Source organism: Oncorhynchus kisutch, linkage group LG27 (assembly GCF_002021735.2).
Source record: "Oncorhynchus kisutch isolate 150728-3 linkage group LG27, Okis_V2, whole genome shotgun sequence".
NCBI classification, from domain to species: domain Eukaryota; kingdom Metazoa; phylum Chordata; class Actinopteri; order Salmoniformes; family Salmonidae; genus Oncorhynchus; species Oncorhynchus kisutch.
In genome coordinates, this window is record NC_034200.2 from 20,666,191 (window position 1) to 20,738,279 (window position 72,089).

The 72,089-nt window shown below is 40.6% G+C and overlaps 4 protein-coding genes across 6 annotated transcripts in view; 1 reads left to right on the top strand and 3 right to left on the bottom strand.

Annotated features, from left to right (window-relative positions):
• Positions 1-9,982: 9,982 nt before the first annotated feature.
• On the bottom strand, positions 9,983-14,231 carry LOC109872241 (retinol dehydrogenase 10-B). 2 transcript variants are annotated; one of them, XM_031807216.1, is made up of 6 exons: positions 14,105-14,231; positions 12,181-12,419; positions 11,876-11,974; positions 11,610-11,755; positions 11,348-11,479; positions 9,983-11,157 (listed from the first exon to the last, which is right to left on the bottom strand). In XM_031807216.1, exons 1-6 carry the CDS (start codon positions 14,214-14,216, stop codon positions 10,998-11,000), a joined length of 888 nt encoding a protein of 295 aa, XP_031663076.1. In that variant the 5' UTR covers positions 14,217-14,231; the 3' UTR covers positions 9,983-10,997. The 2 variants fall into 2 exon arrangements, with proteins under 2 accessions (XP_031663076.1, XP_020319000.1); XM_020463411.2 differs by lacking the exon at positions 14,105-14,231 and adding an exon at positions 13,082-14,042.
• A 1,515-nt stretch (positions 14,232-15,746) lies between these two features.
• On the bottom strand, positions 15,747-43,142 carry LOC109871540 (potassium voltage-gated channel subfamily B member 2-like). Its single transcript, XM_020462428.2, has 3 exons — positions 42,799-43,142; positions 40,801-41,499; positions 15,747-20,077 (listed from the first exon to the last, which is right to left on the bottom strand). The coding sequence occupies exons 2-3, from the start codon at positions 41,377-41,379 to the stop codon at positions 18,221-18,223; spliced, it is 2,436 nt and encodes an 811-aa protein (XP_020318017.1). The 5' UTR covers positions 41,380-41,499; positions 42,799-43,142; the 3' UTR covers positions 15,747-18,220.
• Positions 43,143-50,091: 6,949 nt separating this feature from the next.
• On the top strand, positions 50,092-61,693 carry LOC109871541 (transient receptor potential cation channel subfamily A member 1-like). The gene is made up of 27 exons (XM_031806910.1): positions 50,092-50,270; positions 50,512-50,662; positions 50,897-51,072; positions 51,477-51,584; positions 51,752-51,860; positions 51,983-52,128; positions 52,679-52,815; positions 52,920-52,968; positions 53,064-53,163; positions 53,261-53,361; positions 53,747-53,916; positions 54,388-54,552; positions 54,736-54,850; positions 55,086-55,252; positions 55,419-55,509; positions 55,620-55,679; positions 55,812-55,910; positions 56,146-56,216; positions 58,024-58,198; positions 58,300-58,389; positions 58,659-58,828; positions 58,975-59,104; positions 59,270-59,461; positions 59,551-59,619; positions 60,193-60,297; positions 60,627-60,736; positions 60,957-61,693. Exons 1-27 carry the CDS (start codon positions 50,199-50,201, stop codon positions 61,144-61,146), a joined length of 3,318 nt encoding a protein of 1,105 aa, XP_031662770.1. The 5' UTR covers positions 50,092-50,198; the 3' UTR covers positions 61,147-61,693.
• Positions 60,811-72,089, bottom strand: part of LOC109871790 (dnaJ homolog subfamily B member 6) — a 17,210-nt gene continuing 5,931 nt past the window's right edge. The window contains exons 4-10 of one of the 2 annotated variants that reach the window (XM_020462791.2): positions 70,564-70,629; positions 70,305-70,415; positions 65,866-66,009; positions 64,763-65,009; positions 64,476-64,546; positions 62,123-62,305; positions 60,811-61,813 (exon numbers count right to left, since the gene is read on the bottom strand). In XM_020462791.2, coding sequence (XP_020318380.1) covers positions 61,743-61,813; positions 62,123-62,305; positions 64,476-64,546; positions 64,763-65,009; positions 65,866-66,009; positions 70,305-70,415; positions 70,564-70,629 — 893 coding nt within the window. In that variant the 3' untranslated portion in view covers positions 60,811-61,742. Of the gene's footprint in view, positions 61,814-62,122; positions 62,306-63,716; positions 64,547-64,762; positions 65,010-65,865; positions 66,010-70,304; positions 70,416-70,563; positions 70,630-72,089 lie in introns of those variants that run through there. The other variant, XM_020462792.2, reaches the window with a different exon arrangement.

Consider the following 72,089-nt stretch of genomic DNA (forward strand, 5'->3'; position numbering starts at 1 on the left):
GCAGTGTGAGCAGACAACACAGAGTTACACATGGAGTAAACAATTTACAAGTCAATAACACAGTAGAAAACAAAGGTGGAGTCGTTTGTTTCCATCCCGCACGGTAGGTGGCGGGATGCACATTAAATTGTGCGATCACTAATACAGTGCATTCGGAAAGTATTCAGACCCCTTGAGTTTAGCCTTATTCTAAAATTGATTTAATTATTTTTTTTCTATGACATGTAGGCTGGGAGTCGGGAAGCAAGTACAGGTAGTGAAAATGTTATAATAAATAAAACATGGAGTAAACAAGAAACACGAATAGCGTTATACATGAAACAGAAACAATAATGCCTGAGGGAAGAACCAAGGGGAGTGACAGATATAGGGGAGGTAATCAGTAAGGTGATGGAATCCAGGTGAATCTCATGAGGCGCAGGTGCACGTAACGATGGTGGCAGGTGTGCCTAATAATCTGGCGATGTTGAGTGCCGGACAGGGGGAGCAGGAGAACATGTCATTTTCCCTCATCAATCTACACTCAATACCCCATAATGACAAAGCGAAAACAGTAATGACATTTTTGCTAATTTATTACAAATAAAAAACAGATACCTTATTTACGTAAGTATTCATACCTTTTGCCATGAGACACGAAATTGAGCTCAGGTGCATCCTGTTTCCATTGAACATCCTTGAGATGTTTCTACAACTTGATTTGACAATATTCAATTGATTTGACAATATTTGGAAAGGCACACACTTGTCTATATAAGGTCCCACAGTTGACAGTGCATGTCATAGCAGAAACCAAGATATGAGGTCAAAGGAATTGTCCGTAGAGTTCCGAGACAGGATTGTGTTGAGGCAGAGATATGGAGAAGGGTACCAAAACATTTCTGAAGCATTGAAGGTCCCCAAAAATACAGTGGCCTCCATCATTCTTAAGATGAAGAAGTTTGGAACCACCAAGACACTTCCTAGAGCTGGCCGCCCGGCCAAACTAAGCAATCGGGGCAGGGCCTTGGTCAGGGAGGTGACCAAGAACCCGATGGTCACTCTGATAGGACTCCAGAGTTCCTCTGTGGAGATGGCAGAACCTTCCAGAAGTACAACCATCTCTGCAGCAATCTTCCAATCAGGCCTTTATCCTAGAGTGCCAGACTGAAGCCACACCTCAGTAAAAGGCACATGACAGCCGGCTTGGAGTTTGCCCAAAGGCACCCAAATGACTCCCAGACCATGAGAAACAAGATTCTCTGGTCTGATGAAACCAAGATTGAACTCTTTGGCCTGAATGCCAAGTGTCACATCTGGAGGAAACTTGGCACCATCCCTACGGTGAAGCATGGTGGTGGCAGCATCATGCTGTGGGGATGTTTTTCAGCGGCAGGGACTGGGAGACTAGTCAGGATCGAGGGAAAGATGAAAGGAGCAAAGTACAGACTGATCCTTGATGAAAACCTTCTCCAGAGTGCTCAGACTGGAGCAAAGGTTCACCTTCCAACAGGACAAAAACCCTAAGTACACAGCCAAGACACAGGAGTGGCTTCGGGAGAAGACTCTGAATGTCCTTGAGTGGCCCAGCCAGAGCCCGGACTTGAAATCGATCGAACATCTCTGGAGAGCTGAAAATAGCTGAGCGACGACACTCCCCATCCAACCTGAGCTTGAGAGGATCTGCAGAGAAGAATAGGATAAACTAGCCAAATACAAGTGTTCCAAGCATTTAGTGTCATACCCAAGAAGACTCGAGACTGTAATTGTTGCCAAAGGTGCTTCAACAAAGTACTGAGTAAAGGGTCTGAATACTTATGTAAATATTATATTTATTTTTTATACATTTGAAAACATTTCTAAAACACAGTTTTTGCTTGGTATTTATGGGATATTGTGTGGATTGAGGGGAAAAAATAGAATTTAGTCAATTTCAGAATAAGGTTGTAACATAACAAAATGTAGAAAAGTCAAGGGGTCTGAATACTTTCCGAATGCACTGTATATGGTTCAATCATCAGCATACATTGACACACATACTTTGTTTAATGCCAGTGGCAGGTCATTGATAAAAATAGAAAATAGTAGAAGGCCTAGAGAGCTGCCCTGTGTTACGCCACACTTGACATGTTTGACATTAGAGAAGCTTCCATTAAAGAAAACCCTCTGAGACCTATTAGATAGATATCTCTGAATCCATGATATGGCAGAGGTTGAAACTCAACAACAGGTTATGGTCAACAATATCAAAGGCTGCACTGAATCTAACAGTACAGCTCCCACAATCTATTTATTATCAAATTATAAATTTCTTTCAACCAATCATCAGTCATTTGTGTCATTACAGTATATGTTGAGTGCCCTTCTCTATAAGCATGCTGAAAGCCTGTTGTTAATTTGTTTACTGAGAAGTAGCATTGTATTTGGTCAAACACTGTTTTTTCCAACAGTTTGCAAAGAGCTGGCAGCAAGCTGATAGGTCTGCGTTTAGAACCAGTAAAGCCTGCTTTATCACTCTTGGGTAGCGGAATGACTTTGGCTTCCCTCCAGGCCTGAGGACAAAGACTTTCCTCTAGGCTCAGATTAAAGATTTGACAGATGGCTATAGTCCGCTACCATCCTCAGTAGCTTTCAATCTAAGTTGTCAATGTCAGGAGGTTCGTTATTATTGATCGATAACAATCATTTTCCCACCTCTCCCACACTAACTTTACAAAATTCAATCTTGTAATGTTTTCTTTCATTATTCGTTTTTTTTTATGCATGAGTACGATGGCTCACTCTTCGTTGTTGGCATTTCCTGCCTAAGTTTGCCCACTTTGCCAATGAAGTAATGATTAAAATATCTGGCAACATCAAAAGGTTTTGTGATGAATAAGCCATCTGATTCAATGAAAGATGGAATTGAATTTGTCTTTCTGCCCGTAATTCAATTTAAAGTACACCAAATATTTTTTCCATCATTCTTTATGTCATTGATCTTGGCTTCATAATACAGTTTTTTCTTCTGTTTGTTGAGTTTGGTCACATCATTTCTCAATTTGCATTAAGTCAGCCAGTCAGTTGAGCAGCCAGACCTATTAGCCACTCCTTTTGCCCCATCTCTTTCAGCCATACAGTTTTTCAACTTCCTCATCAATCGCTGGGGCCTTAACAGTTCTACCAGTCAGTTTATTACCTGGTACATGTTTAACAATAATTGGAAGAAGCAATGTAATACAAAATCTTTTGTATGATCTGTTATACACTATTTTAGACCCAGCTTTTGGAACTTTGGCTGTCTTGGATATAGCCACTATATTGCGATCAATGCATCCAATGGGTACGGATACAGCTTTAAAAAAAAGTTCTACAATATTAGTAAAGAAGTGGATGATCTTGTTCCTGTAGTGTTTCTAAACACCCTGGTGGGTTGATTAATAACCTGAACCAGATTACAGGCACTGGTTACAGTGAGACGCTTCCTCTTGAGCGGACAGCTTGATGAAAACCAGTCAATATTCACTTCCCCAAGAAAGTAGAAAAGGCTTTAGATGTGCCAGGTTAACCGACAACCACAACACTTCAACAACAATTGACATAAGTTCTTCTCTAAGCATTACAGGGATATGGCTCTGAATTAAATGAAATCAAATCAAATGTATTTATATAGCCCTTTTTACATCAGCCAATGTCACAAGTGCATACAGAAACCCAGCCTAAAAATGTAGAAGCACAGCAAATGTAGAAGCACAGTGTCCAGGAAAAACTCCCTAGAAAGGCAGGAACCTAGGAAGAAACCTAGAGAGGAACCAGGCTCTGAGGGGCGGCCAGTCCTCTTCTGGCTGTACAGCAACACCTCCCCCATAAGCATTCCTTTCTCTTCTATAGATGTTATATCCTTGTATTGCTACTAATGTATCATCAAATGAATAATCTAAGTGAGTCTCAGAAATAGCTAATACAGTGGCTTGCGAAACTATTCACCCCCTTGGCATTTTTCAAATTTTTGCCTTATTACCTGGAATTAAAATACATTTTGTGGGGGTTTGTATCATTTGATTTGCACAACATGCCTACCACTTTGAAGATACAAAATATAAAAAACAAGAAATAACATCCCCACAGCATGATGCTGCCACCACCATGCTTCACTGTGGGGAAGTTGTTCTCGGGGTGATGAGAGGTGTTGAGTTTCTGCCAGGCAGTGTGTGAGATTGAGGGCATCAATCTTGGATTGTAGGATGTCCGGGGTGTTAAACATGTCCCAGTTTAGGTCACCTAGTAGCACGAGCTCAGAAGATTAGATGGGGGGCAATCAATTCACATATGGTATCGAGGGCACAGCTGGGGGAAGAGGGAGGTCTATAGCAAGCGGCAACAGTGAGAGACTTGTTTCTGGAAAGGTGAATTTTTTTAAGTAGAAGCTCGAATTGTTTGGGTACAGACTTGGATAGTAATAGAGAACTCTGCAGGCTATCTTTGCAGTAGATTGCAAGACCTCTCCCTTTGGCAGTTCTATCTTGGCGGAATATGTTATAGTTAGCAATGGAGATTTCAAGGTTTTTGGTGGTTTTCGTAAGCCAGGATTCAGACACGGCTAAGAAATCCAGGTTAGCAGAGTGTGCTAAAGCAGTGAGTAAAACAAACTTAGGGAGTAGGCTTCTAATGTTAACATGTAATTAGTTGTACCAGATCTTATTTAGGGGCTTCATAACAAAGGGGGTGAATACATACGCACGCACCACTTTTCCATTTTCAAATTTTTTTTTTTTTTAAAAGCAAGTTCATTTTTAATTTCACTTCACTAATATGAACTATTTTGTGTATGTCCATTACATGAAATCCATTTACATTAGAGGTTGTAATGCAACAAAATAGGAAAAATGCCAAGGGGCATGAATACTTTTGCAAGCCACTGTATATGAATGTTATTTGATGTTAGCAAGTTCTTGATTTCATGAACCTTATTTCTAAGGCTATTTCTATGAATAAGGGCTATTTTCATCCCTTTCCTGCATAGCTTATCAGAGATAGACATAATATGGAAAAGAGCAAACAAAGCAAGAGAAAGAAATTTGCACTCAACAGTCCGTTAATCAGCTGGTGTGTGTAAATGTGTGCTGCAGGGTTGAAGCTACTAACCCCTAGGCTTGGCTCTCTCATCCCTTCCAGGCTTATGGGAAGGAGGGTGGACAATGAGCCTGTCATTGCGGATGTAAGCAATGTCCCCGCGCATTCTGGCAGCTTTCATGGCTGGGATAAGTTCTTTCCTCTTCTGGCGCACAGCTTCAGAATAGTCCTCGTTGAGGAAGATATACGTTCCTCTCAAGTTTCTGTCTCTTTCCAGCTACCTTGTTTTTGAACCTCAGGAACTTGACAACTATCGGCATGGGCCTATCACCTGGGCCGGAGGTGGGTTTTCCAGTCCTGTTGGCATGCTCCACCTCAATCTTCCTGTGGTCCATCTTCAGTTTCTCCGAGATAACTTCCTTCACTTTGTCCTCAGACTCTGTCCAGGTCTCATGTGGAGATTCTGCAATTCCGTCCACAACCATGTTGTTCCGCCTTGATTGTCTCAATATAATCTAATTTCTCCATCATTGTTATCATGGATTCACATACAGAACTGATGTCCTCTCTCAATGACTTACTGATTTCTGTCATCTTGTCGTTCTCCTGTTTAAACGCATCGAGCTTACTCTGGGAGAACTGCAAACTGTTCTTCAGGTCCTGGACCACTGGTTAGGTTGTCCATTTTTTTGTTGACTCCATCAGTATTTGGACTAAACACTTGAAGCTATTTTATTGTTGTTGTAACAACTATAGGTTACACAGTTACTCCTCGCAGTTCCAGACAGGGCAGGTCACAGGGAAGATTAAAAACAACAACAAAGAGCAGGGGTCTAGACAGCCACAAGCCCGGGACAATCCGCGGTCCCAGCCACAATGGCTAACCGCGTTACGGGCTGTGTTCAAGCCCTCAAGAAAACCCTGCTAGCTGCTAGGCTAGCTGCTACGCCAAACAGCTCCTCAGACCCGGGATTGGTCGGCAGGATCACTGGACAGATAGTAGCGGTCACAGCAATTGATGCCAAACGTGTTGCAGGATCCAAACTCAAAAAGGTAGCTAGCTAGTAACTTTTTTTTAAAGACTTTACAAAACAACAATCCGAGCTCTCCCTTGTTCTGCATTCAACAGGAAGGGACAAAACAGCTAATCTCCGAACCTTAAGTAGTTAGACAAACTCTGTAACTTGGTTCTTGGAAATGTAGTTTTTTAATACACACAGGTTTCCAACCATAGCTGGCAGACCGGACTAGTTGGCGCAATGTAAGACAGTCTCGTGTTCCAATTGTTTGTTTTCATAATGTGAATTGTTCCTGTTCACACTGAGGTGAAGAGCGGAATAATTGAAGCAATGCATCCGAGCCTCACGCTTATCGCCTGTGGAATGCGGGTCTTCCAGCGAGGCACAGATTTCATTGGCCTTGTCAGTCATGCATTTAGATCTTTCAGCCAAAGTCCAGATAGTATGTTGTACAGAAGTTGACGGACTGAAAGGGATCTAGACTTTACACATCACATCATTTCACTTTTGTGAAAACTGTTCCAGCCACTTGTTAGCTAGCTATCATTAGTTCAAATACAGAAAAATGATGTACTAATATGAAAGTGCAATTGTAAACTATAAATTGTAAACCCACAAACTCGCCTGGTGCCCAAATTGATGTTGTATGTTGTGCAGCTGAGAGTCGAGTGTGGAGACGAATGAATTCGGTTCAAGCACTCATCCTGAGCAGCCGTTCCTAGCTAGCTAATTTATATTGTAAAGACCCTGGGTTTATAAGTGCGGAAATCGACTCTGCCGTTCGAGTATGCTTTTGCGGCAGTCGATAGCGCGCCGGACCTCGGGCTCGAAGGTCGAGGATTCGAGACCTGCTCCCTGCTGTTTCATTCAAATATGCTGGGCTGGCTAGCTGGAAACAACAGCATTGCAGCATGAAAATCATGTTTATTTTGATGGGCGATTGAGATCAATTGTAGTATTGGAGCATTGCAGCATGAAAATCATGTTTATTTTGATGGGCGATTGAGATAAATTGTAGTATTGGTCACCATCTGGATGTCACCGTGACAGGCCAATTAGCAAACGTAACAAGCCGGCATGAATGACCATAACAACAGTCTTGTATCGAGCATCTTTGGTTCGGTTTGCTCCTAGCAGAACTCGGCTAGGCGAAGTGAACGTCTGTGCTCGCATACTCGCATACATACCTAAAGACCTTCGATTAAAAAATGAAGGGAAAAAAAGAGGCAATATTACTGTTGTTTGTCCCTCTTGAGCTACCTTAGCAACAACATAGCCAGAAACGCTTTTAAGATAAATCAATAAATCTGTCTTTCATTTTGACTTTGTTTCGCAAAGGTCTTAGTCGCACAATTTTACACCTAACTAAGATGTTGGTGCAGTATTTCTCAAGTAAAAAAAGTGCATGAAAACTAGTCGTCACTCTTTGAATGACAACAAACACTTCATGTTCCCACTCCTAATAGGAGTAGTACTGTAGACGAATCAAAGATGAAGGGGCATAGACTTTGGCTATCAAACTTCGACTTACCTCAAAAAGAAACGTTGTGTGCACAAACAGCCCCAAAAAAACCTGCCGATGACCAAATCATCACAAAATGTTGTCATAATATATGTGGGAAAAGTAGCAACCCGCACACTGCTCTTGGTAGTATCACTGCTCTTTATTAAGGTTTACGTATCGGCCTCAAGGCCTTCGTCAGAGCTTTTTTTTTTTGCACCTGCAACAAAGATAGCCCAGATGTGGGAGTGCCTTTCGAATTTTGAATCATAATATATGCCCAAAATGTTTTGACTGGGAAGTATAAGGTAAGCTGTAGACTATCACATGTCGCAGGCGGTAGCTAATGTGGCCAAGTTTCGAGGTAAGTTTTATTAATCACACACATGGTATACACCGTCCAACAAAATGCTTACTTAGAGGTTCCTTCTTGACAATGCAACAACAAAAGGAAATAACAAAAAATTGTCCGAGGCTATACGAAGACCATGCTCAGATAAGCACAGGGCAAAGTTATATTTAGAAGAAAAAAATGTACTTCCTTCCCGAGAATGTTGCGCTGCTGAGATGGTGTAAAACTAGGCTATACTGTATTACACACTGCAATGGATAGGCCATCCCAATCATGGGCCCTGGCCTGCCCTGCTCTTGCTGATGTAGGCCTAAAGCCTTTTGTGATTCCTAACCAATGGCTGTGCTGTGTACAGTGGCACTTCAGAAGGCGAGTCAAAGGTTTCTTCTGAAAATAATTGTTTATTTGTAAAAAGAAAATCAAATAAATAAAAAAGGCAATATCTATGTATGCGAACTAGGCCTACTGATGTCTTGTTCAGTTTTAGAGGGAGGGTGCGAACTGAATGCTGAACTATAGTCAATGAACAGAATTCTCACATTGGTGTTCCACTTGGCCAAATGTGTTACGACAGTGTGAATAGCGATGTAAATGTCATCTTCCTTGGATCTTTTGGAGCAGTAGGCAAATTGAAGTGGGTCCAGTGTTCCTGGCATGCTGGTCTTGATGGCCAACCTTTCATAATGACCAGGGATAGTCATTTGGGAAGACACCTTGTTTTTCTTGGACACTAGGACAATGGTGGTCTCCTTGAAGCAGGTAGGGACTATAGCCTGGGACAGGTTGAAGATGTCAAAGAAGACACCAGCCAGCTGGTCAGGGCACACTGAGGAAATGGCCAGGGATGCCATCTGGGTCATCATCTTTGTGAGTATTCACTCTTTTAAGAGTTTTCCTCACACCATCCTCGGAGAGCGTAAGTACCTGGTCATTCGGATCAGCGAACGTCTTCCTGGATGGCTCTGTATTGTCTGCCTCAAAGCGAGCATAGAATGTGTTAAGCTCGTCTGGGAGGAAGGCTTCAGTGGGCACCACACAGCTGGATTTGCATTTGTAGTCCGTGATAGTTTGTAGTCTGTGCCACATGCATTGCGTGTCTGAGTTGTTGATTCAAGTTTGAGTTTGTATTGTTTTTACATCCCTAATGGAGCTCATACCTGTTTGCCTTGAACATGTAGTGTGCCACCAAGTCATTGGGGTTCATTCTGCTACCATTGAATGCTGCAGTACGGGCTCTCAGCATAGTACGGATATCGGTGTTCATCCAGGGTTTTTGGTTGGGGTATGTCCAGATTAACATTGTGGGTACAACATAATCAACACATTTCCTAATGAAGCCTGTGACTGATGATGCATATTCCTCAATGTTGATGAATGAGTACTGGGTGGATGAATCTTTTAACATATTCCAATCAGTATTCTCAAAAGAGTCCTGCAGCATCGAGTCTGCCTCTTCTGCACATGTATTGTTGGCTAGTGATTTTCACCGAAAATGTACAACTACGGCATTAACGTCTGCATTTAAAAAAATTCCCAACTTTGGCAGACGAGTTTCTAGCCACAATCAGAAACTAGCTACAGTAGCTGGGAAGGGCTCATTGGGACAACAAATAGGGTTTTGGAATAAATGCAGAAAATAAGGTCTGAGATGAACACAGGTTTAGGAGATCTTATACATTTTGTTCTATGAGATAATTGCAGTCAGTAAGCATGACCTTTTATGAATTGTGAAGCCCTGTGATTAGTTTTTTTATTAATACATAAATTCTTCAAAATTCACAAAAAGTCAAGTTAGCTGATGAAGATTATCTCATCGAACAAAACATATGAGATCTCTTAAGCCTGTGTTAACCACAGACCTTATTTTCAGCATTTATCCAAAAACACCATTCATTTTCTTCATAGGCTTTATCCAACAAACCATGGCGGAGTTAGTGCCTACAAAAAGATGACATTACAATTTCTCTCTACAGCCTCTCCCTTCTGTGCCAAGGTACACACAGGATTTCTAATATCACAATACAATTCCTTGTTAGATATATGTACAAGATCACAAATGTCAAAAATAAAACAAGATAATTGATCCTCAATCTTCAGCATCAAATATGCAGGCTATTTATAAGCTGCAATATTTGATTAACTATATTGTTTAATATTGACAGGTTATCTGATTCAATAGCACAGCTCACTTATAAAATTGGTTCCCAGTTAGTTCAATCTTCCTACTGATAATCAGAGCTGCAAAATGTCCTTAGGCTGTCTCTGATGAATACAACCTCAGTCAAGTTGTTTTTGTTGACTTGTTAGGACAATCAAATGAGAAAACTGCAGTGGTTCATCTCACTGGAGTTCCAAGTACAGAAGCAGTTGCACATTATATTTGCATGTACAGTTAGGACATAGTACATATAACAAATACAGGGTCTCATCTCCAAGACTTGAAAAATAAGTAAATGACTGCCACGGTAGATCCAGTCCTCTGTCTATAGTTTTATGAAGTCTTGAAATGGTGATTATAGAAATAGTTATTCTGTTCAGGTTAGTGACAGTGCTGTCACATACTGCACATGTCTGCAGATGAGTATCTCATTGTTAATTGCTTAGCTTTTGTTTCTCTTTTTTATCCCAAACAGATAAATTGCTTTCAGCTATGTCGTAGCCTGGAAGGATCCCCAGAAATAAAACACACAAGTTATGCACACAGGGGCAGCATTCTAGGGAGTGTCCACATTCAAAAACATGTGGCACTTCGAGTGAAAGGACTCTTTCCCAAAAATCTGTTTTCTAAATGAAGACATTATACACAAAACTCATGTATACAATGCAAAATACAAAAAACAATTTAATGACTCAAAGGCAACCAGAATAAGGCACTGCATGAGGAATGATCAAGCCGGCCACCATGGAACAAAGCGTGGGATAGGGCTACACAAAACAATTACATTTACTGTCAATTATTATGTTTAAAACAAATACAAAAACTGGTTTCAAGAAACCAAAAGAACCAATGTGAATCCTTAATAAAGTACACAGCATATGTAGTTTGTTCCAGAGGGACAATGTGGTAAACCTCTCCATCTGATAAATCTGAGTTTCAAAGGTGGTATTTTTTCTCCAGTGGCAGCTGCATGATGGCAGGCAGCTTGGATTCATTGTTGTTCATAGACTCCTTCCGGTGAGCCAGGAACGGGTACATGCATTTGTCTGCTCCAAGAAACTGGTACATGCAAACGATGGCATCAAAGGGCAAGACACTGAAATAGCCAGGGATACAGAAATGAATAAATGATCAGTAAGCGCATAAAGCTATGGCTCCCATGATATACATTTGATGGTGGCAAGAGGGGGAAAATCAGATAATATAGAAGGATGTCATTAAGTTCACCTAAAAGAGCTGTTTGACAAAAGCTGGGTATCTCAATATTCATGTTGTGTACTACTTACGTCTTCATGAAACTAACCATGTACATAATCCGAGGCGTACAGATCATGGGCTGGTCTGTTAGGATAGCCCTCATTGCCTGTTGCACACACTGCTCTGGCTTCAACGGAGGGAAGAGTGGGGCAATCTCTTTCCTGATGGGACAGAAGTAGTCATCAATTCGTTTGTAGTGTCTTTGCATGAGATCACATTTGATGATGCCAAGAAGAAATGAGCATTGTGTTCAGATTTGAATACACTTGTTAAATGTAACACTTTACCAACCTGATTTTACACCCTTTGAACATGTCAGTATCAACTAAGAAAGGACAGACCAGCGTCATTTTTATCCCGTCTTTCTCAGCTGCTTTCAGCTCGTGGCTGAGGGACTCATGAAAACCTATAGCACCAAACTTGCTGGCACAGTAGTCCTGGTAAAAGACAGAATTTGCGATAGACAATGGTTTGACCGGAGTTTTCAGATAAAAAAGTCTCGGGTACACTGTAGGAAGGTATACGGTAACTTTATCAGTGGAGAATATGCTGCTAACCTCAACACCAGCAGTGGTGAACAGACCCAGGGAGCTGGCTACCGTCACGATGTGCCCATGGTTCAGCTCGAGCATCTTGGGAACAAAAGCCTTGGTAGTCTGAATTTGAAAAACATGCCAAAAGAATTCTGACGGTAAGAATATAAACGTTGCATGGCAAGTGACAATTGATATTATGGTGTAAGAATTTGTCCTAAGCAGATTTTCATATAGGTTTATTCCATCTACCTTTGGAAATACACTTCATTGTCATTGGACTAGTCCATGTGAAACTAAGTGATCAGATTGAGTGCAATGCAACTGACCCAAAAGTGAGCATGGCAGTTGACCATCATGGTGCGCTCTAGGAGTTCATCTGGACACTCCAGCAGGTGACGTCCTGAGACCACCCCGGCATTGTTGATCAGGATATCAATGTTGCCCACTTCACGTTGCACCTTATCTGCGGTCAAGTACACCTCCTCTCTCTTGCTTACGTCACACAGATAAGTGTAGACCTTGGGCTGAATCTGAGATACATCTCCCTCCTCACCATCCACTGAACCTGTAGAGCAGGGGAGATGGTCCTCGTCTGGTTTAGTGGAACAATATTTCAAGGTGCATTCCGTAACATTTGCAAACACAAACAGCACTTTATTTTGTGATATCCCTCAATCTTTAGGGTTAAAGTAATTAGAATAGAGATACATATTTGACCATCATATAATTTGAAACTAAATAGTGCAGGCCTACCTAAGTGTCCTATGACAACACGAATGGATTATGTCCTAGTTTTGGGGTTGTAATGTAAATCATAGTATGAACCACAGGCTTCTCTTCTTTTTATCAAGAGTTCTACATTGAAAAGACCAACGCTATAAATACTGGATTGCACCTTTAAAAGAGCAATTTATCAGTTTCAGTAAAAAGCTGAAGGATGGGGCTGGATACATGTAATCACTCAAATTCATTGAGCTAGGAATGCAAGGACCATCCATGATATCAAAAGTATAGTTTTAACCATGTTTTGATTCTATACAGTGTTACTTTACATTTACCTTTGGGATGATGACAACAGTTAAACTAAGCCCATGAAGCATGTCATTTATAAGTTAGATTATTCAATGGGTACATATTCATTTATAAGTCCAAACATTGATGTAGCAACTCATGATTTCCCCTTTAAAAGTAAAGTAGTATAATTGAATAAAGCAGCAGTTTGACAACCTTCAGGGATCCTATTGGTAATGTCGCTGTAGATTTGTCGCACCATCTCAGCAGTCTCTTCGTTACTTTCCCAATTGATGTCCCAAAGAATAACCGTAGCACCTCTTCGGGCAAACTCCTTGGCAAAGTGTCTTCCAAGACCGCTTCCTGCCCCAGTGATCACACAAACCTGACCCATTACATTCTTCTCTTTTGGACGCACGAGCCATCTCGTTCCAGCCAACACAAAAGTCCAGAGAACTTTGCACGACACCAAGCAGAATTCAACAAAGATATTCATGGTAAGCAACAAAAGATTCAGATTTCCTGACCATGACAATTTCGAGGAAAGATGAGACAACAAAATTTACTTTGATAGCCTATTGTGCAGCTGTTGTGCTAATTATTGCTAGTTGCTACTTTGTTGCGAGTACTCAGGCTTGTTCACGAGGGTTAACTTGCACAAGGCACTGCGCATGATTCTTATTTTCTTCTTCTTGGAGTTTAACGGCTTTTGGCATCCAAACACACACACATACATATGTATATATATATATATATACACATACATATAATATAAATATATAATAATAAATATATATAAAAATAACAATTTAAATAAAAATAAACCTCTAACAACCCCTACACTGATTAAAAACCCTCTATCCCATTCCACTACTTTGCCCCATCTACTCCTGCACCATGCCAACGGCCTGGGAGGACGGGATACCACCACTCAACACACACTATAACTCTTCTGAAGTAAAATCTCGTATACCCAAATATTTCTCTGCAGCTGCCACCACAACATATATTTTCTGTGATTTACGTTCCATTTCTGTGGTAACCACACAATTTTCACAAGTCCACTACAGGTTACCTTCACTGACTCATCTGCACCCAACTCCTTTCTCACCCACCCTGAAACCACATATGAATCTGCCAAAAGCCAAGGATCCACTTTCTCCAAAAATGTTACTCCTACTAGACCGGATTTTTAACATGTCCACTGATGCCAGAGCTTTACCACACCTCCCAACTTACTTAACTCATTCACTTCCATTTCACCTCTAGAGCTCGGTCCGGAACACAGCTCACTCTGTTTGCACTTGACACCAATCTTCTTCAACACCCCATCTCCCTTTTTAATTGCCATATTCCTCAAATCCAACCTCTGCTTTCCTCATTCTCTTTGACCTCATTTCCCCCCTTGATTAATCCTCAAAAATCAACATTTTAGTGACCCTGTCCCAATATTCCTCTTCTCCCAACTTTGCTAGGAAACATGTCTTCTCCGGGCACAAAGCATGAGCAGTGGCCACACAAAGAAAAACGACCTGAGATGGTTTTATGAATCCTCTCCCACTGCGCACTCTTGCTGACAGTTGTCTCTACCTTCTTGCCCTTTGTGCTGTTGTCTGTGCCCAATAATGTTTGTACCTTGTTTTGTGCTGCTGCCATGTTGTGTTGCTACCATGTTGTTCTCATGTTGTGTTGCTACCATGCTGTATTGTCATGTGTTACTGCCATGCTATGTTGTTGTCTTATGTCTCTCTTTATGTTGTGTTGTGTTGTCTCTCTTGTCGTGATGTGTATTTTGGCCTATATTTTTATTTTGGCCTTTTGCCTTTTGGTAGGCCGTCATTGTAAATAAGAATTTGTTCTTAACTGACCTGCCTAGTTAAATAAAGGTTGAATGAATAAATAAATACATCTACAAATCACCTCCTTCTTCTTATTCTTCTTCTTATTCTTCTTCTTCTTCTTCAAGATTTTATTGGCAGATTGCAACCAACTGACATGTGCATACACTGCCACCTACTGTACTGAAGTGTGAGAGCAGTCATGGCATACCTACTTAAAATTCTGGTAATACAAAATTGGGGAAAGGGCAATTACCCTGCCAACTAGTAGACCTCACAAAAAAATATTATAATATATATTTTTTAAACACCAGCCCATTTCACATAACCCTATCTAAGCTTACTCCAGGCCAACGGTCTGAGGGGACAGAACACTACCAGTCAACACCCTCTGCAAATCTTCAACAGTGAAACCTCGTAATCCCATGTACTTCTCTGCAGTTGCCACCACAACCTCTATTTTACTGTCTGCAGTACAGTTGACAACCATGGCTATGAATGCTAAGAAATCCACCTCACTCAAAACATATTCCACTTTTCTTCAACCTCACTCCTCTGACTTCCATGTGTAATGATTAAACCTATCCTTATTGTTAGAAGACTAGCGTGTGTAAATAAGCCCCGGCTTCTTCCTAAAATCCTGCATGCAGGAAGTAAACAGAGAATTCTGAACCTTAGGTCCAAGTGTAAGGTACATCTATTGCTGTTGCATTATCATTCAATGATCATTCAATGATCACTAAAGCACTTCCCCTAAACATATCCCTGGGTTAATGCTTTTTATTATTTTGTGTTCATTTGACAACAGCCAGGGATTGACTGATTATCACTGAATAGAGAGCTACCCGATGGACTTGGTTGGATGGTTCATAGATAGGGCTACTACAGGGCCATTCCATAGAAGGCCCCAGAAAACGTGTTTTTGTTCTCTGCTCTCATACTGTGTACGTTTGGTCTATTCGCCTTATTATTGAAAATGTCCATCACATGTAAAATAAGAATCTTGATAACCCCTCTGTAAACACACAATTACAAAGGCAAGGTCACATGAGCACATTTTATTTGTCTTGCATATGGTAATCAACTTATTGGAAACAATAAGTTACTACTCATTCACTATCAAGTTATGTTGACTTACAATTAAGATGACTATGGTCACATACCTTTAAAATAACTAAAGAAAATTGGGTATATGGAGGGAACATCACACAAAGCAGGCAGATGAGGAATTGACCCTAGAGTTACCTACATTACGCTGTGGTTGACTTGATTGATTTGAGGATATGAGTAGGATAGAGCTAACTGTACAAAAGAATGTAAGATAATTACAACAAAATTACAAATGGACATTGAGGTTTTACAGATGTCTTGGTGAATGAGCTGGTGTTATATCAAGGAGTGTCAGTGCAGTAACTTTTCCAGTTGCCCTGACATCTCAATCATGAACTAACATAAGCCTACTGTACTGTACATTACTGACAACAAATGTTACTTTGAAAGGAGGATGTAAGCCATGATATGACAAAGCTTTCAAGTTATACAAAACTTGTTAACTCAGAACAATAGCTATTTGCATATCATCACCTCATATATCTCCCTACTAGAAATACATTCTTTATAGATCTCTATGAACCAGCCAAATTATATAGGTTTTCGCCTTCTCATAAATGTCTATTTATGAAAAGGCACACAATTCATAAATTTACCAGGAAATATTACAGTCCTGATCCATTTTATCTTAGAAAAATGGAATCAATCATACAAGCAAACAAACAAAACATAATATGGTAACATGATCTACTTTAAATAGAATATAAGCACAGTAATTGATATAGTGAATATACTGTTGTATTCAGATTGTCTGCAGATGGCCCTCCTGATTCAGTTCAGATTTATAAGTAAGATGCAAGGGTTGAGATGTGCCATGCAAAACTTGAAAATGCTCAATGAATTGAATAAAGAGGTTATTTTCTTCAATATCAACAGGAATTCCAATTAGAGATATGCATGAATTCTTGGATGAATTAAAATGCCTTAAAATCCTCTGTCTTTAGAGGGCAGTGTTACACTTTCTCCCTGAGTGCTGTACTGTATTGCAGGGTTTCCCAACATCAGTCCTAGGCCCCCCCCTGGTTTTTGCCCTAGCACTACACAGCTTATTCAAATAATCAACTTGTCATTGAGCTTTGATTACTTGAATCAGCTGTGTAATGCTAGGGCGAAAACTAAAATGTGCACCCAGGGGTGGCCCTTGGACTGATTTTGGGAAACCATGCAGTATTAGACCTACTGTGACCACAATCATCCCCATACAATATAAATTAAACTTGACACATCAAACATACACATTATTTGTTCCAACTAGCATACGCACATGTACATATCCAATACATTTTTTCTGCACTTCTCTAAGTAAAAGGCAGCATTACAACAACATAAATACAGTGAGGAGTGTAACAACACAGATTTCCTTGGATCATGATGGATCTGGAAGTTAGCAATAATACATGTCCATTTTAGTGAAGAACCTGAATAACCATTCAGTTGATATGATCCGTATCTAAGTGAATGAAGTGCTGCTGTATGATAATATTTGTTTTAAAGTATAATGCCATTATCTAATCAATTTTGTCATAGTGTAAATACCAGTCCTTATATGGCTTGTCCATTTCCCATTCCATCAATGCAGGGTTGCACCACAGCAATGCTAAACATAGAAATGAGGGACATAAGCTCATTCACATGAACAGAATATAACATAGTAGAATATAAAGTATTTAAAAGCAATCATAGATAGTCATGTATAGGCTATTATTAAAACTGTTTTTTCTTATTGGTCTATTTCCATATAGGCAGATGTTTACGAATTGCTATATAATATGCTTCACTTTCGTTTTCTTTTTGCTTAGATTCATTTCTCATTTCCCTGAACTAGGAGGCCCTTGCTTGTTCCATATACAGTATGTCTCTCGGTTGACTTGATTGAGAACGGTGCAAAATCTAAACAGATACAATAACATGAGATGGAATTGAAACTTTGCTAATTAATGCAAGCCATATCAAGTACAGAATATGACATGACATTGATACTGCTCGACCAATGATGAGGCCTTATATAAAAATCCCAGTCTTTCCACATTCCCCTCTTCAGTCGATGTCCTTGTCCCACCACACTTCAGAAATATTCAGCAAGCTAAAAAAAGAAACAATGTACAGCTAGCTGCGTAAAAAGTCCAGGACCATAAAGTACAATTTGTTCATAAATGTCCTCATTCATACTAGGTTGTTTTTTTTGCTCACATTGGAGCCTTATAGTAAAAGTCACTGTTAAAAGTTCAATGTCTGCAGCAAGCAGCAGTTCTCATAGGTCTTCAGAAACAGTGATGTTATCAGAAAAAATTATTGTCAAGCCATGCAGACAACTTATTTTTTAATACATTAGTGTGCTTCATCTTTTTGTTCTTCATAGACAACAGAGAGTCTGTTCAATCTTTCCTTGACCTTCCACCTATACTAGTCACATGCTTGTTTCACAAGATGGAGATAGACTTCCATCCAGAACTATGTGGTTTTCCTTTTGGCTGTTGCCTGCCTCTCCTTCACCGTTGCCAGCAACAACCACTTCCTGAGTTGTGCAGTTGGTTGATTTAGGTGACAAAGGGCTGAAGACAGCGGCCCTGTCCATGTGATTTCCCCTGTGGCTTAAGCTGGAAGGCTGACCTTCGCCCTCCAAGCCCTTGGCTGCATCCTCGCCTTGGCCTGACTCTCCTGGAGCCCGTGGGCTGGTCACCGGGACCTGGCCTGGGGGTGGGGAGGGCTGGTATCCTTGTGGAGACAGAGTAGCACAGGGAGGCGTTGATGGCATCTCTGCCTGAGATTCAATGAAATTCACTTTTAGAGCTTTCGTCTTCTGTGGGTTGCCTCTGAGAGAACTGCGGATGTTTTCGACGCTCATGTCAAAGCTTTGATTATCCTCCCCCTGTGACGCCCTCTCTGGATTGCTTGAGACAAACTCATAAAGGCCCTCCTTGATGATGGTAGCCGGCGGAACGTTCTCTTTGGTTTTTGGTTCCATAGAGCTGATCTGGCTAAGGTCGAGGGGAGGAGGTGCCTTCCGTCCTGCTATGTTAGGGAGGAGGGCACTGCTTTCTGCCACACTGAACTCTGTAGTGCAGCTGGCGAAGCTGTCCACGCTGGATGGGCTCCTGATGTCACCACTGGCTTGTTCCCTAATTAGGGGGGGCTTTAGTCCAGAAGACACCACCCTCATTTCCATTTCCTCCTTAAGCTTCTGTCCTTGTTCATGTGGAGCTCCCGAGCCAACGTTGGCAGTGGTCGTCATCTTGTTGTACATCTCCTCCAATATCTTGGCATTCAGGTGCTGTGGGCTGGTTCTTAGAGGATTGACCCTATCTGGAGATCCCAGTTGAGCAACCTCTTTATACCTCGCCTGGGACTTTGGACTAACCTCAGAGATGCCTTGCCTACTGCTCCACCTACTAGGTGAGAGATGGTTATCCATTGGCCGTTTCTCGTCACCTTTCTCCACCATAACATCCGTCAGCTCCATGCTGCGAGCGAACGCATCCTTCAGATTCATAGACACAATACTGCCATTCCTTTTGGCCCGCTCCAAGGCCTCTCTCCTCTTGATGGCTTTCTCCTGTCTCTTCTGCTCCCTGTAGAACTCTGAGAAGTTGTTCACAATGATGGGGATGGGCAATGCAATGACCAACACACCTGCAATACAGCAGAGCCCACCGACTATTTTACCAAGAAGAGTTTGTGGATAAATGTCCCCATAACCTACAGTTGTCATGGTAATGGTAGCCCACCAGAATGAAGCAGGAATACTAGTGAATTTGGTGGCATCTTCATCTTTTTCAGCAAAGAATACCAGGCTGGAGAAGATCATGATGCCCATAGCCAAGAACAATATCAACAGACCCAGTTCATTGTAACTGCGCCGAAGGGTGAACCCAAGGGACTGCAGTCCAGTGGAATGTCTGGCCAGTTTTAAAATTCTTAGGATTCTCATGATACGGAATATCTGGACCACTCGTCTGACATTCTGGAACTGCAGAACACTCTTGTTGGATTCGGTCAGGAAGAGAGTTACATAGTAGGGCAGGATAGCGAGTAAATCAATGACGTTCAATGGGCCTTTGCTGAACTGCCACTTGTCAGGAGAAGAGAGGAAGCGGAGGAGGTACTCCATCGTGAACCAGGCGATGCACACAGCTTCAACATGCGCTAGGCTGGGATTGTCATTGACCTGTCCAAACTCATCAACGACTTGTAGCTCTGGCAAGGTATTGAGTGATAATGAGATTGTTGATAGAACGATGAAGAAGACGGAGACAAAGGCCAGGAACTGAAAGACAAAGAAACAAAAAAAATAGAGCATGAGTCGTGATCAGATAGCTGAGACAACTCTTATTACACACAAACATCAGTGTATGTGTGTGTGTGTGCATACTGGTTACTTATTCTAGTTCACCTGGTTTCTCAGGACTAAGCCTTCCTTACTAAGATGGATGGAAAACATGAATTATGCCTTCAAGTGAACAGATAGTAAGTGAGATTGATATTTGCTCACATTTAACGTTGCCAGGAGGATCATTAAGAGCAGGTGCTGTATTTGCAGCTAAAAATCATCAAGCAGTAAGTCCACTGCGTACTGTGCTTAAGGTCTAGTGATGTTGTTTAAGTAAATCAACTGTACTGCACCTCAACTGTCATTTTTGTCTTCATTAGCTATATTGCCTAGGCCAAGGGTTGTTCTCCCCATGCAACCACTTAACTCTGGACTAAGTGTCCTGGTGGGGTGGTCTGACAGAGGCATCAGACTTGTAAGGTGCCCTGACCTCACAAGAGAGATTTCTTAGCGCATCCAATCATAAAGTAATTTTGATATTGCTGGTAAGTTACTTAGTTACTTACAATACTTAGTTACTTAGAATACTTAGTTACAGTATCCACTCAACACCACTTACACCAAATTTGTCTTATTTACGACACAACATCCACAACATGGTTCTACAACATTACATGTCTATATACTGTACTGTATAAGCCAATGGATAAGATGATGTGAGCAATACCAGAAATGGTTGTGTAAGGCACAGATGACAGAGCAGAGGGCAATATTTCCTTACATCCATCTAAATGTGGGCGGCAGCAGAGGCTCTATTATGGATTGATAATCAATGTTTAAAGCAGATATCCTCTCAACTCTGCAGCACATTGGCCACTCCTTCCTTAACTGAAGAAACACTCAAATCAGAGATATCTGATACAGGAAACAAACAAATCACCACTTATCACATCAGTTAATTAACAGCATATAGATTTCTGTTTGCTATTTCCTCTATGTCAGGGTTCTAAGAAGTCTTTGTCAACGGCCATTATGCTCAGGTTAAATTAGCACTAACATGTGTAAATACCAAAGGTTGTTGTAGGTCAAATCTGTGAGGTGTGTGTGTGTGATTGCGTGTGTATGTTCACTTCTTCATCAAGACAAGGGCACAGGTTTAGTTCCCTGTGGAAATAATCAAATTCTTATTATATCTCTCTTAGCTATCCCTGGTCGGTCCAGCCGCCTTCCTTCCCTTCCTGGGTCCCCAAGGCTGTGACGCTGTCATCGCATGGGCCTGACCTCCCTGCAATACTCTCTTAATCACGGCTATAGAGGAGAATTAACCCCAGGTTACAAAAGAGTCAGACACCATAATAGATCTGCATCTCCAACTCCTTTGTAGAAACACAATCAGTTGTGATTAGCAGACAGAGCCCAAAAACTATGACATGAGAATACAGTATCTGTGGGAGATTCAATCACACAGACAGTGAAAGACAAAGAAAATGTTGCCGGTTTCATTTGAACTCGTCTTAAAGGATTCACAGGTGTTTGAATGAGATAACTAATTCAATAAAATGACAGTTCCCTCATTGCAGGTAATAGAGTTAGGAGTTAGAGGTAACTTTTCAAGATGTGATCATTACTTTGCAAATAAAATGCAAGGACACATTTGCCGACACAAGGTATATCCAAACAGGTCGGACCATACTGTAGTATTTAGCACAGTTGATGTTCACATGACAACCTTGCTGCAGTGCTGCAGGACGTAACACGACTAATTGACATAACTGTGACCGCTCTCCACATCTCCAAGTGCTTTATGCAAACAAGCCCAATTTGCATATTGTGAAATGAGCAATACTGTATGCGTGCAACAAAGATGTGAGAGTATGAGCTTAAGTCTCAATATTGGCATAGTGGCTGTATTGGCAAGCACCTGTAGTGTTTCAGTGTCATTAGTCCTTTAAAATATGAGTGCAATGAAAGTGAAATGCAGTCTTGCCAGGGACAAGTGGGGGAGCTCAAATGACTGGCTTAGAGAGCTATTGATGAGACTCTTGGCCTTGTGAGAGATGGCTACACAGAACAATCCCTTTCTGGAGGGGTTTCCCCTCATCCCATGAAGCAAATGCAAATATAGAGTTTATAACCTGTCATGGATTCTCTCATCATTTCAAACATAAATATAATAGTTGTAGGCTAATACATGCTAACTTTTAAGTTCCTGCACATAGCCTATAGCCATACATACACATTGTATGGATCACAATGCGTTGCATTAAATCAATGATAATGCACAATCAGCTTTCTATGCACAATATCCTGTCTGCGGCTTGCATTTTTAGTGGGTGTGTTCGGAATGACAATGTTGACTGAATAAGAAGTATCAGATTATTGGTTGATTCTTCCTGTTGAGGAAAGAATGAGTAACCACTTCTAACCTCTCTCTATCCTTACTATAGATAGCCACCAAATCCTATTACAATTATCCTGAAATGTCCTCCTCACAGAGACAAGCACATGCTGAAGCTCCCATACTTATGGCCCTCTGGAGAAGGGGAGGGTTTATACAGACTTATTATACCCGCATCTATATATTAAGTGAATAAATCACAGATATGTTAAAGAATGAAAAATGTCCAGAAGAGCACCTAAGGTGACATACGGTGGAGAGTGGCCATAGCTGTGACAGCCTGTCGATGCCACGTGAGTCACTGACAACCGCCTGCATCCGTTGCCAGCTACTTCTGAGAAAGCCTCCTGCCAAGACCGAGCCAAGGACTAGCTAAGAATCTACTCTATCACACCTGAGCACTGATCCATCAGGCAAATGGACACTCTATAATCATGATATACTGTAGGGTAGTTTGGCTTGTAAATATAAAATCAAAAATTGTGCTTAAAATGAGCCACAACTGGTGGGGAAACATATCTGTTGGTTCCAGTAACAAAGTACCGTGATCCATACAAGTATTGGTAATGCTGATTTTTCTGAGCAATTATGTGGTTAGTAGCAATGGGTAGGCCTACTTCCTGGTATTTTGATAGTTATATAGGTGTCATGGCGCCTAGGCGCCTAGCAAAGGCAGAGGGCTAATATACATTCTGTACATATATAATCATATTTAATGCATGCAGAGTTGGCAGTGGGACAGTTTGTCATTGCACAGGAGGATACTTCTGAACAGGGCTTTAACCAGGGTTTGAGTTTTAGTGAGGTCCAGAAAGGGGTGGTGTTTTTAACATTGAAGCTAATTTACTGCATTCTATAAAATTAAAACACATGCTATTTGGAGAACAGCAAAAACAAGGAAAAATTACCCCAGCCATTATCACCTTGGCTGCTGTGGGTTCTATCATCTCAGTCAATCTACAAAAGCCTATTATTTATACAATTGTAATGTTAAACTCCTGAAAGGGGGGAAGTATGATAAATGATTCACACTGACACGTAGCATCAGCGACTGCTCAGTCAGTTGTAATGATGAATTGCTCTTTACCTAGATATCTTTTTTCAAATTGCATAGTGTTCACATTTGTATTTCTAGGCATTACTAATGAAGCTCTGGACACACAGACATCAATGGAGCACATAGATTATTTTCATTTATTAAGCTTTATTTAACTACTAACTACTTATTCGGTTACTAGTCCAACGCTTTAACCACTAGGCTACCCTGCCACCCGATTACCGCTTTCACAATAATTATTACAATATTACTTAAGATTCTGTATGAATATCAGTGATGTAATGGTAAAAAATGGTAAGTAATGGATAAGACAAACAACCATCGATATAAACAAACACGCATTACATTATTATTATACTGTATTGTTTGCATTTTGATTATATTGTAATGTAGGCCTATAGGGAAGATAGGCCATGTGGAAACGTTCATATTGAAACATATCTTATTTTTTGAGTTCCTAACAGGGGACCCCACACGGGGCCCTGTCCCCAAGTTTGGGAACCATTGTACTAACCTCTCTCTCTGCTTGCTTCCTCCTTTTCTGTCTCCTATGCTTCCCCCTGCATGCATTGTAGCCTGCCTCAGCCTCACCACTGAGCACCACATCACTGTCTGTGTTTTGATACACTATCCAAAGTGTAATTAATAACTTCACCATGCGCAAATGGATATTCAATAGGTGCTTTTCTTTGCGAGGCATTGGAAAACCTCCCTGGTCTTTGTGGTTTGTGTTTGAAATTCAATGCTCGACTGAGGGATCTTACGGATAAATTGTATGTGTGGGGTAGTCATAAAACAATCATGTTAAACACTATTATTGCTCACAGAGTGAGTCAATTTAACTTATTATGCGACTTGTTAAGCAAATTTTTACTCCTGAACTTATTAAGGCTTGCTGTAACAAAGAGCTTTTAATTTTTAATTAATTAGATTATTTTTTTGAAAAACATCTGTCGTGTGTAGACCAGTAACAAAACAAATGTAAATTTAAGGCATTTTAAATTCAGGCTGTAACACAACTAAATGTGGAAAAAGTAAAGGGGTGTGAATACTTTCTGAAGGTACTATATCTATAAGCGACTACCAGTTGTGCACTCATTCTCCGAGAGTCGGTTTTTGTTTGTTTGGGTGATGTCTGTAGACACGGCAGGAGATGCGGGATAATTTAAAGATGGCCTTTTGTCCGGCATCTCACAAACACACTGTCAGCAGCACCTCTAGTGTTGCCTACTTCTCCAGTGAGCCGTCTCCGAGCTGCGGTAGTTTGTTTCACGTATCAGGCCCTCGGGCTGTGCAGCGAGAGGGCGGAGTGAGCCGTTTGAGAGAGTGGTGAATGTGCTGCTAAAAAGGCAAATCCGGGAGACAAATCCAGGGGACGCAGGCGAATATAACGAACATTCCACTGTTCACGATTCCACTATTTCGCAAAGAGGCGTGATTAGCATTCTGAGTTTTGATCAAAGCTTAGATATTGACCCATAGGTAATTTTCTTTATTGTGTACAAAATATGTATGCTTTTCTTATTCTAAAAATGACAGAAGTCCGGACCTCGGTGTCCTCATAGTTACGGCCATGCTTCTGAAGTAAGGAGTGGGCTGTAGTCTGTGGGGAGCTCAAACTTCACCGGATCCCAATACAGAGAAGCTGCAGACGGCGGAGATGCACTGATAACATTGAGCTGCCTGCCTGTCTGCCTGCCCTTGGACATGCTGACCTGACCACCATCTCCGCTGACCATCTAGCTATGAGCGTCTAGATCCTCTCATGACCGCAGCTGGCCATCCGCTGGAGGCTTCGAGAAGCACTCAAACAGATTTGATCGATCTGATCTAGCTACTGTTGTAGCCTATATTTCTGTCTAAATACTTGCTATTGTTTATTTTGCTGAACAAGCACTTTGAGATTTTGTGAGTAATGAAAAGTGCTATAAAAGTTTAATAAATAATAATAATAATAATACACAGTCAGTAGCTACCTTCAGGTTGTATCCATCATACTTGTGCTTGGTTTGATGAATCCTAATGGGGGGGGGGGGGGGGGGGGTAAATATCTATGTAACAACTATTTTACTACAGTTCTAAGTAAATACCAAAGAACCCAAATAATTTGAAAGATACCAGATGTAAGAACATTTGAAACACTTTTAACTGAAACCGCTTCAAAGAAAGGTGGCTTACATGACACTACAGAGACCTAGAGAGGGAGTCTGTCATTGTGTGATGCAGAGGGATGGATAAGACAAAGCCTCTGAAAAGCCTTGGCTGTAGCCATCGCGTGATGCAGGGATTGTCTCGGGCATGTCAGGATGAACACCCAGTCTGGCCACAGTCATGGCTGCTGAGGTCAAGTCAATGGTCATGCAGCATTATGCCTATTGGCTGTGATGGCAGAGCTGCTGGAGGTCTCATTGGTCAACTGTGACCTGAACTATCACCCACACAGGTGAGTCAAAGGGCAATTGGGATCGAGTTATATGAAAGTCCATTTTGTCAACACTAACTAATGTGGCATAATAGCTGCCAAATGGTAGGGCCTTTGCACCATGGCCTAATCTAAATCCATGCTGCTTCACATAGAAATTACTAATAACCTTGAGTGACTTGTTGCTTTGTACAAGAAGAAACAACACAAAGGAAAAGACTATGCTGAACAGTTTGACAATTTCACAGGCAGGACACTGAGTTCAACATTCATCATTATACGCTTACATGACTTTTCGGTGAAAACCACACTAGTGGGCCACTACCATGTGTCTTTGTCTTCTCTATGAAAAAACATGGCATTTATGTCATTGAGAACACTCTGCCTTCTTCAGCAAACACTCTATAAACTATACTCTCACAAATGAAAGAAATAATAATAATAAAAAAATTGCTAACTGACATTTACTCCTGAGGTGCAGACCTGTTGCAACCTCTATAACCACTGTGATTATTATTATTTGATCCTGCTGGTCATCTATGAAGGTTTGAACATCTTGGCCATGTACTGTAACACCCCTCAGAGCCTGGTTCCTCTCTAGGTTTCTTACTGGGTTCCTGCCTTTCTAGGGAGTTTTTCCTAGCCACTGTGCTTCAAATCAAATCAAACGTTATTTGTCACATGCGCCAAATACAACAAGTGTAGACCTTACTTACAAGCCCTTAACCAACAGTGCAGTTTAAGAATAGTTAAGAAAATATTTACCAAATAAACAAAAGTAAAAAATAATAAAAAGTAAAACAATAACATATCTATAACGAGGCTTTATACAGGGGGTACCGGTACCGAGTCAGTGTGGAGGCTATATACAGGGGGTACCGGTACCGAGTCAGTGTGGAGGCTATATACAGGGGGTACCGGTACCGAGTCAGTGTGGAGGCTATATACAGGGGGTACCGGTACCGAGTCAGTGTGCGGGGGTACAGGTTAGAGGTCATTTGTATATGTAGGTAGGGATGAAGTGACTATGCATAGATAATAAACAGAGAGTAGCAGCAGAGTACAAAACAAATTAAGGGGGGGGGGGGGGGGGGGTCTGACAATTTTATGGGCTTTCCTCTGACATCGCCTGGATTGCAGGATGCTTGGCACCAGTGATGTACTGGGCCGTACGCACTACCCTCTGTAACGCCTTACGGTCAGATGCCGAGCAGTTGCCATACCAGGCGGTGATGCAACTGGTCAAGATGCTCTCAATGGTGCAGCTGTAGAACTTTTTAAGGATCTGGGGATCCATGCCAAATCTTTTCAGTCTCCTGAGGGGGAAAATGTTTTGTCGTGCCCTCTTCACGACTGTCTTGGGGTGTTTGGACCATGATAGAAAAAAAAGGGCTTTAAAAAAAAAAGGGCTTTATAAATACATTTGATTGAATGATTGCTATGTGATATACTACCAAAGCACTTAATACAGAGTAATTCACTCATGGGCCTTGCGTGCGTGTGGTGCATTTAGATATAGTCTAGGTCGACAGACATCATTGGTGAGGTTGTGGGGGTGGAAGGAGCAGGATTAGCTTCCTCCTGACCTGATCTGTAGATCTGCAGAAACGTAATTACGTGAACAGTGATCTGGATACAGAGAAATCGCTAGCCCAAGTCTTGAGAAGATTCCAGGGCAGGGCATGCGTGTGCAAACAGGGAGCGAACGCCAAAGGATCAGCAAATACTCTGCCACAAAACACCTTTGTGACTCAAGTGTAAGGGTGTTCGTTGATACGCTGTGAAACAGTCATAAAACACCTGTATTGTTCTTCTCCTGCATTACATCCTGGATGGTTTTATCCTCCAACAGTCCTGACAGACAATCTTTACCCACTAAAAGAGCACTGTCTGTTGCTGCCAAATCTCTCATTAAGCACTGCAAATGACAGTCTCCTCTTTGGCCCTGGAGCTCTCAGTGGAGTTGAACAATTACCATTGAGACACATTGGCTGTGTTTTTATTGAATTTCTAAAAAGGAACTAATAAGGTGAATTATAGACAACATACACTAAGTACATGTCCAGAATATGTTACAGTACTTCATTACTTTCTCAAATCAGATATGGCTATGGGTATCTACAACAGTTATTGTACAGTATTACCATATCCGTCCATAGTCTTGTACATGAAATACCTTTTTCACAGCAATAACAATTTACAATGTTCCATATAGATAACATATATTTTCATATAACACTACAGATTACTTTTTTTTTTGGTTCCCTCAGGGGACAATAAAGTAATTTGCATTTGAGGTCAAATAGATGTAGCCATGTTCTGTATTTAGAAACGACCCTTTGGATATTTTAAGATCCAACAAAGGAATCCATTTCGGGGACCCAGTCTAAGACCTTTGAGTATTATACTCTGCTAATCCACATTTTCATTCAAATATGCTGCAACACTAAATCCTTTTATTCATACACAGAAATCCCTCAAAACAAAACCAAGAGTATGATGATTGATCATGACTCAATCTGAGCATGATGCTCTATGTTTATGAGTGGTGGAGGTGTCCAATACATTAGGTGAGAGGTGGGACTGCGGGACAATGGGGCTAGTACACAGGCTGAGCTGCCTCTACTGTGTGTCTCTCTGTCCCAACCAGGCTCCATGCATGTGTGACCTGGACCGGCATGGTGCAGTCCTTGGGAACATCTGGCTACTGAGAGGTAAGCAGATTAATTGAAAGATCTGGATTTCCCTCATTAAGCCCTGGCCAGGTCCGTCCTCCCACTCAGTTACGTTTAGCTCTTGGTTTGCTGCTAAACTTCAAACAAAGGCTCCCAGGAAACGGACAGAAAAAAATCCAGGGAAGATTGTTTGTAGAGGTTCAATCAGGCAAAACACAGGGATTTGTCCAGCTATAATCTGTGACAGGAGTTTGGATTTGCAGCAACATCTGAGAGGAAATGAACACGTGTGGAAGGCAGAGAACTGAGGCTTAACATCACAAATGTTATGGTGATGACATAAAAGAGAAACACCACAGTCAAACAGTGTTACGGTTCCACACTCGCCTCAAACCGACCTCACCTCAAGTCCAGTAGCATTATCGTGATCTGACTGCCAAAGGCTAAATGTAATCAACTAAACAAATTCATTGAGATGAAAGTATGCCTGTAAAATGTATGCCAGTACACAGCCAATAAAATGAATCCTATATAAAATATTTATTCTGAGCCAATAGCAAAATGGCTGACATAGAGAACCTACTTCCTCTGAGGCATACAGGCCATACAGCAAAGAGCCCACAGCTTATAGATCTGATAGACAACGAGACAAAAAAGCAACAAGACAAACAACACACTGTAAAATTCCCGAGGAAAAAAAAGGAAATACCACCTCAACGCAAAGGATGTAAGGCTTGAAGGTTAGATTATTTCTGGCAAACATTATCACTGCTGCAGGCCGTCCTCGGAGGGGAAACTAACTCGGCAAGGAAACCCAAGAACGTCTTGATCAATATCAGGAGGTATTTATGGAAAAGTGACATGGGATATATTGGATTGGCTGGGTTTTTATATGGGAGATGTAGCTGGAACCAACCCACCACATTTTTCAAGGAGCTTCTGCTGAGTAAGGGACACAGTGGAGGAGTGCCATTTCATTTTACAGGCCATTGTACAGCAATACCAACTAAAAGATGGTTATATAGCCTTCTAAAGACCATTACTAAACCAATATCAAGCCTTATGTGTTTGCGTGTATGTATGTGTATATTTTCACTATTGATTAGGGATCTACCACTGGATTGTAATTAAACCTAAAATATGACACTTCCTTAGAAACATAATGACACAATTTTCAATTATCAATAGACAGTGAAGCTGCATATAAACACACGTTTTTTAAAATCAATATAACATTGCAGTATCAAGACAATTTGCATAGATTTCACTGTTCATTACTATGGTGACACACACCATGCTATTACCTCCCAAAAGAGGCTTTATTTAGACCATGTTGGCTCAGGCTACTGTTTCTGACTGTGATCCATGTAGACCAGAGCCCACTGGATTGTGCTCAGTGAGTTGCTGATGGTGGGATGGTTTCTCTTTGTGTGAGGGGAAAAGGGAGAAGGCCATGATTATAGTAATTAGTCAAATAGATGCGCCTGATTGGTCATCACGACGTACAGGCCAACCGCAAGCTTGGTAATTAAGGTGACATGACCATGTGACAGATTCAGACGACGTGATGATTGGGCAACCAGTAATTAAACACAGTGTGTAAACTGAACTGATATTTAACCAAATAAACTAAATCAAATGTCCAAGGTATTCTGTTTTAGGGACAAACATTGGATCCTGCAATGGCTACATGCACACCACACACTATCGCATGGAGAAGAACAGACTGCCACAGCATACTTACACATGTTTTTTTTAATGTGATGTTTGTGTCATCTGCTAATGCAGAGCTAATTTGCATACGACATACAACTATAATAATTTGGTATTTTATTAGGATCCCCATTAGCTGTTGCGAAATCAGCAGCTACTCTTCCTGGGGTCCAGACAAAACATGACATCATATATAACACTAATAGACAAGAACAGGACTACATACATTTAAAAATGGCACACATAGGCTACATATCAAGACATACACACAATATCTAGGTCAAATAGGAGAGAGGCGTTGTGCCGTGAGGTGTTGCTTTATCTGTTTTCTTAAACCAGGTTTGCTGTTCATTTGAGCAATATGGGATGGAAGGGAGTTCCATGCAATAATGGCCCTATATAATATAGTGAGCTTTCTTGAATTTGTTCTGGATTTGGGGACTGTGAAAAGACCCCTGGTGGCATGTCTGGAACAGATTACCCTGTTCGTCTCATGTGTTGTAGGCCTACAGCCTGCCGACTGCCATCAAATAAATCATATTACACTCACCACCCTCAAGCCATGCAATCAATTGTACACTCTTAGAAAAATGGGTTGTTCAGCTCTCCCCATAGGAGAACCCTTTTTGATTCCAGGTAGAACCCTTTTGGGTTGGAGCCGAAAAGGGTTCTACCTGGAACCAAAAGGGTTCTACCGGCAAACAAAAGGTTCTACCTGGAGCCAAAAATGGTTATTTAAAGGGTTCTCCTATGAGGACAGCCGAAGAACCCTTTAAGGTTCTAGATAGCACCTTTATTTCCCTAAGAAAGAGTGTATGATTTTTTAAATGAACACCATTTCTTTTTTTTAAGTACAGATATAGGATGTTAGTTTGATCAAATTCTCACAGCAGGAAAATAATCCTGCAGCAATGGATTATAATTGTATGGATTATAATTGTATGTATTATAATTAATGAAAATTTTTGTAGAGGTTGAAACATTTTTGTTAGGACAAATCAAGGTTAAAAATGTTAAGTGGATATTACAAACTAGAAGCCTTTTTAAACCTTGAATACAACCCGCAGGGCACAACAAGTCATTTCAACATGGAAATTTGGGTAAGATATGGTTGAGACGTTGATCAATGAGCTTTCAACCTTTATTTATCCACTCAAAAAGACAGACAGAAATTTGTTGAATTCTCAGTGTGTTATCACTATGCTTACAACCATACAGTCATGGCCAAAAGTTTTGAGAATGACACAAATATGAATTTCCACAAGGTTTGCTGCTTCAGTGTCTTTAGATATTTTTTGTCAGATGTTAATATGGAATACTGAAGTATAATTACAAGCATTTCATAAGTGTCAAAGGATTTTATTGACAATTACATGAAGTTGATGCAAAGAGTCAATATTTGCAGTGTTGACCTTTCTTTTTCAAGACTTCTGCAATCTGCCCTGGCATGCTGTCAATTTTACTTCTGCGCCACATCCCAACTGATGGCAGTCCATTCTTGCATAATCAATGCTTGGAGTTTGTCAGAATTTGTGGGTTTTTGTTTGTCCACCTGCCTCTTGAGGATTGACCACAAGTTCTCAATGGGATTAAGGCCTGGGGAGTTTCCTGGCCATGGACCCAAAATATCGATGCTTTGTTCCCCGAGCAACTTAGTTATCACTTTTGCCTGATGGCAAGGTGCTCCATTATGCTGGAAAAGGCATTGTTTGTCACCAAACCGTTCCTGGATGGTTGGGAGAAGTTGCTCTCGGAGGATGTGTTGGTACCATTCTTTATTCATGGCTGTGTTCTTAGGCAAAATTGGCTGAGAAGCAACCCCACACATGAACGGTCTCAGGATGCTTTACTGTTGGCATGACACAGGACTGATGGTAGCGCAGGGGATCCATCAGAGAAAATGACTTTACCCCAGTCCTCAGCAGTCCAATCCCTGTACCTTTTGCAGAATATCAGTCTGTCCCTGATGTTTTTCCTGGAGAGAAGTGGCTTCTTTGCTGCCCTTCTTGACACCAGGTCATCCTCCAAAAGTCTTCGTCTCACTGTGCGTGCAGATGCACTCACACCTGCCTGCTGCCATTCCTGAGCAAGCTCTGTACTGGTGGTGCCCCGAGCCAATTTCAAGTCTTGCCATAGATTTTCAACCCATTTACAACAAGCCCAAACTGTAACTAGGCCACTCAGGAACATTCAATGTCGTCTTGGTAAGCAACTCCAGTGTACAGTTGAAGTCAAAGTTTATAGACACTTAGGTTGGAGTCATTAAAACTCATTTTTCAACCACTCCACAAATTTATTGTTAACAAACTATAGTTTTGGCAAGTTGGTTAGGACATCTACTTTGTGCATGACACCTGTAATATTTCCAACAAGTGTTTACAGACAGATTATTTCACTTATAATTCACTGTATCACAATTCCAGTGGGTCAGAAGTTTACATACACTAAGTAGACTGTGCCTTTAAACAGCTTGGAAAATTCCAGAAAATGATGTCATGGCTTTAGAAGCTTCTGATAGGCTAATTTACATCATTTGAGTCAATTGGAGGTGTACCTGTGGATGTATTTCACGTCCTACCTTCAAATTCTGTGCCTCTTTGCTTGACATCATGGGAAAATCAAAAGAAATCAGCCAAGGCCTCAGAAAGAAAATTGTAGACCTCCACAGGTCTGGTTCATCCTTGGGAGCAATTTCCAAACGCCTGAAGGTACCCCGTTCATCTGTACAAACAATAGTACGCAAGTATAAACACCATGGGACCACGCAGCCGTCATACCGCTCAATATGAAGGTGCGTTCTGTCTCCTAGAGATGAACATACTTTGGTGCGAAAAGTGCAAATCAATCCCAAAACAACAGCAAAGGACCTTGTGAAGATGCTGGAGGAAACAGGTAAAAAAACGTATATATATCCACAGTAAAACGAGTCCTATATCGACATAACCTGAAAGGCCGCTCAGCAAGAAAGAAGCCACTGCTCCAAAACCGCCACAAAAAAGCCAGACTATGGTTTTCAACTGCACATGGGGACAAAGATCGTACTTTTTGGAGAAATGTCCTCTGGTCTGATGAAACAAAAATAGAACTGCTTGGCCATAATGACCATCGTTGTGTTTGGAGGTAACAGGGGGAGGCTTGCAAGCTGAAGAACACCATCCCAACTGTGAAGCACGGGGGTAGCAGCATCATGTTGCTTTGCTGCAGATTGGTGCACTTCACAAAATAGATGGCATCATGAGGCTGGAAAATTATGTGGGTATATTGAAGCAACATCTCAAGACATCTCAAGACATCAGTTAAAGCTTGGTCACAAATGGGTCTTCCAAATTGACAATGACCCCAAGCATACTTCCAAAGTTGTGGCAAAATAGCTTAAGGACAACAAAGTCAAGGTATTGGAGTGGCCATCACAAAGCTCTGACCTCAATCCTATAGAAAATGTGTGGGCAGAACTGAAAAAGTGTGTGCGAGGAAGGAGGCCTACAAACCCGACTCAGTTACACCAACTCCGTCAGGTGTAACTGATTGTGGGAAGCTTGTGGAAGGCAACCTGAAACGTTTGAAACAAGTTAAACAATTTAAAGGCAATGCTACCAAATACTAATTGAGTGTATGTAAACTTCTGACCCACTGGGAATGTGATGAAAGAAATTAAAGCTGAAATAAATCACTCTCTCTACTATTATTCTGACATTTCCCATTCTTAAAATAAAGTGGAGATCCTAACTGACCAAAAACTGAGAATTTTTACTCTGATTAAATGTCAGGAATTGTGAAAAACTGAGTTTAAATGTAGTTGGCTAAGGTGTATGTAAACTTCCGACTTCAATTGTATTTTATTTGTGACATGTTGACATAATCCTGTAGTTTAAATTTCACCCTTAAAACAACAGTTAACTTTTTTTCAAATCCAATGTCTTTTCCGTGTAGATTTCATGTCACAATACGTTGATAAATAACGTTGACTCAACCAATTTGTGCCCAGTGGGAAGTTTGCATTTTCAAATTTAGATCCTACATTTGTACATTTAAAGCGCATTTATGGATCGCATTATCTTGACTTTCCAGTGTTCATTAAAGAGGATCATCTCTGACTCATTCAATCTGCACCCCTCCAAAAAGTAGGAAAATCACATTACAGTAGATCAAACTACTGTACAACAAATCAAGTCGCCTTTGTTTGGCAACTGAGTAATATTGAACAACCTCACCGAAGAGTGTAACTGATGATTCACATCTGAAAAGGTCCAGATGGACCTCTGCCATAATGGAATGAATTTCTCTCAAAGTTGGTATAAATCTGGGATAAAAAGGTGAGTCGTCATTTGAAAGATTTAACCAGCAGTTTCTAAAAAGAAAGGGGATGGCTCATGCTTAGAATTTTAACAACTGGCTACTGTAGTGGAATGTGAAGGGCATTTAAATTACTTAACACCACAATGTATACTGTATATGAAGTGACACATAGTATGAGAAGTGATGGGATTATTGCTTCCCTGGAGATAGAAAATCATCTAATTGTGGCTTTTAATATCAAGGTAGTTGCAGATTGAGGAGAGGGGAAGAGGGATGAGAAATAGTTATATAAATGGCAGCAAATTACCACACAGATGCCTGTGGCATTTTCCTGTGCCTCACACTGCCATGCTTGGGTACACGATCTGAAGGCAAAATGGATTATGCTGAGAGGTGCAGTTTCCTTGCCAAGACTCAAAATCCCTCATCCAATATATCAATAACAGGATAACATCCTTGATGTGAATATACTCATATATATACAGTAAATGCCCAAAATATCAAGAGCACTTAAGTTGGGTAATGTGACAGGAAATCAATCCATTTCCATTTGAAAATGGATAATAAAGTATTGCTCTGAGTTGACCAGGTACCCATGTACATTTTGTTGACCTTTTCTATCCAGTGTGTTAATTGAGGTGGATTGAAAGATGCCTCTCATTTTAGATTGAGAGGTAGACAGCACTCAGTGGGAGATAGATTTCTGTTCAAAACAATCATGTGCACGCAAAATCTTTGGAGAACAGTTTCACCATGTACAACATTCCAATTCCAACCCACCTGAGTGGGTTGATTCACTGTTGTGGTCATCCTGTCTGGGTTGGCGCCCCCCCCCTTGGGTTGTGCCGTGGCGGAGATCTTTGTGGGCTATACTCAGCCTTGTCTCAGGATGGTAAGTTGGTGGTTGAAGATATCCCTCTAGTGGTGTGGGAGCTGTGCTTTGGCAAAGTGGGTGGGGTTATATCCTTCCTGTTTGGCCCTGTCCGGGGGTGTCCTCGGATGGGGCCACAGTGTCTCCTGACCCCTCCTGTCTCAGCCTCCAGTATTTATGCTGCAGTAGTTTATGTGTCGGGGGGCTGGGGTCAGTTTGTTATATCTGGAGTACTTCTCCTGTCCTATTCGGTGTCCTGTGTGAATCTAAGTGTGCGTTCTCTAATTCTCTCCTTCTCTCTTTCTTTCTCTCTCTCGGAGGACCTGAGCCCTAGGACCATGCCCCAGGACTACCTGACATGATGACTCCTTGCTGTCCCCAGTCCACCTGGCCATGCTGCTGTTCCAGTTTCAACTGACCTGAGCCCTAGGACCATGCCCCAGGACTACCTGACATGATGACTCCTTGCTGTCCCCAGTCCACCTGGCCATGCTGCTGCTCCAGTTTCAACTTCCACCTGACTGTGCTGCTGCTCCAGTTTCAACTGTTCTGCCTTATTATTATTCGACCATGCTGGTCATTTATGAACATTTGAACATCTTGGCCATGTTCTGTTATAATCTCCACCCGGCACAGCCAGAAGAGGACTGGCCACCCCACATAGCCTGGTTCCTCTCTAGGTTTCTTCCTAGGTATTGGCCTTTCTAGGGAGTTTTTCCTAGCCACCGTGCTTCTACACCTGCATTGCTTGCTGTTTGGGGTTTTAGGCTGGGTTTCTGTACAGCACTTTGAGATATCAGCTGATGTACGAAGGGCTATATAAATAAATTTGATTTGATTTGATTTAGTCAAGGCTAAAATAACCCTGTACTGCTATAGTGCATGTCCAGATTGCAACAACTGAGCCACATGAGTTACAGGTGAAAAACCTGTACCTCTATTTGAGAATAATGCCCTATGACATATTCAGCTCCAACTGAAGGTCAATTGACATAAATGGGTGAAAGAATCCAATTTAAAAGACAACACATTTGGGAAAAACGATTATGCTATCCAAGCATTCTGTCTAACCTGCCAAAGGGACAAATTAATCTCACTCAAGCTTTTTAATCATTCTTCAAGATTAAATTGAGCGTGATAAGGAGACATGCTCCTGCCGTCTGCACTATCTCACAGTCATTAACTCAAATTAACCAGTGGGCACTCAACCTGTATCTATTCAACAAGTACTGAACAGGAACTAATCATGAAGAGAGGAGACTGCTTTTACGTCATTTGTTAATCTTATAGCAGCAGCCAACCCAACTGCAGTAATTGCTTAACAGCTCTACCGCACACGTGACCCCCGCCCGGGCCGGCCGGCATATTGCAAACCCAGCTCGCTGTGAGCCAGACGGTGTGCAGCCTTCACAACAGTCTATTTGCAGAAGCAGCCTGGGTCAAACCCCCAAAGAAGATTAAGTCTCACTTCCATCACTCCCTACAGTACTGAGCCGCACAACCAGGCCTCAGCAAAACTAGGGACACACCCCATTATGTAGTAGGCCTACCTGTATGAGAACCTGATTGCTGTCATGGCATATAAAAGTATGTTAAAACTGACTGATGTGTAGAATTGAGGAGGTGGTGAACAGTGGTAGGACAGGTAGGACTGGTAAGACAGGGCAGGACACAGTAGGCTGTAAGCAGCTGACACTCACATGGAAGTCACGCACGCTCTGTGTCAAGGAGTTATTCACATTTGCTAAAGTTTCCAATGTTTGTTTGTATCATTGGAAAATCACACAGAATTATCTTGAGACCCATTGGAAAGTTGTTTCCAATATTTAATAAATGAAACCTTTTGATTCTATACGCATACCAAATCAAATACTGTACTATAGGTAATAAACTGGAAATAATATTTGACAGTATTGAACAGTAGCCTCACAAAATTGTGAATGACACTTCTTCTGGAGTAGTAATTTGATTTGGTCAAGCAAGGCCCCTTTCCGTTCCTGTCAGCAGTTGTGTGTGATGTAATGACAAGAGCCCTGAGTGGATGCTGTGTCATTGTGCTGACTCACAAAATATAACGGACTGGGAGCCAACCATAACATACTGCTCTGTTGTGACAGGCTGGGTATACCCCATGGCCACTCCTCCGGTATCTCGAGTTAGCGACACACACAGCCAGTGTCCTTCCCTGTGCCTTATGCTTTTGCCAGTGTCCTTTCTCAGGCCAAAGGAGGCAACACACCCTGGCATTACCCCTGTGCTTTAAGCACTCCCTAAGCTCCATGTGCTAGTTAGTGCTACCCCCATGCTTCCTTCCACAAGCCAACAGGAGCTTAGTGTCTGTCATTGGGGGGTAAGGGATGCCCTATCTTACTTCACTGTTCACTTAATCGTTACAAATGACCAAGCTCATTTCACAAAGACCTTTGGTCTGATGGCACTGCACCCATCTCTGGGTAGTCAGGTTTCAATGTTACAGTTAATAAATACAGTACATGTATGTGAAGTGGAACATGTTTCAGGTTTTGGAGCCCGTCAGCTTGAATTACATGATGTCCATAGTGACTCAAATATTGCACAAGGACAAAATTCAATTAAAAGGATTGCCCAGTCGGCAGTTGCCCATCTGATTGACAAAATCAACTCAGCATTTGTCTCCATTCATCCATGTTTCTCCATGCAGGCCTATATTAAAGTCACATGATGTGACGACTGGTACAATTACTACCTTGCCTAGTCAAGGAGCGACCTGTGATGTCACTCTGATGAATGCGATCAGGAACTGACGCCAACCCTCTGAGCAGAACCTAGACAACCCCTACATAACACGTGTAACCAATGTTCATAAAACACACTGCAGTCTGTTGAGTGTCCTGCCAGTTTACTGAAGCAGGATAATGGGGACTGACCCGTGTGTGAGCCAACAGTGGGTTCCCCTGACCATCTGTCACCTCCAGCACCTCCTCCTAAAACATTTTCCTATCAGACCTACTGCTAAAACTCCTAACAGACACTAAGCACCTCCTCTTGAATTAGGTGACTAAATGTTATTAAAATAAAATTAAAATGTGTACACTGCGCTTACTTATATCACTTGTGTTTATTAGCATAACTAAATCTAGTCTCCCTAAAACTCCAGCATGGTTCTTCAGAAAACCTCCTGTTTATACCATTTGAGGTTGTTAGTGGACTGAACCATTAGATGTTTTAGATTTTGCCCATAGAGAGGACAAATGTGCAATTGTGGGAATACAATGCATTACACTTCCCCACTCTAGTAAAAAAAAGAAGATAAAAGCATGCACATTAAACCGTTACTAATGGGTCAATTGACTGCTTTTCTTGGACTGAATTCTGGGAAGCACAGTACACATGGTGTACCATTGGGAGTGTGTATGCAAGACAATAAATACAGCTGCTGTCTGTAAAATATTATTTAACACTTTATCACATTAGACAGATTCATATAAGACCTTAGTCCTGGAGACATAGATCCAAGAACTAACTTGAACATGAATACCAAACCATAATACCTAACCTTACACTACAGGCATTTGGTGCAGGAGTTCATATGATCATATACTAAAATTAACTACACTAAAGAAAAATATAAACACAACATGTAAAGTGTTGGTCCCATGTTTCATGAGATGAAATAAAACATCTCAGAATTTTTCCATATGCACAAAAAGCTCATTTCTCTCAAATTTTGTGCACACATTTCTTTACAACCCTGTTAATTAGCATTTCTTCTTTGCCAAGATAATCCATCCACCTGATAGCTGTGGCATATCAAGAAGCTGATTAAACATCATGATCATTACACAGCTACACCTTGTGCTGGGACAATAAAAGGCCACTCTATCATGTGCAGTTTTGACACACAACACAATGCCACAGAGGGAGCGGGCAATTGGCATGCTGACTGCAGAAATAACAACCGGAGCTGTTGCCAGAGAATTTAATATGAATTTCTCTACCATAAGCCTCCTCCAACATTGTTTTAGAGAACTTGGCAGTACATCCAACCGGACTCACAACTGGAGACCACGTGTATGGCATTGTGTGGCCAAGCGGTTTGCTTATGACAACGTTGTGAATAGAGTGCCCCCATGGTGGCGGTGGGGTCATGGCATGGGCAGGCATAAGCTTCAGACAACAATCACAATTGCATTTTATCAATGTCCATTTGAATGCACAGCGATACCATGACGAGATCCTGAGATCCATTCTCATATGATAATTCACTGCCCCACGTCAGAAGGATCTGTACAAGGTTCCTGGAAGCTGAAACTGGCCTAGTTCCCAGCATACTCACCAGACATGTCACCCATGGAGCATGTTTGGGATGGTCTGGGTCGACGTGTACGACAGCGTCAACCAGTTCCCGCCAATATCCAGAAACTTCTCACAGCCATTGAAGTGGAGTGTGACAACATTCCACAGGCCACAATCAACAGCCTGATCAACTCTATGCGAAGGAGAGGTGTCATGCTGCATGAAGCAAATGGTGGCCACACCAGAAACGGACTTTTTTTTTTATCCATGCCCCTACTTTTTTCTTTTTTTTTTTTACAGATGTATATCTGTATTCCCAGTCATATGAAATCCATAGATTAGAGCCTAATGAATTTATTTCAATTGTCTGAGTTCCTTATATGAACTGTAACTCAGTAAAATCTTTGGAATTGTTGCATGATGCGTTTATATTTTTATTTAGTGTACATGTATTGGTTAAGAGTGAAAAATACTGTGCATCAATATACAGCATGTGTGATATTATTCATATACTGTATTTGTTTAATGTATCATCTCAACTGTACAACACACAGAGCAGTATGCACTAAGCACACATTAACCATAATCTTCCGGGTTCTTTCTTATCTGATTACTTCATAGGTTAAAAGAGGATTAAGCTGCTGGTGGCACAATATTCTCCTCTACTGTTTTGATTGAGTTGGAAGTAAAGAGATATCTAAAGACAAATTCAAATTGGGACACAAGATCTGTTATAAATAAACAAATTGATCAAATTCCATATATGTGATATATTGAGATTCACTTCATACCGAGTTTGCCAGCAGCTGAGCTGAAGTTGAAAACGGGTTAAGGAGGTCTAGCCCCTACAGTATTCCCCTACTTTACTGCAACCAAGATCATAAATGATGAGACTACATTATGAAATTAGAGAGATTCCTGCAAGCAGCTATGATACCATGGGATGGGATGGATTTGGACTGACCCATAGTCAGTAGGCCTAAACTCAACCCAGGTCAACGCTTTGGTCTTACCTTAGCAGCAAGAGAAGAGCTAGGCTTCTCGAGGAGGTCCCACAGCTTCTGTCTCTTGTCTGGACAGCAGCCTTCTTCCGGCTCCTCCCCGTCCTTTTCTCTGAGCGACTCGGCCTCCCTCCTCAACTCCTCGTTCATCTGCTCCTTCTTCTGGTGGTACCTGGCCTGGCAACAGGATTCCAGGTAGATCTCATCTATACCCCAGTAGTCGAGCTCCTGGCCGAAGGACAGGGCGCACATCTCCTCCATCATGTGCAGCTTCCCTGTTCTGTAAAAGTTCAGAATGGAGGAGAATGCCCCTGGGTGCCTATCGAAGAAGTATTCATTATCAGTCAAGCTGTAATCGTCACAGATCTCCATTAAGGTTTCATGGGTATTGCAGTCTCTGAGTTTACCCAGCCTGGTCCTGGGGAGACGGTCCAGGGTCCTCCATAGGACCTCGTGGACCAGCCCCCCAACATTGATGCGGACTCTTCTGGATCGAGCCTTAGTACGGATGATGTCGATCGGCTCTGGTGGGAGTGAGCCTACAGGACGTGAGTTGCTTTTGGGGATCCCAAAGCTAGCTCTCTCTGCCATGATGGTCACAGTTCAGGTGTTATGCTAGGTCAGGTCAAATCCACTGACCCCTCAATTAGGATTGGGCCCAACAACTTTGAATGTGAGATGAACTTCAAACCGGTTTCCCCATGGCTTCAACTGAAAGAAAAAAAATGAAAAAACAGGGACACTAATTTCACCATTAGTTGAGGACAAAAGTGCATCTGAATGCATCATCATTTTTGAATCCCTGATTTTAAAATATCCCCATCAGTTTATAATGACTACATGTAAGCAGTGACATAATTTACTAACTAGTGCTCATCAAGCCTGGTCATGGGGACCCACAGGGTGTGCATGCTCGTTGTGCCCAGTAGGCCTCAACTAATCAGCTAATCAACACGCCCTTGACTAGTTAAATCAGGTCTGTTAGTATAGCATGAAAATCCAGACTGAATTATTATCCTTAGTGTGACTCAGTCTAGATTTCCAGGCTAGTATTATTTCATGGCTGGAACAAAATCCTGCACACCCTGTGGTTCCCCAAGACCAGGGTTGAAGAACAATATAGCCAATCCATTAAATAAATGTTATGTGAGCTCATGGTATTGCAGAACCACCCTGAAAAGTTATTCTTTATCAAATCAAATAAAGAGTGCTCTATGCATTGAAGGCAATAGACCTCAGATTTAATTGTGTTGGCTTAAGTTAACCATACATCTCACCGCAAGTAGCCTATTACACTTAGCTACACTCTTAGAAAAATGTGCTATCTAGATTTTAAAAGGGTTCTTCGTCAGTCCACATAGGAGAACCCTTTGAAGAACCCTTGTTGGTTCAAGGTAGAAACCTTTTGGTTCCAAGTATAACAATTTTGGGTTCCATGTAGAACCGTTTCCACAGAGTGTAGGCTACTGTTCATGACTTCATAATAGCCTCCAAGCTATTTATACAGGAAACTCTAGGGCACTCGTTTTAACCAATTTACACTAGATTTGGAGGGTGTCACTTGGACTCTGTCTTGATAGGTCTTGATAATAAGGCACTTTATTATAGCCTAGGATAAATTCTAAGAGGTAACATAGTTGTACTTTATCACCCCAAGGTTACTTATGTAATACACAGAAAACCTCATTCAAGATCAAATGGAACCAATATATGATTTGGTATCCTACCCAATATACCATATCAATTCAGTAACCTGAACTTTTCGAACATCTTATCTGGTAATCAGATCCTTACTGATCCTGTATTTCACTGTAATCAAACATAATTTATTTCACATTTAGTCTATTATGAACGTCTTTGCATTTTACACAACCTAAATAATAGAGCAGTAGATAGGCTAAAAAGATAAGATATTATTATTTTTAAACAACATTTCAGAAAAGATATGAAAAGTGAACATTTCAGAAAAAAACGGAGTCTAATATAGCCTAATAACAATCGGTGGCCTACCTTTTTGTATCACTCTTATCTTTCAAACCAAACTCCTCTCCCTCGAAGAGAATTGAAGAGGCAGGTTATCCGTGATTAGGCTACCCTCCCATCCGACTAGAACCGCAAGCCGTCTGTAACTGGAGTAGAGGATATCTTCCACATTTTATCTTTGTCACATTTAGAAATAAACAGAGAAATATCGTCCTTGTAGTGAGAAAATACTACTACCAGTAGTAAAACTGATAACGACACACTCCATGGGGATATGATAAAAGAGGTTGTCCTCGGATATCGAACATGTAAAAATAAACGGATGAGCGCACCATGGGGCTATCTGTATAGCAAGACGCACAGGATCGAGTAATAGGGGGGAGCTTTTTTCCACCCGCTGGCTGCAACACAGCCCGGAGGTGAAAGCTAATTGGATTGAGATGTACATCACCAAGGACAGCTCCAGATCAACGAGAGCGAGCCCTGGTAGATCTACGAACTCTACTCAGTGCAAGACCTGTGTCAACGAGGGAGGTTGCATGTTGTAATGTGCTAGTGTCTACTCAAGCATTCAAAGTTTTTCTGAAGACTTTGATAAGAAAAAAAAAGAAAAAACACTGTTGCGGTTGAATGAAAATGTTAGCCTATACATTTCGACTTTTGGAATAGACTAGAACAACTTCCCTTTCCTCACATAGTTATGTAGTGTTACATTAGTTAGAAATAGGCTAGTATTGCCCAGACAAAAATAAAGCATAAAGTATTACAAATAAATCAGTAAAGTACATTTTTATATATTTATAAGTCGTTATGGGAGCAAGAAGACCAGAGAAGAACCAAACCAACACTGTCCCCATGGGCGAACAGGATCTTCTAGGCTCCATGAAAATGTTAACTACGTATGTACCTCAATTATACTGAATGGAACATCTTTATACAAAATTCAACCAAGTAAGGCTTGTTATAAAATAATGGGATCAAAGAATCCGTGCTTGAAAACAGAACTATTTTTACAGTTTGCACATGATGAATTCCAATGCCCTCAGTTTGTTCCTTAAAGCAGTACTTTATGACTTGTTGTCACCTGGGATGAATGATATGATCATGTGTATTTTGGAGTTGCCTTTCCAGGCTCACCAGACCAGTTACATTACCAGGCTGCGGCAGGGACATCCCACATCCTCAATACAATAATAGATTGGGACTCCTCGTCCTTCCTCAGTACATTATCAGCCAGGGAACCTAAATATCTCACGTTAGAGGTTTATTCTAGAAGGCAATTTCTGGTGAGCAGCCAGATGCAATCTGCCGCTGCCACCTCCAGCCAAGGGGAGGGTACCCTTTAGTGATGGGTCGTACGCCGCAACAACGGCTGTTTTTGAATCGCTCCTTTTGGTGAAAGTTGGGAACCGAATTACATATGTGAAAGAGCCGTTTATTTGGCTCCCTGATTTGCATACTGTACTGTTATTATTGCTTTTTGAGATTCAGACATGGATTATCTGCAGATAAATTATAAAAACATCATCTGAAGATGGTAATTCCTCATTGCAGGAACAAAATATTGAGGAGAGAGCCACATTCTGGTCCACACCATATTAGATTTAGGCATCCAATATTGGCCTACGCTGCCTCTGTAGCAGGTTGCTGGCAAGATAATAGGGACAGGTCATTCTTCCCTCAACCAAATGACAAGTCACGACAGTTTTCCAGCAAAGGCTACAGTAGTCTACTGCTAGTATGAAAACAGCATTGTTCCCCACACAATGTTTAAGATCTGACTGATAGTGGGGACATTGATGACTTCATAACGGAGAAGAGAAATAGCTGTTTCAAACGTGACCACAAGAGGGGGTATGTTGCTTATTCAGAGAACAAAATATGTTCCACAGTATAAGCTTATAAACTACTACTGTTCTCTGTAAGAACATTATTTCGCATTGACAAAGTTTGACATTCAATCCAGTGGCGTACTTACATTACCATTAAACAAATCTGTCTGATTTTCCATTGACTCCTGTCTTACCCCAGTAAAATTAATATGAAATGATAGTAGAAAATGCCACTAAATTAAATACCTTACATTATTATTTCATTAAATACCTCATAGTATCATACATTTTAAAGCAATGTTTCATGACATTTATGACTAAGAACTCTGTACAGATGTATGTTCTTAATTTGATCACCCTGTTGCAGGAGAACATGTAGTGCATTTAAGATTTAAAAGCCTTCTGAAGTTTGTAATTTCCACTTAGAAATTTCAGACTATATTTTCCATTACGAAAAATGTATCAACCCATAGAAATGTCCATTAATTATAATCCATATAATAATTCACATTCCCTGTTGCTGCAGGATTATTTTCCTGCTATAGAAAACAGGTTCAAATTAAGATCCTACATGTGTATGTGTTGGGACATTTATAGCTCAACTATATTGGCAATCAATCAAACATAGTAACACATTTCCAATTAAAAACACAATAAACTAGATGATGGCCAGGGACCATGCTAACCAAACAAATATTGACTGTGATTGGCCTCAATAATAGAGGTCCCTATCTTTATTGAACATATTCTTGAACATATAAATGGTTCATTGCCCAGGTTCCCAAAGAGAATTGTTTCAAGAGAAAACATGAACGTCTTATGAAAGCCATCATATGAAATCATTTAAAAAAACAACCATGAAGCCCGAAAAAGACAGGAAATTCACGAGAACCAAAATGTGTACTTCAACCATGCTCTACCAAGGTTTTCCAGCACACAGCTTTGACCTACAGTAGCTATGTTAGTCTATTTGTATTTCCAACTATGTGTAGGCAGGTTGCTTAGGATTCAAACCTTCTCAAACAGCCTAATTCATATGCTCCCACAATAATATGATTTGCACCTCATACAAGGTAATGTATTGAATTCTTTCCACCCCACACTAAGACATTACTCCATTTTCAATCTTTTCTTATTATTATATGAAAGCAAGATTTGTTTTTATACTTACAAGACCATCAGGCTTGATTGAGTGAGCTGTTTTGTCTTGTAGTAATGTGGTGCCTGCCTGTAATTCCTTAAACATTTATTTTATGTCATTGAAAAATTTTAATAAATCATAACATCTTTTTTCGTCAGTAGGTACCCAACATAATAAGTGGTGGTGTGTTTGACACAGTCACTCATATAGATATAGAGGTCTATAGGGTCTGTCTGCATTCCTTATTTCTACAACAGTTAGCTTACCTATGTAACATTGACATACTGTAACCACTTGTTTTTCAAACATGGTCCTGTTTTATCAAATGGGCAATTAATTACCGCTGTAAAATGACTATGTAGCTTAAAGTTGTGTATTGTATTTACTTTTGCAATAAAGATGACGCTACAATAATACACATTCACAAACAAAACAAAAAACATCAGCGGCAGACCTGTGGGCGAAAACAGAGCGTTGATGAGAAGTCGAAGAAGAATAGGAAGAATCGTGCAAACTAACAGGCAGGCCACAAACAGGCAAATAACAGGGCATTGTAACAGTGGTGTGCAGAACAACGTCTCGGAATGCACAACTCCTCTGTCCTTGTCACAGATGGGCTATTATAGCAGACGACCACATCGGGTTCCACTCCTATCAGCTAAAAACAAGAATAAGTTGCTCCAGTGGGCATGTGACCACCAACACTGGAAAATTGAGGATTGAAAAATACTAGATGGTGTACCTAATAAACTGGCCCCTGGGTGCACTGCATACTTTACCCATGCTCTACCAACGTTTTCCAGCACACAGTGTTGAAGTACTACAGTAGCTATGTTGGTCTATTGTACTTCAACAATATGTAGACAAGTTGCTTAGAATTCAAACCTTCTCAAAAAGCCTAATTCATACTCTGAGGGATAATGGATGTTATAGTGTCATGCTAAAAAAATATATAAATATTATATCATATATATGTATAATACATACAGTTGAAGTCGGAAGTTTACATACACATTAGCGAAATACATTTAAACTCAGTTTTTCACAATTCCTGACATTTAATCTGAGTAAAAATACCCTGTTTTAGGTCAGTTAGGATCCCCACTTCATTTTAAGAATGTGAAATGTCAGAATAATTGTAGAGAGAATGATTTATTTCAGCTTTTATTTCTTTCATCACATTCCCAGTGGGTCAGAAGTTTACATACGCTCAATTAGTATTTGGTAGCATTGCCTTTAAACTGTATGTCAACTTGACACTATTCAAATGGACAGTCTGGTGATGATAGCATGTTTTAATTCCAAAATGTTTTGTTCATTCACTCAGTACTGATTGAATGTTTATTTATCTTGCTTGTAAAGCATTTTTTTTTGTCTAAAACAGTTTCATTTTATAGCCAACCAAGCATGGCGTTTTCTATTGACTGCGCACAGGTTGCACAAGCTAGCAAGCAATGATCATTATGATGTTGTTGTTTTAACTGGATGCTTCGTGTGCAACTCGCTCTCCTGCTACTTTCTAGTTGTGGATGGTGATTTCCTTTTTTTGGGAGCTTGACTCTGTGTTGATCAGTCACTGCAAATTTGGATTATAATGACAAGACGGAAATTGTATTGACAGAGGAGAGAGCATACTGAATTAATGCATAAGGCAAGGGATAGAATTCCGTGGAGAGTCCTCAGAGGAGGAAGGGGAGGACCATCCTCCTCAGTGAGTTTCATAAAAATAAAAATAGTGACGAAGAAGGAGAGCGATGGAGTGCTGCATCATATGACCTGGCCTCCACAATCACCCGACCTCAACCCAATTGAGATGGTTTGGGATGAGTTGGACCGCAGAGTGAAGGAAAATCAGCCAAGAAGCGCTCAGCATATGTGGGAATTCCTTCAAGGCTGTTAGAAAAGCATTCCAAGTGAAGCTGGTTGAGAAAATGCCAAGAGTGTGCAAAGCCGTCATCAAGGCAAAGGGTGGCTACTTTGAAGAATCTCAAATCTAAAATATATTTTGATTTGTTTAATACTTTTGTGGTTACTACATGATTCCATATGTGTTATTTCATAGTTTTGATGTCTTCACTATTATTCTACAATGTAGAAAATAGTAAAAATAGAGAAAAACCCTGGAATGAGTAGGTGTGTCCAAACATTTGACTGGTACTGTATAGCAAATGCAGCTAACTAGTTTAGTCTACTCAAACAGATCAAATGCTATGTTAGCTAGCTGGCAATGACTATCCAACACTCTTTCAAGTCAAGATAAGCTTTTGGTTTTATTCATTTATTGCCACTAGGGTTCGTCCGGTATAACTGCTAAACTGCATGCTGTACACTGCAATGCATGATTGTAGCAGGTTTAGTACCGCATTAGTTCTAGTTGTTATGTTGACTATGACTTTAATATGATGTTAATATGTTGACAACGATGTAGGCTGTGTGTAACGGTTAGCTGTTATGGTATGAAAGTCTGGATTGGAAAGTTTTTTTCACCTGGTCACCGACAGCTGTTGTATTGTGCACTGAAGTCCACAAGAAAAGGAAAAAGGTGAGAGGAGGAGAGAGTGTAGAAGCGAGAAGGATTTATATATACAACAAGCAAAGTGATCATGTGGTTTATACTGTATGTGGCTGCTAGTTCTGTGTTTGCATGTGATCAGCGGTACATTCATTCCAGCCAATTCTGTAGAAAAACATTTCTTCAACGGAAGAAAACGGAATGAAACGGGGAAAAATATACCTGAATTTGTCCACTTAAAACTCTCATTTGCAACTGTTGGACTAATGATGACAACTTAGGTCAGCTAGATGCATGCAAAAGTGTGCAAGGTGTTATTGAATGTGTCACTGTCTGTCACCTTGACTACTCCAATTTCCCTCGACCTATGCATCTAAGTTGCTAACTTTCATTCGGCAGCTACGTTGTAGCAACCTCATGATGGGTATAGGGAAAATTGAAGCATCATGTCTAAACCTATCAATGTAACATTGAGCTGGGTGAATGGAATATGAATGACAGTCATCCAATATGTTGTAATATAAATAAGGCCATGCCCATTAAAAAAAGTCCTCCCTCATCTTAAACAGCAGTGACTGCCACTGATAGGATTTTCTTCTGATCGTCTAACAGCCACACATCTGTTCTGTGCATAATTGTTTGTTTTTTTAACCTTTATTTAACTAGGCAAGTCAGTTAAGAACAAATTCTTAGTTACAATGACGGCCTACACCGGCCAAACCTGGATGACGCTGGGTCAATTGTGTCGCTATGGGACTCCCGATCACGGCTGGTTATGATACAGCCTGGATTCGAACCGTGGTGTCTGTAGTGACACCTCAAGCACCACCTTAGACCACTGTGCCACTTGCGAGCCCCTGTGCCCCTGTAGATTTTAACTTAACACTGAGCTTCAACCAATGCATACTATAGTCAAACCAACCAGCACAACTATAATATAATAAAATAGTTCACAAAAGCTAAAGTCAGTAAATGACAAAAGAGTTGTGAATACATTAGTTGTATTTTTTGAAACAGCAGACTTTGTGTAACAGCAAGCATTGTTAAAAAACGCTATATGTTAAGTTTTGAAACATCTAGGATCACAGAGCTAAATTAGCACATTTCTAAACTCCAAGTAGATTGAATATCAGCTTTAATAGAAAATGATGTCATTTCTTGGTTTTTAATCATTCTTTATGGTAATGGTATGAAATTATAAGATGACGTGAAAACATAAGTGAATAGGACCATTCCATTGTGGTCATTACACAATTAGGAACAAAGAAAGAATAATTTAATTTATTTGAGTTTACTACTGGAAAATCATAGGACCATAGTGCTGTAATGAGCCTGTGATTCTCATAGGTTTACACTAAATAACAAAGTTACCCCTCATTTTCAACTAATGTTGTTTTTCAGGAAGGACTGTTTTTCCAATTAACTCGCAATGGACCAGATGCATTTACATTAGGATAATAACCCTCTCCAGTGTCAGTCCAAAGTCTGACCAACCAAGAGGCAATGTCATTTGATCTGTTTGCCAAATGTCTCTATATAAACCCCCTCTCTAATAACAGCAGACACTAGAAAGCTCATCTCACACCCAGAGAACATAAAGGTAAGAACATAATGTATTATATCTTATTGGTTAGTCTCATTGGTATAATAAAATTTAAATAAACCTACTATAATATTTTACAGCAGGTTATGCAACCTGCTGGATGTGTTTATTTGCAATACTGTATGTTTTTTATGTATACTCCGTGCTTATGCATTGACAGATATTTACTGTAGATATTAATATGTATGTTGAAATTGAAATTCTCTGCTCTTACCCATTGCAGAACATACTATTATTCTATGCATTCTGTCACAAGCCAAACCACATGTAATGTCGAAGTCCTTGTGGAAATGTGGACATGAATAGAAAAGCTTGACAAGCCCCTTAAAGACAGGCCTGATGCAGGACAAGACCTATCAGTCTGTGATGTACGGAGATGATGCTACACAGATTTCTGACAAAATATTTGAGGTAAGTAAAAAACGATGTACATTTTATACCATATCTTTTTTAATAGAATATGAAGGCTATCATTTAAAAATATATAGAAATATTTATTTATTCATTTTTGATTAAACATATATTTTATTCTGGGTTTAGAGCAGATTCAAAGTTATGAATAATGAATAATCTGACTAAGAATTCAGTTTGTAGATGTGGTAGTGTAGACCATATCGTAATAGAGTACTGTTCTGTGCTGATGTTGCCACAGTGGGCTCTTCAAGGTGACTCGGCAGAGTTGGAAAAGCACTCATCCCACCTGGGTGTCCGTGACCATGCCAATGCCAGCCCTCTGCACTATGCCTCCTCACACGGGCACATTACCACCATAAAGCTCATTGTGCAGTTGACTGGTCCAGATGGTAAGACTTACATATTTACTTATGTATTTATGTTAATATAATTATTATATTAATAAAACTTGAAACTATTTAATTTATTTATTTTATTTATGCAGTGGTACCACGGGTCATTGGGAATATCTTCCTTATTGTCCCCACATTATCCCGCAAATCTGGACTTTTTTAGTTTTATCAATTGTATATTATTGATGTATTGAAGAAGAAAAAAATCTCTTATCTGTGACCTTGGTGAAGAACTGAGTGCCAGTGATGAGGAGGGCAACACGTCATTACACTGGGCTGTGCAGAGGACACAGAGAGAGAGCTGTGCTTGCCTTCTGGACCTGGGAGCCAACCCGAACATCCTCAACCGCCGCCTCATGTCTCCCCTACACATGGCTGTCAGCCTCGGACACAACACTCTCATCGAGGTCCGTCCCCTACCTGATCCCCCATTCACCTCTACTCTAGTACACCACAATTATAGCACACCTCTATTCTTTAATACATCTCTATTATACTTCTAAACTTCTAGCTAGCTCACCTCTATGTAGGATGCTATTATTTATTCAGTCTAATAACATATATTATATGACATTAGGGGTGGCAGTTAGCCTAGTTTTTAGAGCGTTGTGCCAGTAACAGAAAGGTCGCTGGTTCGAATCCCAGGGCCGACTAGGTGAAAAATATGTCATTGTACCCTTGAGCAAGGCACTTAACCCTAATTGCTCCTGTAAGTCGCTCTGGATAAGAGTGTCTGTTAAATGACTAACATGTAAGAAGAAAAGTCTAATGTATATGATACTATATTATATGTAATTGTGTTTTTCCACAGCTATTGCTGTCTCACAGCAACACGGATGCCAACCTGGAGGGAGACCTGGGGAACACACCTGTAATGTTGGCCTGCTGTATTGATAACCATGAAGCTCTCCATCTACTTGTGTGTGAATATTGAATATATGGCCACTGTATAATTTTCAAATGGTTTGTTCTTGCATGTTTGAACAAGGAGACGTGTGTGATTAATTGTTCATTATTGGTGTCCTATATTCGTTTTTTGTAATGTAACTGCAACTAAACTGCACTAATTTCACCTGCTGTTCTCAGTTTAAATATGGTGCCAGACTATGTCAACAGAACAAGCTGGGGCATTATCCCATTCACGCAGCAGCCTTTGCAGGGGCCAAGAAATCAATGCAGATGGTTCTTCAGAAAGGTAAATAAGAAACATATGTCTCCGAGCCCCAATGTCCCTCCTACTGTACATATTGTTTTATATTTTGGTATTCAAACAATATTCATCAGATAATTCTTACTCACTCATTTTCTCTGCTGAAGGTGAGGAAGTAGGTTACTCAATTGAATCGCACATCAACTATGTGGACAAATCATTCAGTACTCCTCTTCATCTGGCCGTCCGTGGAGGCAACCTGGAGGTGATCAAACTCTGCATAGAACAGGGAGCTAAAATGGACCAACAACAGGTATTTTGACTGGTGATGATAAAGTTAAGAAGCTTTTGACATGTAAATAATCATTCAAACTGTACCTACAAATATCATATACCGTATACTCATGTGTCTGGATTTCAAAATCTAACACAAAAATAACTTTGGTTCTTCCTCAGAACCATAGACAAAAGCACATATATTTAGAAGGCTTCTGAGTAATAAAAAATACCAATTAGAAACCTTAATGATAATTTTCTTCCAATAGAAAACAATGTAAATATCACAGGCATTCATTTGAAAGGTTCTTAGAACTGAGATTCATACAATGTGGTACGGTAAGTAACAATAGGTTATTATGCATCCATAATCATCCACCCATAATTAGTACATTATCAGTTCATGTTACTCCCACGAGACATTGGAAGATGACCACTAAATCTAATCTGTAATCTGTCATATCCTGACATCATTTCAAATTGGTCTGATTGATTGTAATCTATTTATTTTTTATTTAACCTTTATTGAACTAGGCGAGTCAATTAAGAACAAATTCTCTGTCATGTCTTTGTGCTTCGCTTTACAGTGTGACAAATCCACAGCCCTCCACTTTGCCTGCACCCAGGGAGCAACCGAGGCCGTCAAACTCATGCTATCAGCACATGATAGAGTCTGTGATGTCATCAATCTCACAGATGGCACTTGCCAAACTCCACTGCATAAGTAAAATACTGTAGTGTACACCGTTTGTATTTTCATTGGACAATGTTTTGGGGTAAAAATGATATCCCACTTTCTTAATTTTTTATCATGTGTTTCACCAACAGGACAACAATATTTGACCATGTTGAATTGGCTGAATACCTCATTTCAAAGGTAAACAGAACATGAAAAGAAGCACCTGAAAGAGAACAGAATTTATATTTCCGGTGTTTCATAATCTTATCCTATTCATATTTCTTATTTGACAGGGCGGAGACATTAATGCCATTGACTGTAAGGGTCATACTCCACTGCTTTTGGCAACAAGTTGTAGCGCATGGAAAACAGTGAGCCTTCTTCTTACACATGGTAAGTATCTCAAAGAAAGGCGTACGGTATGTCTCCCACATTTAGTTTACCCTATTGTATGGTTTGTTATAACCATGTTCATGATCTCCTATTTTAGGTGCTAATTTGAAAATAAAAGACAAACATGGCTGCAATTTCCTTCACCTTGCCATCTTGCAGCCTAAAGGTCTGACAAACCTTCCTCCAGAATTCTTAAAGGTAATATTCTACCATTCATCGACCTGACAGAACTTTTAATAACAATGATGAAGCCTCCAAAATGACCACAAGGTCCATGTTCATTTTTAAGGCATAGTCATAAGTTCTCAATATTGCAAAGATGAGCTCATATTTTTCTATTCTTGTGGGGATCTTGTAGGAAGATGTAGTGCATTACTGCCACCTAGTGTAGAGAAGTTGAAACAAACGCAACACTGTTAGGCATTGTATTGAAGGTAAAATATTGAGACCATGTATTTTCTAGTAACATGTAGAATCAAACCATCACTATTTGCAAATCATTGTTCGATCTAGAGGACAGTTTACACTTGGTTTGTTAATTTCCTGAGGTGACAAAGTTCTCATATCATCTGTTCCTACACAGTGCAGCAGTGTGAGAGAGCTCCTGGATGCAGAGGACAATGAGGGTTGTACTCCCATGCACTATGCCTGCAGACTGGGCATTCCAGAGTCAGTGAAGAACATGCTCAGACTGAACGTCTCACTGGACCAGAAGTCAAAGCAGAAGAAATCTGCACTGCATTTCGCAGCCGAGTGAGTTACTTCTGAATAAACTCAACCCTCTAAACCTTTATTACATGACTGACCAGTTGACTTACCTTTAAAGCAGCAATCAGCAGTAGAAACGATAACAAAGCAGCCTCCCCTTCCCTGGTTTGGTAAAAAGCTGAGGGATTGGGCTGGAGAAATGTAATCGCTCTCAAATTCATAGACAGAGGAATGGATGCAAGGCTTGACCATCTATGATATCAACATTATAGTTTTAACCATGTTTTGGGGCTATATAGTGTTTGTTTACATTTTCTTTGTTTACAAACATTGGAGTAAAACACGCTTATATTTTGCATTCTGATGGGGTACGACAGTTGAGCTAAGCTCATAAGTTATATTCTTCAAGAATCAATGGGTACATATCATGAATGTATAAGTCCGAGAATGGATGTGCATATATTATAGAATATTTGTCTTTGATAACATCTTCATGAGCAATCGTTTCTATTCCAGGTATGGGAGGATAAACACCTGCCACAGACTCCTGGAGAGCATGACCAACACCAGACTGCTGAATGAGGGAGATGAGAGGGGTATGACTCCCCTCCACCTGGCGTCCCGTGGCGGCCATGTTATAGTGGTGGACCTGCTGCTGCGGAAAGGAGCGCTGTTCCACAGGTACAGTACTTCAGACCTGCTACACACACACACCATTATTACCCTCATCAGCACCTGTAGAGGTCCCCAACCTCAATTACACTACGGTCTGTTGAGTGAAAACCAGGGTCTTTATCTTTTTACTACTTTTCCCATTTTGAATCAGCTGCAGTAGTAATGAATGTTTACTGTATGCCATTGCAGTGATTATAAAGGTTGGACATGTCTACATCACGCTGCAGCAGAGGGATACAGCCAGACCATTATCATACTCCTGGCATCAAATATCAAACTGCTGGACAAAACAGATGAAGACAGGGTTTGGTTTCTCTCATTTTCTACATTACCTTACCCTGAGGTGTGCTCATCCTTGTCTTTTCCCTTTTTATTTTGCTTAAGGGTTGTAAGATGTCTATGTTGAAATACAGAGGAAGTATTCCACTTATACAGATATCATTCTTCTTTCTAAAAAAAGTTCATCTAAATATTATAGTTGCAGGTACATACAATCCTCTGTTCTGATTTCAAAGTGCTATGTTTTACTGTTGGTGCAGAACACAGCGTTACATCTGGCTGCCAGAGAGGGCCATGTGGCTGCAGTGACACTGCTCCTGGACAGAGGGGCCCAGATAACGCTCAACAAGAGTGATGCCTCCTTCCTCCACGAAGCTGTTCTCAACGGCAGGAAAGACGCAGCCATCGCTGTCATCCACAATAAGAGGTTGGTCCAATATTGTAAAATACAATGGATACTTATTCTCGTAACTACTTACAGTATGTGCTGTTGTGATGCTTTGACAGTACAGTGATGTGTTTGACGATTGGTATTGAGTTGAATTGCATGACAATGTCATGTTGACATGTACAATATAACCTGCTTGTTTCAGATGTGCTGAGGCTATGCTATTGTTCGAAGTGAAGTCAACTAAGCGATGCGTTGTCATGGACATGATAGAGTTCCTGCCAGAGTCATTCAAGGTTAGTTGTATCCAACAAACTATGCATGAAGGAAACTATCATAAAGGAAATGGATACAAATCTCTCCCATTTCCCAGTCAATGTTGCAACAGTGCAGTGTTTCTCCACAGCATCTTTTGGACACTTGTGTAAAGGAGTCAGATGATGACATAAATAGTACCAACTACTCTGTAAGTCTGTTCTCTCTATTCTATATCTGATATGACTTATTTAAAACTCAGAATCATTATTGCTAAATCAAATTCTAAAAAAAGTTCCAGTTAGGGTATGTGTTGTAATATACTTTTTTTTTTATACAACAGATCGAGTACACTTTCAGATGGCTACAAGCTCCCATGCATGTCATTAAGCTTGCAAAAGCAGACAAAAGCTTTGACTTCCAGCCTCTCACTGCTCTGAACGTGAGTATCCACTGTAATACTGTAGACTGAACTTCACAGTTTTCAAACGTGGTATTTTGCTCCAGAGTTAAGTGCAATGAAGTTACCCCAACTAACGTTTTAAAACAAAACGGTACAGTATCAGGAACAGGTCATAGGTGTATTTGTCATTCCCACAACACAACATTGCTGGATAAATGAAAGGAAAACATAATTATCTGATGTGTTGTCAAAGCGTGTGTATTGTTTTTACTAGTACATGGTGAAATTTAACCGCATAGAGCTTTTGACCCATCCTGTCTGCAAGAAGTATCTGGAAATGAAATGGTGAGTGACAATTCTAGACTGCATATACCTGTATATAGTGTACGAACGTTAGCATCATACTACTGTCTCCAACACTGTAAATATTGGCACCATCAAATGAAAAGTTGTGTATGCCATGCTACTGAATATAGTAGGTCATATACAGTGGGGAGAACAAGTATTTGATACATTGCCGATTTTGCAGGTTTTCCTACTTACAAAGCATGTAGAGGTCTGTAATTTTTATCATAGGTACACTTCAACTGTGAGAGACGGAATCTAAAACAAAAATCCAGAAAATCACATTGTATGATTTTTAAGTAATTAATTTGAATTTTATTGCATGACATAAGTATTTGATACATCAGAAAAGCAGAACTTAATATTTGGTACAGAAACCTTTGTTTCCAATTACAGAGATAATACGTTTCCTGTAGTTCTTGACCAGGTTTACACACACTGCAGCAGGGATTTTGGCCCACTCCTCCATACAGACCTTCTCCAGATCCTTCAGGTTTCGGGGCTGCCGCTGGGCAATACGGACTTTCAGCTCCCTCCAAAGATTTTCTATTGGGTTCAGGTCTGGAGACTGGCTAGGCCACTCCAGGACCTTGAGATGCTTCTTATGGAGCCACTCCTTAGTTTCACTGGCTGTGTGTTTCGAGTTGTTGTCATGCTGGAAGACCCAGCTACGACCCATCTTCAATGCTCTTACTGAGGGAAGGAGGTTGTTGGCCAAGATCTCACAATACATGGCCCCATCCATCCTCCCCTCAGTACGGTGCAGTCGTCCTGTCCCCTTTGCAGAAAAGCATCCCCAAAGAATGATGTTTCCACCTCCATGCTTCACGGTTGGCATGGTGTTCTTGGGGTTGTACTCATCCTTCTTCTTCCTCCAAACACGGCAAGTGGAGTTTAGACCAAAAAACTCTATTTTTGTCTCATCAGACCACATGACCTTCTCCCATTCCTCCTCTGGATCATCCAGATGGTCATTGGCAAACTTCAGACGGGCCTGGACATGCGCTGGCTTGAGCAGGGGGACCTTGCGTGCGCTGCAGGATTTTAATCCATGACGGCATGGTGTGTTACTAATGGTTCTTTGAGACTGTGGTCCCAGCTCTCTTCAGGTCATTGACCACGTCCTGCCGTGTAGTTCTGGGCTGATCCCTCACCTTCCTCATGATCATTGATGCCCCACGAGGTGAGATCTTGCATGGAGCCCCAGACCGAGGGTGATTGACCGTCATCTTGTACTTCTTCCATTTTCTAATAATTGCACCAACAGTTGTTGCCTTCTCACCAAGCTGCTTGCATATTGTCCTGTAGCCCATCCCAGCCTTGTGCAGGTTTACAATTTTATCCCTGATGTCCTTACACAGCTCTCTGGTCTTTGCCATTGTGGAGAGGTTGGAGTCTGTTTGATTGAGTGTGGACAGGAGTCTTTTATACAGGTAACGAGTTCAAACAGGTGCAGTTAATACAGGTAATGAGTGGAGAACAGGAGGGCTTCTTAAAGAAAAACTAACAGGTCTGTGAGAGTCGGAATTCTTACTGGTTGGTAGGTGATCAAATACTTATGTCATGCAATAAAATGCAAATAAATTACTTAAAAATCATACAATGTGATTTTCTGGATTTTTAGATTCCGTCTCTCACAGTTGAAGTGTACCTATGATAACAATTACAGACCTATACATGCTTTGTAAGTAGAAAAAACTGCAAAATCGGCAGTGTATCAAATACTTGTTCTCCCCACTGTACAAAATATATGTTCATGCATAGTCACCTGCGAATACTCACCATATAGTTTATTTGATCTGTTTAGGAATGCCTATGGTATGAAAGTGCACCTGCTAAATCTGGCCATCTACTCACTTGGTCTGGGGCCTCTGACACACATCATTCATACACTGAAGCCTGTCCTCAACACCAATGTCACCAATACCACGTCACCGTCACCATCACCATCAGTCAGCATGGTGACCACATCCCTTGACGAGGTGCAGTTTAAGATCTGATTACATCCACTAGACATTAGACGTATTTTTTAAGTGTATGTGTCTCACACACCAGTTCAATAATAACTTCTTCATCTTGACAGCAATGCTACATAATCACCACATGCATGTTCCTGATTCTTGCCATGAGTCTGTATGCAGTTGGCAAGGAGCTTGTGCAGATAGTTCAGCAGGTAATCATAGACATCTAAAGCTGTTCTAAATACTGTAGCCCTAAGCCATGATATGTGATTTATCTGGTAGTGCGAATCAACATGTCAAATATATTGTAACGTTAACCCAACACCTGGCGACCTTGTCAAGGGGTTTGTATCTCTTTGCTTAATGGCTAAGGTGTTGGGTTGACAGTTTCTGCAGCAGGATTCGAGTCCCAGTCAGTGCTATCCCCTGGAATTTGCTACAATATTGAAAAATAAGTTGATGTAATTTGTTTCTATTCAAGGGTTCAAAGTACTTCTATGAAGTGACCAATGCATTGGACTGGGGTGCTGCCATCAGTTCTCTGTTGTTTGTGATCCCTTTACTGATGGACCTGAAGGACACATGGCATTGGGAGGCTGGGGTAGTGGCAGTTCTTCTATCCTGGATAAACTTTCTGCTCTATTTCCAACGGTATGGACACTGAAAGTTATTTTTGCCATAAAATAGTGTAGGTTTACTGAGACCCATCTTTGAAGTAACATTTATATAAATTGATGAAATAAATGTATTGATCAACAAAAGCAATTTGAACAAATACATTTACTCTTGGTCCACAGGTTTGAACGTGTTGGGATCTACGTGGTGATGTTTTTAGAGATTGCAAAAACTCTTATAAGCATCATTGTACTCTTCTTCTTCCTGCTGCTGGCATTTGCCTTGGCGTTCTATGCCCTGATGCTAGATCATGTATGTTTACAGGACCATATAGATATACAAATGTGATGATTGAACATTGTATTGTGTCTGTGAAAAACAATGTCTGTGAAAATCTGTTTAAAATGGCAGATAACTTGTACCTGTATTTGTATAATGCATACCTACAATTACTTGTTCCTACATTGTTGTTCCCAGAAACTTTTTGAAAATAGAGCTAGCATACCGCTAGTAATCATGCAAACATTTGTCATGATGGCTGGAGAACTCAACTACCAAGAAAATGTCCTGAAGCCATTTCTGGGAGGGATTCTGCCGTTCCCATATTTGACCTACTGCATTTTTGTTATGTTCACCTTTGCTGTGCCCATTCTCCTCATTAACCTAATGGTAAGTCCTAAAATGCTACATGAAGCCATTTACCTATACTCCCTTTATAAACTACTGATGCTTCATTACAACTACATATTGTGTGACAGATTGGTTTGGCTGTTGGTGACATAGCAGAGGTACAGGCGAATGCTGAGCTGAAGCAAATTGGAATGCAGGTGTGTTTTGTCTTCTTTGTTGTGCTTTTTCAAACTCATAAAGCATTTTCAAAATCTCTACTAGTGATTGACTGGCAGGGTCTTAAAATAAGACATACAGTGCGTGAAAAAATATTTGCCACCTTTCTGATTTTCTCTATTTTCTCTATTTTTTAAAACTGAATATTATCCGATCTTCAACCAAAACCTAATATTAGACAAAGGGAAGCTGAGTTTACAAATAGCAACAACAAAAAAGTACACTTATTTTATTTATTTAATTAACAAAGTTATGCAACACCAAATTCCACTGTGTGAAAAAGTAATTGCCCCCTTACACTCAATACTTGGTTGTGCCACCTTTAGCTGCAATGACTACAACCAAATGCTTCCTGGAGTTGTTGATCAGTCTCTCACATCGCTGTGGAGGAATTTTGACCCACTCTTGAATGCAGAACTGCTTTAACTCAGTGACATTTGTGGGTTTTCAAGCATGAACTGCTCGTTTCAAGTCCTGCCACAAAAATTGAGAAAATCAGAAAGGGGGCAAATACTTTTTCACGGGACTGTATATTATAAATCATTATTCAACAGATTGAGCTTCACACTAGTCTGGAAGAGAAAATGCCATACTGGTTAATGAAGAGGGTTGATCAGATCTCACTCACTGAGTACCCTAACAGAGCCTGTGACGGAAAGGTATGTCCCTTCTGATCATTTTTTTCAAGAATATGTTGCTAACCGTCATTTGAATGTTTGTATAAAATTGAAGGGCTTTCAAACTAAAGAACATAACAAATATTTTGAGATCTTCTCAAAGGACTTTCTTTAGTTTATAAATTGATGATCTATAACATTTTTGAATCACTTCGTTTAAAGGATTGTTTAATCAACTAATATTCCACATGGAAATATTCATGGAGAGACGTGGAGGTTGCCCAAGCCCATCATAGGACACTGTTAGTATTTGGTATGTGAGGCGCTTGGTAAACAACATAGTCATGAATAGTTTGAATCTCCTTTAACAGAGAGAAATGTTATTTGCAATGCTGGGTATGGCGCATGAGAGAACCACTCTCAACCTCACCTCTCATCCACCTACACCTATGGAACAGGAAATCAGTAAACAGAAGTACAGGTAAGTACTTAGTTCACACCAGTTGTTGGTTTGACCTTATGTAAATACAACCGCAGAGCAATACACTACAAGTATTAACATTCAAATGTTTATCTGCATTTAGTTTATCAGTATTAAAAGATGTATGAGTATTTAGTGCATTCTGCAAATGTCTTTTTAAGTGCTTCCATTCTACACTCCTTTTGAGACTATTCAAATAGATCATCTATTCATTCTCCAGGTTGAAGGAAATGTCTAATATTATTGAGAAGCAGCACAACCTTCTGAAGCTGATCGTTCAGAAGATGGAGATCAGTTCAGAGGCAGAAGAGCACGACGGTCCTCAGCTGTTCCAGGGCTACAGGGACAAGCCCCTCCCCTGTCAGAGCAAATGGAACCCTCTGCTGAGGGCACTGGCAGCCAGGAAGTAACAGCAACATATATTATCATGGGCTGTTTCCTACTAAATGCACTGTACACAAAACCATGGGTTGGATTAAGAAGGAATGTCGGGGTATGGTATCACCATTGTTAACAAAATAAGACTTGGTGCATCCTCCTTGATTTGGACTATTATTAATACACATAACCACCCCCCCTGCAACTACCACCACCCTTAAAACGTATCATATTTTCACCCCTGCACATCACCCATCCAATATTGCAGTTAAACTAATTGACATAGTGTTCCTTTACTAATGCACATTACAGTATGTAAGGAAACACAAGTGTCACGATTTAAAATCATTTCAATTGTAATTTGCATGGTTTTCTGAATCATTTGGTCAAATATAACCACATGGGGATGTTTGCTCTTGGTATTTTCGAATGGTCATAAGATAGTATATATACTAGAAAAGTAGTCAGGATTATACATTTATAGTATGTGTGCATGCTTGATAAAGAGCTTTTAGCACCCCATATTTAAGTGTCCTTTAAACAATATTACTTGTTAAGGGTGTATTAATGACATGTTGTTCACGTAGCTGACTAGAAGGACAAGGATCTGATGTGTATACTGAATCCATTATGTTTTTCTCTTTTTGGCATCCTCTGTGGGCTCGGGCATGGGTTTCTTCCTCTTGTTTTCACTGTGTCCTGGAGAGAAATACATTTTTATTTGTTTTAAAGGACATACAGGACCCGTATTCACAAAGCGTCTCAGAGTAGATGTGCTGATCTAGGATCAGGTCTCTCCATGTCTTATTCATCATGATTTAAAAGGCAAAAGGCTTTGTGAACACAGGCCCAGAACTACAGTATGAAAACTATTGATAACACATTATTACACTTTGAGAATTGAATGCCTACACATGTTCTCCAATCAATGAATCTTGTAAGTAAAACAATAGCCCACTGTACTATTATGGTAATGTTTGGGGGTCATGTATTAAAATGTGTTCTAACCTGAAGCAGGGCTCCTTCCCTCCTCTCTGTCTGGATTGGGACTGTGGGAGGAAGTCTGGGAGGAAGTCTTTACATGATGAGGAGGACGGGAAACAGGGGACCGGGAGGCGTGTGCACTAGAGGAGTGTGCAGTAACAGTTTGTCTGCACTCCTCCTGTTGGACTGCGGCATTAGGCTTTGTCCCTGGAGAGAGGAATGGGGGTGTTGTAAGTACCAGTTACCTCCTACAGTACATACAGTCTTCAATAGGAAACCCTTCAATGGATTTCCATGCATGGATCAGGACAGACATGGAAATAAATTAACCTAAACAGGTGCAACCATCGATGGATAATGTTAACTGGACAGTTAATTGAAAAATGCATAAAAAGGGACATGGCAGAGACGTTGTAAAATGCTGCAAAATCTTGAACAGGCCGTATTGTCGTGAAAGTGGCGGCTTAGTCAATAAGCTGCATTATTTTGGGGCATGGAAACACAGGAGAGAGATACATGCTGTATCGTGTGTGTAAGAGAAAGAGATCAGTCTGTTGTTCTATATTACATCTTTTTTTTATCCTCAACAACGCTAAATATTTCCCTGTAAATAATAATCCCCAGTGCCGGCACTGGGCATAAGAGTTTGTTTTTAGGAACTTACTGTTAAGAGTTAAAATACAAGGTGTAATTTCAAAATGTGGTAATGTATCAGCAGTTTTTCTCTTGTATTGTAATGTCAGTCACTCAATTAAGATGTCAGCTTAAAAAAAATAAGTCTAACCAGCTATCTACACCTTGTAGTAATCATTGCCGAATTACTGACCAGGCACACCCAGGACATGTGCCCAGGGGCCCTGACCTCCAGGCAGCCCTAATTGATTTTGTTAGTCACTCTTACTCAAGATATATGAATATGGCATAAGTCATGGCAAAATGTGTAGAATTTCAGGAAATTTTCTTAAAAATTTGTTGAAAATTATCTTTAAAACTGCAACATTGTCTCTGTACCTGTAGCAAAATGTGTAGAATTGCAGTAAATGTACATAGAAATATAACTAATAATAATTCTCTCCGCCGTCAGGGGGACCAAGAAAATGTTTTTAGCTGCAAGGTGTGTGGGGGGGGGGGGGGCACCTAAACCAAATCTCGTTTGGGCCCCCAAAAACCTAGGGCTGGCCCTGGCCTGAAATGTAAAAATGGAGAGTTGATAATCTCAGAGATACATGTGAATGAGGCAAAACAATAAATGCATGGAACTTTGTCAAGTTGCCTTTACCCAAACTACAATAAATTGATTATGGTCCTAGTAGCTCTCATGCCACTTTATTATGGACTCAGCTGACCCATTGATATTATGCACATGGCAATAATATCCCCCACTGATTATGCCTTCACACCACAAAGATAAGTAAATGACTAAGCCATTTCAAGCAAAAGACTAAAAGAGAACACACGTAGAAAGATATCTAGAAGACAGAAAGCACGTCCATGCAGTTAGTACAGTAGCATGCACTCACACAGAGTGACCTATCCTCTGTAATTAAAGTAGCATTTAGCAACTCATGACGATGAATTGCTTGTTCTGTTAAAAGAAACCGCACACCACGCCACCCAAGACTGTTCGTCCCATCCCCAAAAAGGATGAAATTCATATTTATTGATTTTAAATTGTTTTACAAAGTACACAAAATTTGTTGTATATTCATATGTAATTTATATAATGAATCATTAATTTGTGCATGGTTATGCAATAATAACATTAAGATTGAGGAACATTTATTGGCATACATGCTGAAATGAACAAAAAAAATTAAAAATACACTCGTATTAGAACAAATAAAATAGCATATTAACACTTTCTACACGCATTTTACAAAAAATGTTTTACTAACAAAGGTTAGACAAGCAATTAGGTCGTAAACAGGGTTTTAAAGCAAGGGTTAAGTTTTCCAGTTCAACACTCATTAATGTCCAGACGAAAAAGCCAAGTCATGCTTTATCTAAATGCACAATGCGTTCCTTGTCCAAAACACTATCAAAGGCAATAAGCCCATGGAGACTGCAATAGAGCGAAGAAGTGCATACAGAAAGACAGTACAAACAAAAGTTGTCTGGTCCTAACTTACCCAAACGCAAGTAAAAACACACCATCCTAAGCCAAATTGTTGACAGCTCCAATTCATAAATACATTAACAAAATGCATAGAACATTTTATTTTCCTAATGGACACCTTGACCTACAAATGCTAACAAGGGAAAAACCAAAAGTACATACATCCAAACAATGGTATAACATTGTTTTTTTAAGCTCAAGTTTGTGCTGGTAATGTTCCAGGAGATTACTTGTTATCCAGTCGCAGTAGTTGTTCCTTACCATTGATGGTTAGTGATCTTAACTGTCCGTCTTCTTCCACCTCTACTCGTTCCTGTCCATTCTCCACAATTCTAAAGTATGGGGGAATTTAAGATACATTTTAGTGTTCCTTTTCTAAATCAATGCACTTCTTAAAGAAGCAATGGTAAAGGACACACTATCATCAGATGCTATCTAGCCTAATTGCAACTAGCCATCTACTGTTCTATTCCCCCTTGAAACCATCACAATTAAAGACAAAAAAATATCAACTTCACTGTGAGAGAGCTACTACTAATCTAAAGTACCTTTTTGTTGTGATTTTCCTGCCGTTGATGAATTTGGTGGAGGTTGACACAGAGCGGAAGTTGCCCATCCCACCACCTCCACCCCCACCTCCACCCCCACCGCCAAAGGAGGTGGAGAAAGCAGTGAAGCCGCCGTGGCCGCCGCCTCCTCCCAGATGACCCATGTGGCCCATGTGGCCCATCTGACCCATGTGACCCATCTGACCCATGTGACCCATCTGACCCATGTGACCAAAAGAGGTAAAGCCTGTCAGAGAACAGAGAAATGGCATTCACTCATGGATCCATAACAAACATATCTAAATGCTATGGATTGATAGCTGTAGGGGAGAGAGGGGTAAGTTGTGCCAAATAATTAGTGAAGCCCCTTTATTTCTAGGAAATCATACAGAAAAATGAATCATGTCACAAAATATTTAGGAAAAGGTCATCATGGAGTCTGAAGGAAGAAACCACATGAAAAAAAGTGGTAAGCAAGTTAGGTCCAATAAGAAGATTCTCAAAAGTCAAATAAATGTAGTGTGTTATAGGTTTCATGATGTTTTTATCGACACCAAAGTAGATCATTTTAAGATTGTTTTACAAATCAGCATGAAAGTGCATCCTTGTAGCTGTGTGGGTTAATATAGTCAGAATAGTCACTTTGGGGTAAATTGTTCCATTTGGCCAGGGCCAAGTTGAGCCAATGGCTAATCGATATACTCCATAAAAAATTGTCAGTTTTATACATAATATGCACAGTATTTTGAAGACATTCGTGTGATTAGTGGGTGAAAATATATATAAATGCCTTCCTCGGTTGGGTTTGTCTTAACTGACTTGCCTAGTTAAATAAAATGTTAAAAAAACGTCCTGAAATATATGTAGATATCTTTGTTAGAAATAATACAATATTTCTCTTGATGTAGTGATACCGAATGAAAAAACAAAAAAAAAGGCTAGACATACCCGACTCACCCCTACACAGTTTGACAGTACAGACAGGACCTGGTATTTCCCAAGAAAATACAGTGTGAACTGGTAATTAGTTACATGTAATAACATAATTTAAAGGTTTGTTTCTTTGGAATACATTTTTTAAAGAGGGACCAGTGTTTCCTGACCTGGTTCAAATGCTGTAAAACCTGCACCAAAGGGTGGGAAGCCTCCGAATCCCCCGAAGAAGGGACCCCCCGTCCGAGTCCTGCTCACCCCCCTGTGGTGCCTCCGCCCTCCACCAAAAAACTCATCCCCAAACGGATCCCCTCCTGCATGAGAAGAAAAGAAAAACCGAGAAGAGAAGAAAGACTTCAGTTTCCAGATGACAACTCAAGCTATAAACAATGAGAAATAGACTGCAAACTGTCAGCTATAGGTCAGCAGGTAGGTCGCTAGTTCGAATAATTGAGCTAACAAGGTGAAAAAGTGCCGATGTGCCCAAGGCACTTAACCCTAATTGCACCAGGGTTGACGTTGCTAATGGTGGACCCTGAAACAAATTTCTGGGGGTGTCCAAGGGGGAGTTGGGATATGCAAAAAAACACATTTGCATTTCAGGACAAATGTACAGTGCCTTCAGAATGTATTCATACCCCTTGACTTATTCTACATTTTGTTGCGTTACAGCCGGAACTCAAAATGGATTAAAATGATATTTTATACACAATACCCGATAATGACAAAATTAAAACATGTTTTTAGAATGTATTGAAAATGAAATATAGAAATATCTGATTTATACAAGTATTCACACCCCTTAGTCAATACATGTTAGAATCCCCTTTGGCAGCAAGTCTTTCTGGAGAAATCTAAGAGCTTTGCACACCTGAATTGCACAATATTTTTATCTCTGCCACTTGGGAACATTCACTGTCTTCTTGGTAAGCAACTCCAGTGTATATTTTGCCTTGTGTTTAAAGTTATTGTCCTGCTTAAAGGTGAATTTGTGTCCTAGTGTCAGTTGGTAAGCAGACTGAACCAGGTTTTCCTCTAGGACTTTACACGTGCTTAGCTCTATTTGGTTTCTTTTTATCCCCAAAAAACTCCCTTGTCCTTGCCGATAACAAGCACACCCATAAGATGATGTAACCACCACCATGCTTGGAAATATGAAGAATGGTATTTAGTGACGTGTTGTATTTACCCCAAACATAAGTTAATTTCTTTACAGGTTTACTTTAGTGACTTATTGCAAACAGGATGTCTGTTGATGAATATATTTATTCTGTACAGGCTTCCTTACTTTCACTCTGTCATTTAGGTTAGTATTGTGAAGTAACTACAATGCTGCTGATCCATCCTCAGTTCTCCTATCACAGACATTAAACTCTGTTTTAAAGTCACTATTGGACTTCTCTCCAGCAACTGAGTTAAGAAGGACGCTTGTATCTATGCAGTGACTGGGTGTATTGATACACCATCCAAAGTGTAATTAATGACTTCACTCAAAGGGATGTTCAATGTCTGCTTTTATTTTTTTTACCCATCTACAAATAGGTGCCCTTCTTTGCGAGGCATTGGAAGGTAGTCACTGGCATGTTTTATCATCAGACCCAGCTTTGCCAGCTGAATTTAAGTATCCACCACTTACTGTATATAGGAGGTCGCAATTTACACGATAAATTGGTTCATGCCAACAGCCAGCCACAACAACAAAAAAATCAGCCAGTCTCTTTTATGCCCTCTTCCGAATGGTAGCTATAAATGCAGAGGTTGTGCATAGTGCAACAATATGATGAAGTGTGAATATTTCTGCCACCCACATACAGGAAAACTGTGCCAAATAAATTACATTATTACGTGCTCCAACACCCATGTTAACTACATTATTAAATGTCCACGTGGGCTGTGCTACGTAGGTAAAACTTCTCGCCCTCACAGAGACTTTGTGAACATAAAAGTTAAATTAGGAGAAACGACAGGGATTATCCAGTCGCAGTACATTTTAATGACCCAAAACAAGACATTTCTACCTTTAGATTTTGTGACAGAGAAAGCTAAGATATCAGACAGAGGTGGTATAAATAATACTCCAAGCAGAAGAATGACAGATTTTCACCCTCCAGACATTATTTCCTGAAGGTCTTAATGATGAAATGCCTATGTACAGTATATCACAGAAGTGAGTACAACCCTCACATTTTTGTAAATATTTGAGTATATCTTTTCATGTGACAACACTGAAGAAATTACACTTTGCTACAATGTAAAGTAGTAAGTGTACAGCTTGTATAACCGTGTAAATTTGCTGTCCCCTCAAAATAACTCAACACACAGCCATTAATGTCTAAACCGCTGGCAACAAAAGTGAGTACACCCCTAAGTGAAAATGTCCAAATTGGGCCCAAAGTGTCAATATTTTGTGTGGCCACCATCATTTTCCAGCACTGCCTTAATCCTCTTGGGCATGGAGTTCACCAGAGCTTCACAGGTTGCCACTGGAGTCATCTTCCACTCCTCCATGACGACGTCACAGAGCTGGTGGATGTTAGAGACCTTGCACTCCTCCACCTTCTGTTTGAGGATGCCCCACAGATGCTCAATAGGGTTTAGGTCTGGAGACATGCTTGGCCAGTCCATCACCTTCACCCTCAGCTTCTTTAGCAAGGCAGTGGTCGTCTTGGAGGTGTGTTTGGGGTCGTTATCATGTTGGAATACTGCCCTGCGGCCCAGTCTCCGAAGGGAGGGGATCATGCACTGCTTCAGTATGTCACAGTACATGTTGGCATTCATAGTTCCCTCAATGAACTGTAGCTCCCCAGTGCCGGCAGCACTTATGCAGCCCCAGACCATGATACTCCCACCACCATGCTTGACTGTAGGCAAGACACACTTGTCTTTGTACTCCTCACCTGGTTGCCGCCACACACGCTTGACACCATCTGAACCAAATAAGTTTTTCTTGGTCTCATCAGACCACAGGACATGGTTCCAGTAATCCATGTCCTTAGTCTGCTTGTCTTCAGCAAACTGTTTGCGGGCTTTCTTGTGCATCATCTTTAGAAGAGGCTTCCTTCTGGGACGACAGCCATGCAGACCAATTTGATGCAGTGTACGGCATATGGTCTGAGCACTGATAGGCTGACCCCCCACCCCTTCAACCTCTGCAGCAATGCTGGCAGCACTCATACATCTATTCTCAAAGACAACCTCTGGATATGACGCTGAGCACGTGCACTCAACTTCGTTGGTCGACCATGGCGAGGCCTGTTCTGAGTGGAACCTGTCCAGTTAAACCACTGTATGGTCTTGGTCACTGTGCTGCAGCTCAGTTTCAGGGTCTTGGCAATCTTCTTATAGCCCAGGTCATCTTTATGTAGAGCAACAATTCTTTTTTTCAGATCCTCAGAGAGTTCTTTGCCATAAGGTGCCATGTTGAACTTCCAGTGACCAGCCAGTATGAGGGAGTGTGAGAGCGATGACACCAAATTTAACACACCGGCTCCCCATTCACACCTGAGACCTTGTAACACTAACGAGTCACATGACACCGGGGAGGGAAAATGGCTAATTGGGCCCAATTTGGACATTTTCACTTAGGGGTGTACTCACTTTTGTTGCCAGCGATTTAGACATTAATGGCTGTGTGTTGAGTTATTTTGAGGGGACAGCAAATTTACACGGTTATACAAGCTGTACACTTACTACTTTACATCGTAGCAAAGTGTCATTTCTTCAGTGTTGTCACATGAAAAGATATACTCAAATATTTACAGAAATGTGAGGGTTGTACTCACTTCTGTGATATACTGAATATTGTGTTGTAAAGGTGAACATGAATTATGCCCCTATCAAGAGCAGTGAGCAGGTTTCTTATTTTATTCAACTGTTACCATGCACCTGCAAAAAAGATAGATGTGCGAGTGCCTTTTGAATTTTGAAGATAGTCGTTCAAACATGTTAAACATTAGTTTTGCACAGTTTGAGTCCATGCAACTTGTTAAGCACATGTCTACTGCTGAACTTATTTAGACTTGCCATAACAAAGGGGTTGAATACATATGGACTCCAGACATTTCAGCTTTTAATTTTTCATTAATTTGTAAAATATTCTAAAAACATAATTCCACTTTGACATTATGGGGTATTGTGTGTAGGCCAGTGACACAACATCCCAATTTAATCCATTTTAAATTTAGGCTGTAACACAACAAAATGTGGTGGAAACAGTCAAAGGGTGTGAATAATTTCTGAAGGCACTGTAAGCAGGACATAAATAAGTAACCACCAAATGATTTGTATTAATATATATATAGATCTAATAATTGAAAGTGAATGTAATGCAATTTACTAACCGTAAAACTCCAATTTAGTAGATGCTCTGAACTAAATGATTAATATTATCAGTTGCTAGAATAAGCCTTCTAAGTCTATAGTAACCAACCCAACATGGTCCTCATAAAGGACGACTGGCTCCCTCTTTCATCTCTGTCCTTCATTCTCTTTGCTCGCCTATTTCCTACTGATTGTCCCTCACTTCCGTCTGCAGCTCGCTCTGACAACAATACATATATTTTCACAATGTCTTACCAATACTCAAAAAACAATACTCAAAAATGCTCACCAAAGAAATCAGCAAAAGGATCTCGACCCCCAAAGAACTCCCTGAAGACGTCTTCTGGATTGCGGAACGTGAACCCTTCGTTGAAGTGATCACCATTGTGGTAATGTCCACCTAAATGAAAACAAAGGTTAAATATGGTTAGTGGAAATAATGATAAGTGTTATGATTGTTTATTACAGATTTACAAAATTAACACTTCCACAAAATAAATGCATACATTTGAGATATCCGCCAAGAGCCTAATAAAGAAAGGACTCACCACCTCCGCCGTTGTTTGCTGTTAGACCTTCTTTACCATAGCGATCATACATGTTCCTCTTGTTGGCTACAACAGAAAATAAAACAAAAGTCAACTCCCATCAAAACAAAGTGAAATGACTCAAACAGCATGATAACAAGTGAAAAACACTATGCTTGCCAAGTGTTCAGGTGGAAATCATTCTGGGTCAGTACCTGCAGATCAGCGTACATCTCTTATTGGATTATTAGGGGGAATTTCAAAAGGAATCAAATGCAATCTTTTTCAACCTCAACTACTCACATTGCATTAACACATAGTTCAACAATAGCATTACTGTTGTGGGCGCTGCTATGATATGTGAACAAACCGTTTCCTTGACAAGAAAAAATATATATTTTGGTTAGATGGACCTTACATGTCACGGATGCCGATATCAGTCCAGTATTCATAAATATCGAACAAAAGTTAAAAAAATGTCAAAGATTTTACAGAGTTAGGGTTCAAAAGGAAATCAGTCAATTGAAATAAGTTCATTAGGCCCTAATCTATGGATTTGACATTAATGGGAATACAGATATGCATCTGTTGGTCACAGATACACTACATTACCAAGAGTATGTGGACATGAGGTCAGAGCCCTGTGCAGGGCATGAAAAGTTTTTCGACACAATCTTGACAAACCATTTCTGTATGGACCTCTCTGAAAAAGGAAAGGGCCATCCCCAAACGGTTGCCACAAAGTTGGAAGCACAGAATTGTCTAGAATGTCATTGTATGCTGTTGCGTTAAGATTTCCCTTCACTGGAACTAAGGGGCCTAGCCCAAACCATGAAACAGCCCCCGACCATTACTCCTCCTCTACAAAACTTTACAGTTGGCATTATGCATTGGGGCAGGTAGCGTTCTCCTGGCATTCGCCAAAACCCAGATTTGTCCGTCAGACTGCCAGATGGAGAAGCGTGATTCATCACTACAGAGAACGCATTTCCACTGCTCCAGAGTCCAACGGAGGCGAGCTTTACACCACTCCAGCCAACGCTTGGCATTGTGCATGGTGATCTTAAGTTTGTGTGTGGCTGCTCAGCCATGGAAACCCATTTCATGAAGAACCCAACGAGCAGTTCTTGTGCTGAAGTTGCTTCCAGAAGCAGTTTGGAACTGGGTAGTGAGTGTTGCAACAGAGGACAGACCATTTTTAGACGCTACGCGCTTCAGCACACGGCAGTCCTGTTATGTGAGTTTGTGTGGTCGACCTCAACATGGCTGAACCGTTGTTGCTCCTAGACGTTTCCACTTCACAATAAGAGCACTTACAGTATACTGGGGCAGCTCTAGCAGTGCAGAAATTTGACAAACTGACGTGTTGGAAAGGTGGCATCATATGATGGCACCACATTGAAAGTCACTGAGTTCTTCAGTAAGGCCATTCTACTGCCAATGTTTGTCTATGGAGATTGCATGGCAGTGCCCTCAACACCCGTCAGTAACGTGTGTGGCGGAAATAGCAAAATCCACTAATTTGAAGGGGTGTCCACAGACTTTTG

Coding starts and splice junctions, on each gene's coding strand:
- LOC109872241 (XM_020463411.2), bottom strand. CDS start 13,361: ATGAATATCTTTGTTGAATTCTGCTTGGTGTCGTGCAAAGTTCTCTGG. Junction 11,756..11,875: donor TCACCACTGCTGGTGTTGAG/GTTAGCAGCATA, acceptor GTCTTTTACCAG/GACTACTGTGCCAGCAAGTT. Junction 11,480..11,609: donor TTCAAAGGGTGTAAAATCAG/GTTGGTAAAGTG, acceptor CTGTCCCATCAG/GAAAGAGATTGCCCCACTCT.
- LOC109871541 (XM_031806910.1), top strand. CDS start 50,199: ATGCAGGACAAGACCTATCAGTCTGTGATGTACGGAGATGATGCTACA. Junction 55,253..55,418: donor GCTGTCATCCACAATAAGAG/GTTGGTCCAATA, acceptor TGCTTGTTTCAG/ATGTGCTGAGGCTATGCTAT. Junction 58,199..58,299: donor TGACCACATCCCTTGACGAG/GTGCAGTTTAAG, acceptor TCATCTTGACAG/CAATGCTACATAATCACCAC.
- LOC109871540 (XM_020462428.2), bottom strand. CDS start 41,379: ATGGCAGAGAGAGCTAGCTTTGGGATCCCCAAAAGCAACTCACGTCCT. Junction 20,078..40,800: donor GCTCTTCTCTTGCTGCTAAG/GTAAGACCAAAG, acceptor TTTGTCTTTCAG/TTCCTGGCCTTTGTCTCCGT.